At 33.9% G+C, this 72,089-nt stretch overlaps 1 protein-coding gene across 1 annotated transcript; it reads right to left on the bottom strand.

Annotated features, from left to right (window-relative positions):
* Nucleotides 1-15,889: 15,889 nt before the first annotated feature.
* On the bottom strand, nt 15,890-70,823 carry CCDC172 (coiled-coil domain containing 172). Its single transcript, XM_010987214.3, has 8 exons — nt 70,745-70,823; nt 70,472-70,557; nt 46,992-47,108; nt 45,559-45,724; nt 36,670-36,771; nt 36,215-36,317; nt 16,947-17,034; nt 15,890-16,123 (listed from the first exon to the last, which is right to left on the bottom strand). The coding sequence occupies exons 1-8, from the start codon at nt 70,821-70,823 to the stop codon at nt 16,082-16,084; spliced, it is 783 nt and encodes a 260-aa protein (XP_010985516.1). The 3' UTR covers nt 15,890-16,081.
* Nucleotides 70,824-72,089: the final 1,266 nt, after the last annotated feature.

The following is a 72,089-nucleotide window of genomic DNA, read 5'->3' as shown; positions in this document are numbered from 1 at the left end:
AAAGGTCATGCATTTTGTTCATGTTTGAACAAAAAGACTCAAGGTAACATTGCATAACTCATTTACTGTATCTATATTGAGCTTTTAGAATGAAACCTTACACCAATCATTATGATGTCATTCTTCTTGACAAGCATTAGGAAACAATTCCTATTCTTAATTTACAACCAAAAGATTTGCATAACCTGGGTTCTATTCAAACAACATGCGTTTTGACTAGAGCACTGCCAATTCATGATGACATGACTTCACTACCTCTTCTGCATTATCAAATTACACATCTAATAAATTAGATCTTCTCAACTTGTCTTCTGTAATTTCGATGTTGGCGAATTTTGTGTTGCACACAAAACCTCATTTGTTTCTTAATATAATTCAAACAAAGTCTGTCTCAGACAATCTTGTTTCCAGTATACCTATCTTTTTTTTCAAAATTGGAAATCCAAAATTAATACTAAAGAATTCCTATAACAAAAATATACAAAGGGTCACCAATTAGCTTTTGTAGCCTAACGTTTTACTAGGTTCTAAGTTAACTTCAACAGTTGCCAAAACGCACTCATTGACAGAGGTTCATCACAGACTTAATCAATACTGGTGCTCAAATTTTAGTTATACCTGGGGAATCCCACTAAATTTAAGCAACATTTCTGCTATAATCTAAACAGTTGACTAAACATAAAATTTGAAAAATAGATATGCCTCACTTTAAATGTAGCCTTGCCTAAATTTCCCAGTCATAGTCCCCAGTACCCTAAAATATCCCATATTGGGTATAAATGCTCTAATGTAGTGAATAATAAGTGAAAATTGAAGTAAGTTTTCAAAACTTATAAACTAGCTTGATAAATGAGACCTCATGGACTCCCAGTTAAAATAGTTAATGTGGCCCAATGCAAATTAAAACAGAGCCTTCAAGGATAAAAACTTACAAAACCTTATTAACGCAGGGGTGATCATTCCCACTGCTTCTCCATTTAACAGCCCAATTTCCCCTGTTCTTAAACCTGGAAAAAAATAAAAGACATCCCAAGGCGGATTATTACTTACTGCTGTAGCCCCATCCATTAAGGCCCCATACTCAATATTCAGTATTATTCAACTTCTGACTTAATCAGTCAACAACTATAAATAGATTTGGCTATAACATGTTCTGCTTAGTGCGTACTTTAGCAGACTCTTGTCTTTACCTCCAAAGGGACAGCATGCCTTTTCCAGGCTCCCCATGAGGTACCTCAACAGCTTTGCCATAGCACACAGTCTTTGCAGAAAAGGTCTTAACTACATCCACCTTCCTCCAGGAGCACAGGTATGAGATTACATTGATGACATCCTCCTCTAAGGAGATTCATTTGACACACTCACCTTTCTTTAATAAGAGATAAATTTGGGAGGGGTTACTGCAGAGGCCAAATGCAGGTCAGGATTCCAGGGCCACAGCTGCTACTGCTATACTAGTACAGTTTTTTTTTTCAATCCTTCCATACTATGAGGAACAAAAAACTTCATTCCTTGTTGTAATAGGTAAATGACCCTGACTAACCCTTTATTACCTATCACTAGTTACACCTAGCCTCCAGCTAAACTAACTAATCCCTTATCTTCATTTATCCCATGAAGCTGGGCAGAAAAGATCAAAGGACAAATATATCATGCTTTAATATTTTTCCAAGTTTTTAGTATGGCTGCATATTTAGTCATCCAGTCATTTTTTCATTCATTCACTTACATAATCACTCACTGATGCTGACAGTGCCAGGTCCAGTGCTAGGCCCTGGATTATGAACCTGGATGAGGCATCATCGATCTCTCTAGGAACTCAGCTTCCATTTGAAGGCTCTTCTCAAAAGACGCAATGAAAAGCAGACACGCTGGTTGTTTTTCCCTCAGTTTTTAGTTTTATCCAAATGAGAACTTAAAAAGTGAAATTCTTCTACACACTTCTGCTTCTAGTCATGAGAGAGTAGTGGGCACTGAGCTTGCTTTCCCACTGAAAACAAGGAGAAAATGGGACAAAATATATGAGACAGCTTTTCAGGCACTGAGGACAGGCAGGCAGGATCACCGCCTCTGAGACAGGAACCACAGGAGGGTTAGTCCAGGAAGGTCTTGCTTCTGTTGCACAGAGAGGTAAGCCTGAAGTGGAGGCAGGTGAGATGGGTGGTCTTCCTGAGCTGAGAAGGCATGGAACCAAGTTCCAGGAAGCTGAAGCAGCCGGAATTTGTGGGGCAGCTACCAAAGAAAAGGCTGCTACCCAACAGGGTGGGAGTAGAGAGGCCTGAGTGGGGGGTGCAGGGTGAGGAGTGGGGGTGGAGTTAAGATCCTCAGAAAGGCCATTCCTCAGTATAGGAACTACGCCCTAGAGTAAGAGGTCTGCCTTAAAACCAAGTTCAGAATGAAAACAGAACCACCCAACCAAAAAATACAACCAAGACTAACAGGATCAAAAGAATACTCCAGTAATCTAAAGGACCGTCAGGATAAAATGAAACACTCTTCAAAGGAAGATGTCAGTTCAAGTTCGTTGAACACGGCATCATCCACAATATCCAGCATAAAATCATTAATACCAAGGAGTATATACATCAGTGAAAATACTTGGGACACTGAATGACTGAACCACTGTGAAATACAACACAGGTGAGATCACAGATGTTGTGTGAAGCCAGATTCAAATGTGTATATATTATATATAAAGTTTAAGTACAGGCAAAACTACTCTACAGTAAAAAAATGATCAGAACATTGGTTACCTGAGGCAGAGGCAGGGGTAGGGGTACGACTTGACTGCAAGGAGACAAGGGGAACTTTCTGGAGTGATGAAGTTGTTCTATCCCTTGGTTGGGGTGGTGGTCACATGAGTGTTTACCTTTGTCAAAACAAAAATTAAACTGTCCACTTAAAATCAGTGCATTTTGTTGTATATGAATTATATCTCAAAAATTGATTTAAATTTAAAGGAAAAACAATAAAGAAAATATAGAACCATATTTTACATGGCAACACTGAGCTTTTCATGCAAGTCAGAGAATTTTTTTTCACTTAGGAAAAACACGGATATTTACTGAGGTCTTTATAAGCTGATTTACACTTCCTTGAATCACTTGAAGAGCTGATTGTTAAATTTTAGGAACTTTGCAAGCCTGCTGTTTAACTATTGTTAGCTCGAAACTGGCCGTGGAGGAAGTCTTTACAACACATTACAAATCAGGCCTCTTCAACCCACTTCCAGCCCAAGAGCTGGTTTATTAGCTCACCACTGGATTTACGATTTATATTAAAATAAACATCTGCTTTGCATGTCATGTTTAGAGTTATGGTCAATAAACAGAGCAAACTTTCCAAAACATAGTTTCACAAAGATTACTTGTATTAACAGAGACTACCAACACCTCTGTCCCTGCTCCCCTGTTGTTCCCATCACTACTTCCAGGCAATAATTTCATCAACTCTTTTGGCTGTTTATATTTGGATTTGCTTTCATGTCACTAAATAACATGTTCATGCTGCTACTTATTTTTTTCTGTTTGGCATTATCTACTGATTTCCCACTATGGATAATGTAAATTTAGTCTTCTTTCCCACAAAACATCAGCCACCATCACAAACACATTTCACATCACTCCAATCCTTCCAGCATTGTGTTATACTTTGTTAGACTAATATTCAGTGTTTGCACTAATGGTTATGAAAATATCCACAACTGAGTTGTCTAGTATTATGATTAATGTTACTTTTCCTTCCTTGCCCAACTTTTTTTTTTCCTTTGGAGTTAGTGATACTCTTTCAGTTTGTTTCTTTCTTTTGCAGTTTTCATAGTTTATCACTGATTTATACCAAAAATTCTATCTCAGTTGTTTAAAATTCATCTCAATAGTTCCAACATGCCAGGTATTCACGCAATTCCATCTTCTAGGGAACATGTCTCAGAAGCTGCTCTCCTTTAGAATGGCTGCTCTCTAGGCTGGTACACAGTTACAATTCTGGAATTCATCTTACTTACATCTGTGCAATTCTCATCACTTCTCTCATGAATTGTTAAACCAATTGTTGGATTTGTTCATCCAAGTATTGTTGTTTAGAAGTCCAAAGCATTCTGTCTCCTGATCTCCGAAAGGTGACCTGTTTCCACCTTGGAATTTTGTAGGATTTTACCTTTGTCGACTGAAATAAATGCGCAGCCTAAAAGTTGAGAGTTATGTTTTATTTGGCTGGAGGACTGGAGCTGGATGACAGCCTCTTAGATCGCTCTGAGAGACTGCTTCGAGGAGGTAGGGGAGGAGCTAGGATATAGAGGAGCTTTACAACAAAGACCAGGTAGTTGGAACAACAAAAGATTACTTATTTTCTAAAGAAAACCAGGCATCTCAAGTTGCGAATTTAGTGCTTTTCTATGTATGAGAGGAAGCAAACATGTGGGCTCATTGAATTCATTCCTTTGACATGCATCTAGCTATCTAGGGCCAGTATCCTGTCCTTTATTATTCTGAGTCCCCTCAGGGTGCATTATTGTGAGCGGCTGCAGAGTCTGGGCTGCAGGCTTGTCTTCACTGGAGGGTGGCAGCAGCTGCTGATGACTTGATGGTTTCAGCATTCATTTACTGATATGGTTTGCAGTATTTTTCGTTCACATCTTCATCCTCCATACTCTGAAATTTTGTAATGATATCACTTGGACAGGTCTTTCGCAATCATTCAGCTGGGTCCTTAACTGACTCTTTTTGATCTAGAATTTAGTTCTTGAAACTTTTCTAAACTCTTATTTAGATGTTGAACAAAATGAACTGATTCTCTAATATTTCCCATTTTTCTTCTGTCTTTTTGTTCTACTTTCTGGGAGATTTCCTCAATTTTATCTTTTAATTTTTTAATTTTTCTTAAAAAAAAACCTGCTAACACATTTTAATTTAATTTATTTGCATCCTATTATGGCATCTCATAAATACCTTCTTATCTTTCTGAGGATATAAGTGATTTTTTTAAAAGTTTTCATCTCCCTTCCTTAAAAAACTAAAAACAGAGCTACCATATGTTCCAACAATCCCACTCCTGGGCATATATCCAGAGAAAACTCTAATTTGAAAAGATAACGTGCATCCCAATGTTCATAGCAGCACTATTTACGATAGCCGAGATATGGAAGCAACCTAAATAAATGTCCACTGACAGATGAATGGATAAAGATACGGGGTGTGTGTGTGTGTGTGTGTGTATATATATAGGATATAGGATACACATACACACACAATGAAATACTACTTACCCATAAAAAAGAATGAAAAATGTCATTTGCCGCAACATGGATGGACTTAGAGATTACCAAACTAAGTGAAGTAACTCAGAAAGAGAAAGACAAATGTCATATATCACTTATATGTGGAATCTTAAAAAAAAAGATACAAATGAACTCATTTACAAAACAGAAACAGACTCACAGACACAGAAAACAAACTTTTGGCTACCAAAGGGGAAAGGGAAGGATGGGATAAATTAGGAGTTTGGGATACAAACTACTATATATATATAAAATACATAAAATGAAAACAAAAATGTGTATATCTATCTATCTATATATAATTGAATCACTATGCTGTTCACCAGAAACTACCATAACACTGTAAATCAACTAAACTTCAATTAAAAAAAAAAAGTTCTCATCTCCTTGCACAATCTCTTTCTTCCAAGTTCCTCTTTCCCTTATTTGTTTGGATAGGTCCTCCTCATGTGAAAGGCATGTCTTGTGAATATGGACTGTGTCTATTTAAGAGTGAGGATATAAAAGGTTAATTGAAGCCCTGGATGCTTGGGTGATGCTTGTCAACTGTGGGCTTCACTCTGGGCTCATCTGGCACTGTTTGATTAAAAATGTTCTTCCTTTAAGACTTTTCTTTTGAGCTGGTGAAATGCCTCAGAGAAGGATATTTTAATCTTTTGCTCAGAGAAGTGTGGTTCTCAAACTTGAATGTGTATCAAAATCACCTACAGGGCTTACTAAAACATTGGCCTCTGGGCCCCACTTGTAGATTTTCTGATTCAATAGGTCTGGTTACAGGGCCGTAAAATTTGCATTTCTAACAAGTTCCTAGATAACACTAATGCTGCTGGTACTTCGAGAACACTAGCTAGTCTGGAGGATATAAATTTGACTGCCCAAAACAAGAACTGAGTTGAGTAAAGGGTTGGGATTACAACCTTCAGAATGTAAGCTTTTCTTAATCCCTCCATTTCCAGTAATTATACTCTGTCCTCAACACTGTCTACTTCCCTCTGTCCAGAGAGCCTTTGTTTTATAGTCTCCAGAAAATAAGCCTTAAGTATTTTGTCAGAGTTTGGGAGGGGATGTTCCCTAGCTTGAATGGGGAATAGGACCCGAGGATCTGTTTCTTAAACATTCATTCAGTCAATCCCTTTGTTTTCAGTCCCACCTTCACCTTCACTTCCAGAGGTCTGCAGCATTGCCAATTTCCAAGTGTTTTTACAATTCTTCAGGAGTAAATCAAGGTGCTTTTCATCTTTCTCCCATGAAATATCTTTGTTATAGGAATATAGGATCCTGTTTCCTGGGAAAGAAAAATATATAACTCAACTACATTATGTTTTTACTTTATTGCAGGCCAGGAGATGGGTCTGAGAATCATAAAAAATAAAATATCATTAAGTGCTACTGAATTGTTCACTCAGTTTAAAAGGGACTTGTTAAGAAAACTAATACAAAATGTGCTGCACAATTTACAAGACAGCTTAATCTGCTTGAAGATGACAAATATTTCAACTACATGGTTGACAAAGATGTCCATGCCCTAATCTCCAAAGCCTATGAATACATCCAGTTATGTGGCAAAGAGGAATTCAGGGTGCAGATGAACTAAGTCTGTTAATCAGCTGAGCCTCCAGAATTGCAGCCCTGACAACACCTTGCATTTAGTCCAGTGACTCGCATCAGGCTTCTGATCTGCAGAACTGGTAAGATAACAACTTTGTGCTGTTTTAAGCCACTCACTGAATTTGTGGCAATTTGTCACAGCAACAGCAGGAAACTAATACAACTGACTAGCCAATGTATGTAAACTCACTGTTAATCTTATATTACTCTCTAAAGCAAGCCAGCAGACCCTCATTTAACTTAGTGTGCAAAGTGAAACTAAAATCATCACATTTTTGTTAGAGCAAAAACTGACTCCATTTCTCATTATTTCAAATAAGTATATTCCCAGTTAAACCTAATTAATGAATCTTCACAAAAACAGAAATTAGAACTGAATTAAACAAGTATATTTATCCCGTTTAGCACAACACCATACCTGCAGAAAGAACACTGTTTCGGTTTGGCCAAGTCTACTTTCTATACTCGCAGAATGAAGTTAACCAAAACTTCCTTTCCCAAAAAGAACTTCTTCCACTGGTCCGTATGTACTCATTAATTCTTTAAGTCTGGCAATCTGCAATCAGCTATTCTTTCAAGATGCTTCCTCCAATTTCCCTTTTAACACTATCAACATGCTACCGTGAATAACAAACAGCAACTGGTTGTACTGAGTACAAATTTGAGTTTGGGGGTAAGATCACCAGAAGGTGAACTTGAGAAAGAAATAAAGGTGGGCTCCTAGCATTCAAAAGTTAATGTTAATTAGGTTATTTAAATCTTAGCAAACAACTTTTCTCACATGGAGTATTGAAAAGACTAGGCTTTAGGCCAGTCTGTAAATTCTAATAAAGCCATTAAATATGTGAAGTAGAATTAGTCATACGCATGAAGCCTTCCACATTTACTGGGTATCTGCTTTGTGCAAGGCACTTTGGTATGGATTCAATATGCAAAGGCAAATGAATGAAAATTCCTGCCCTCATACAGTTCACAATCCAGAAGTGACTAGTAACTATACCACTGCTGGATAATGCTATAATGCACCTTCGGAAAAAGTTCTATGGTGCACAGAGGGCATACTCAGTTTGCCTGGTGGTACCAGGAGACACTTGGCAGGAGCAGGAACACTTGCGCAGTATCTGAAAGGAAAAAATATTCCTATTCCAATTATCTCCACACTCAGTGGGAAGGAGGAAGCAGTGGCTTCCATTGGGGAAAAGGCAGTTTAAACATCCTTGGTACCCAGCTAACTGCTTTCTGAATCTATGAAAGAAATGGCTCTTTGCCGCCTTTCTAAACCCAGGCAAATCAGTCCGAAGGTATTCTGTACTGGGAAATATAGCATTTATTAGAAAGCAATGAATTTGGGTAGTCCTGGGTTTAAATCTGCTTTGAAACTGGCACTGTATTATCCTGGTAATTTGCTTAGCCTTGCAGCCTCTGTTTTCTTGGCTGTAGAACACTGATCAACATTCACATCTTTTAGGACAACGGTAAAAATTAGAGATGATTTATACAAAGGACCTAGCATGAGAGATCAAGGATGGAATTCTAAATTCAGACTCTTTAACATTAATATACATACAAGTCAAGTGTTCACACATCAGGAAATACACAGAACTCACGAATCATTACCAGGTTTAATGCCCTTCAGAAAAATAAAGCAAAATACAATAAAAAAATAAACCAACTCCTAGTTCACTGAAGAATAAATCTAGCAGCTCTGAGGATGAATTATTTTGTTATTTCACAATAACCCCTTAACAATCCTCAGGAAGAAGTGGTATAACTTCCATAAGCACAAGGACCACATCTTAGTCACCTTTGGTCCTAGGCCACAACTATCATGATATCCTGGTTTAGAAGGTGCTAATTTTTCACCGTAAACTACAGTGAGAGATAGTCAACCTGAGTGTATGTAAATTATAAGAAGGTTATACTTATTTGGACATTTTAATTTAGAGTTGATAAAATCTTCAAGAGTATGTCCTTACTAATGTAACAAAATATTTTCAGGAAGAGGAAAATAACTCAAAGCAAATCTATTTGTATAAAAATTAAGCTACATGGGTATATACTATGTGTCATGCACTGTTCTAGGCACTGGGGAGACAGCAATGAACAAGAGACAAAAATCCTCTACATTCTAGTCTGAAAGATAGAGAGTGAATATGACAGAATTCATAAATAAATAAAATACATAGGGTAAATGCTAAGAGACAAATAGAGCAGAAAAGAAAGACAGGAAGTATCATGGCAGTAGCAATGGTGTGATAAGAGGTTCCAGATTCTGTCATATTTTGAAAGTACAAACAACAGGATTTGCTGATGGTGGACACACGAAGTACTGTCAAATATTCAACTGTTAAGATATTCTTGGAGTCAACAGACATTCATCTCAAATTTTCCTTCATCAATAGCACTGTACTAGGAAACACCTCAAATCACTTAACTCATGAAACAGTATGAATTCTGACATCACGAATTCATGTTGTTTCATGTTAAATGATAAGGAGATATGAATTTTTAAGAAAAGCTTTAAAGAAAACTCAGACCTGGTGATAAAGCTGATTGGCAGGTCAATTACCAAAGATCCTAGGTAGAATGACTTTACTGTATTTGATGGATCAACATTCATGAATGAATCTTTGAAGACTAAAGATAAACACTAAATGATCAAGGTTAATACACTCAGAAGTTATATAAATAATCAACAACTTAAATTAACACCAACTTTTCATGTAGTCTCAGGGTGAAAGTCTGTTACTTATATTTTTCAATTTAAAAATAAAGAATATGTATTGATTAAACCAATAAGGTTTTTTAAGTTTAGCAAAAGTGAAAACAGTACTATAATACTACTAAAATTTCACTTTTACGTCCCTTCAACTTTGTATTTTCTCTAAGGGTACATGTAATACTAATTTGAAAATAAGTATCAAATACATAGTATTTGAGAATTATATATGAAATAACTAGAAATTATATAGAGAGAAATTTTAACTTTATACCTACCTAAATGGGGAAGGAAGGAGGGAAGAAGAGAGGGAAGGAGGAAATGTCACTCTTGTACAAGGATTTCTTATTCCCAAACTTCCTTGAATTTTGTTGTATCATCTTGTTCCAGGTGGTACCAGAGAAATCCAGCAGATGGCACTCATACATTTTTCTAAATATGATGCTGACTAAAACCAGAATTGCTTAAACTTTGTATTTCAGACCAGAAAGATTGAATAAATCATAGTCGGAAGCAAACACATTTCAAAATTTTCTATTACCATGGAGAAATAATGCTTATAAGCTGCTCTAATGTACATTCATAGCTTGCAAGCAACTTACAATTTTCACTTCTTCTTCTAGCAGCTGGTGGAAAGTAAGCATTCATAATCATTACCTGCCAATCAGCAGCCTGATAACAGAAAGCTGTAAGTTACCACTGAGAGACTCACAAACTTTTTCCATGATGGGATGTGGGATCATTACTTTCTTCTAGTTTCCTTTCAATGCTTTTATTGGTTGTCTATACAGATGGGTTCTGAAATTAGCAAACATTATTACTACCATTTTCAACTAAATGAACAGAGGCTCAGAGTAAGAAAATTAGGGAACAGGGTAACTCAGCCAAGAAAGAGGATCAACGATAAATGAATACAGTTTCTTTAACTGGAGAATCAAGAATTTATACTTAATCCTCAGTTAAAAAATCTGGGTTAAATGAACAAGTTAATTCAAACCATACTTCAACACACAGTTTTGGAACACGTTCTACATGCTGAGGCTGTTCCAGGCTCTGAGAAAAAAAGTGGCACACAAGACAAATAATAACCCTGCTCTCATGGAACTCATGGTTTAGTAGTGATAAACAGAAGCAAACAAGTAAGAAAGATATCCGAAATCACACACAGTACGAAGAGAATTAAACTAGAGTGTGTGATCATGTGACCATGTGACTTTCTTAGACTGACTGTTTAAAGGAAGGCTTCTCCCAGGAGGTGACATTTCAATGGACACCTGGGTGACAGCTCAGACAGCCAAATGGAGACCAGGAGGAGGAGCATCCCAGGCAGAAGGAAGACAGCTTCTGAGACGATCTCAAGGCCAGAGTGAGCTGGGCCTGTTTGGGGAGCAGAAAGAAGGCAAGGTGGCTGGAGAGTAATGTCCAAGGATGACAGTGTACAACATGAGTCCCAAGAGGTAGCCTGGATGGATAGACGGATGGAGGGAACAACAGAAGGGGAAAAGAAATAAAGGGTAAGAGTGCTAATTTTAGGTTAAGGAAAGATTCTTTTTACACATTGATCTTTCTGGAAGTTCTCCATTAGTCCATATTCCTGCCTTAGCAAGTACTGAAGAATGAATATAACCCTTATTATTTGATGTTTTAAGAAGATGCCATCCCTCAGGTTATCACCTTAAATTATCAATGACCACAGGGTAGCACTGAAAAAAAAAATCTGCAGAAAGTGTAACAAAGTGGGATGATTAGGTATTAATTTCAAGAGATACCCAGAAGGTGGATTTTCAGTAATACTTGATTTGAGTCTGCTTTGTGCTGATTTGCCCCTTTCTTCTCATAGAATATAAAGGATATTCTGAGTTAATTAAAGATTCACAGTCACTGATTCTGATTAATCAATGTTTTCTGGTACCAAAAGAGTGATTTAAATGATTCTCAAATTTCTCTTATCTTCTAATATTTATCTGTTATGTAATATTTTATTATACTCATATTTTCAAAAGCAATGTATTTTTATGGTTGTTGGAACTGAAAACTAAGCAATTAAATAGTAAATAATGAGGTCCACTGCCCTCTGTGACCTCACGGAAATCAGACCATCAATCAAAATTTCAGTTCCTCCTGCAAAAACTGGGATACATCCTTGGTCTCCACTAGAATCTCAATAAAGAGCTTTGATTTTATTGGACAAAGATATTTTTATAATTATAACCTTTATTTTAAAAATTTAAATTGGAGCCAGATTTTAAAGCTTACATTACACTGACTCTATGATTACTCTCATGTCACCCGTTCCCAACCAGCAGCTTCTTTGTCTAAAGTCCGCAAAACTGTCAACAACCACATCATGTAGCGGTAGTTTGAATTCACACACACTTTCTCTCAACAGTCACAATGCCCTGTCCAGAAATATTCATTAGTAATTGTCTTTGCATCTATCAAATGTAGATTAAGAGGATTTGATTTTAACAAGATTTTATTTACCAACTAATTAGAGTGACAATTTATTACAAGTATGACAATAATTAACTTAGAATTCATAGATCAGTATAGCTCTTCTGGTTATAAGAAAAAATCATTTTTCTCCCTTTCTATGGGCCTTGTTTTTGCACAGCTACTTATTATCAGTCATTGCTATTAATTTCACATTTTTACTTATTCTTTTTTTCCCCAGACATTTGAATTCTGCTGTTGTCAATTTCACAAAGGTCTTTTAAAGATAATTTCACTATGGACCAAAAGCAGTCGTTTAAATAAGCATTTGGTTCTGACAGCTTTGCTCTTGATACTTTTCACATCAGCAGCTAGGAGAGCATTTCACCATCAGTCTTTCTTTGTTATGCTTTCTTTTTTTCCTCCAATCAAAGTAAATATGTTCTTACAACAATTACCCTGCAAAATTTTCCTCATGCTTAATGAATGTGACCCTCAGTAAAATGAACGACAACAAACCAATGAAATCCTGATTCTCCCTTAAAGAACAGAAAGTTATTACACTATTTCGTTCATATATTAGTCAATGCTGTCTCAGTATTATTCTTCTGTCAAGAAACTAAAGCTTCTTCACTGACATGATGATTTGATCATTAGCAGGCCAAGGAGAAACTTACACTTGAAAATGCAATGTTTAGAAAGCACAAATGCAACTAACTATACATTTCTACCTCCAACATTTTCAAAGATAACTTCACTCTTCTTATTCTTCCATTAAAAACAAAAAAATCTGTTGTCTTAAGATAAAAGGGCCACAAAACTCCAAGACTTAATCCTTGCTTCAGGCTAATGACAAAAAATATTTTTCATTTTTAGTTCATATCTTGAAAAAAATTCCCTTGACAGAAAATGTTCTGAACTAGACTCTGAAAGGCAAATGTATTTGCTTCATTTATGTTTTTCAGGATGACAAAGGAGAGAAGAGAAGTCAAGAAGAAACATAAAAAATTGAACTAAAATGTATCTGCCTCAAATATTAAAATTTTTTTTAGCATACTGAACAACTTCAAATTTCAAATTTTAGTAAATATTTGAATGACAGAACACCTTGCTGTTTTACACCCAGGGTTAAAAACCGTATCATATTTATTTCCAATCATGTCACTGAACTGCTACTGTTTTCTGGACTGCAAATAAACGACCTATTCATAATAATGTGACATAGTTATGTATGATTGATTGGTATGAAGTAGAAAGGGACTTTGTCCTCGGCATGGATTAGAACAGGGCCTGTCCAGTGCATGCTGTCTGTCCATCTGCAGCTAGCCAGCTAAATTACTGATTGCCCTTCTGGTAAAAGACCCAACAGATTTTTCTCAGCATAATTTCCACTCTTCAATAAATTACCAATCTCAATTGACTCTGTTTTACGACATTTCTAGATTCCAATTCATTATAATACAATGACTTCAACCTTATCTTGAACTTTAATCTCATCATGGTTTTTCAAGTTTCAGGGAATAAAAGATAGGCAGACAAAGTGCTCCTCAATTTCTGCTTCTTTTACAGAAGAAAACACTACTATTGACAAACCAACGAGTAGTTTAGAAATCTTCCTGACTGCACAAACCTTAAAGCTTTTCCTTTCCTTTGCTTTTTCCTCCCATTTCAATAATTAGGCCAGGGAATAAAGAAAAGAATTTCTAGTCCAGTAATCATGCTCCACATCCTATAATTTTGTTGCTGTTTCTCCCCTAGCCAAATAGCTCCATTAATCAGCAGGAAAAACATGCAGCAAACTATCTATACATCCTAGTATTATCCCCAGTGGAGGGCTGAGAATTAGAAAGTTGCTTCTAAAAAAACTCCCATTACAGTAAAGAACTATGGTAGCATGCCAGGGACTTCAGAGCTGTATCAGTGTTACTTTAGGTTAGTTGGGCTTTGGTTATAACTAAGCCTAGGGAAAATTTAGTGAATTTACCTAATGAATGAGCTTTCATTTAAAAATTGCCTTTCTGTTCAGCCAAAGTCTTGCTTCCAGAGTAGTTAAGGTCAGTCTGAGACACATTTTTACCTAGATAATTTCAGTTATTTACCCTACTTTTTTATAAATTACTAATTCTTAAAAAAAATTAAAAACAGATCTAATTCACTAATATATTGACAATGCACTTTATTTTGCACACTGCAATTTCTATTGATAGTTCTATTTCCTTTGTTTCATGAACTCGTCCTTTTGATCACATTGATTCTAACAGTCCCATTTTTTTTTTTGATTAAGGCAGTGCTTTGTATTACTCTATACGAAGTGCTAAAATAATCATTCAGTTGTTTGAAAATTAGTTTAAATCTTAATATATGCATTTTAAGCATTTTGAAATAATGAAAATACATTCTGAACCTTCCATTTTTTCTCAAATTCAATTCACAGGAATTCTGATTTCATTACTGAATAATCTAGATATTCTATATGACAAACACATGAAAAGACTATTGTATCATTAAGAGTTTGTTCTGCATGTATACCATTATGTGTTAGTTATGCAAATAACTGGTAGCTCTCTAATTCACATTAATATTTTAGCTACAAAACCAATAATGAACAAAAATTACTAGTAAGTGAAAAAAGCTTTACTTGTAAACTTAGCCTGCATATTAATTGATATGATACACATTTAATAATAAATATTCACAAGACTTAGAACTTAGAATGTGGGTAAATAAATGGACTAAAATAAGGCAGAACTGAAGTGATGACTAATCCCAATAAAAATTTCCCACTCTATATCTGCATATAAAATAGATTGTAATTCCCTGGTGTCATTAGTTATTTTCTTCTTAAGCAAAAGTAATTTACTATTAAATATTTAAAGAATCAAAATAAAAATCAATTCTGAAAATGCAAATTATTTAAACAGATGGCAATTGCTACACATCTCAAAGGAGTTTTAACTTTGCTACTTTTTAAAAAATAAAGCTGTAAAGCAACTTATACAAATCTATGCCCAAATAAGACTTGATTTGAACCTAGGCTACCTTAACATCAGTAGATCTAAGACATTTGTATACATTTCATATTTGATTTTAAACTAATTTAACTACAACACAGAAGAAAACATTTGCACTCAGTACTTTGAGATATATCCTTCAACAGGTTTTGTTCCTCTCCCCTACCTACCACAATTTAGGGCCTTATTGAACAGTTTCAACACACTTTTCTTAGAAACTGATGAAAATATACCTTTCTTCCTAGTTAAGACTGCTAACAGCAGGAAGATACGTGATGTTGGAAATTTGGTGACAATACCAAGCTTGATCTAAACATGAGTACACTGTTTTCAACCGCAATATTTGAGGCCACCAGCAAATATAAATCCTGATGGTCATAAGGAGACTGCGTACCTCCCCATGTAGAGGACTTTCTTCATTCTAACCAACACTGGCAGTAGGAAGAAAACTAGCAGGCACAAACTACTGGAATGCGCTGCAGGTGCCCCAGACTTAACTCTATAGATACATTTAGAGAAAAGTGGAGAAAACTGGCTTTTGCAGATGAAAGGCCTCAGAAGGCCTCTGTCAAAAGACATCTTATGATTAGAGAAGGATTAAAATGAAAGTAAGCATCTTTGTTGGTGGAAATGGGCACCGACAAAATTGGGTCAATATTCTGAGCTTTCCTCCCTACACATGTCTCATTGGATCCAAGGTAAGCTGCAGCAAAGAATGAACAACATCAGAAAGTACAGGTCAGCTTATGGGTCAGGGGGACATAAGAAGCCCAAGAAAACAGTATCTATTTCTCTTTTTTTCTTCTTTTAGAAACACAATCAAACCACATAAGAACCCTCAAATTTCAGCAGGTAACAAGACCAAAAAAATTATTTTTTAATGCTAATATACCAATTCTAGATATCAACAACTTTGAACATTTTGGACCTCAAATTTTCCACAAGAATCTGTTGTAACGGGTATCATTCACGTATCTATCACAAAGACTTGATACTAAGATGCTCTGATCAAATCCTGGATAGATGATCAATTCTCTACAAGTCATTTGTTTCCTGAAGATCTTTCTGTGCCAATGTCTGAAATGAAAACATATATTAGTCATGAGAAAAATAAGATTCTTAATAAAGGGGTTATATAAAATTCATGTAAATTTAGTACAACAATAACTGGGCATTTCAAAATTTTATTTTTGAAAGTTTTTATAAATATATAAATCTTATAAAATACAAATCCTAACAATCTATTGGGAAATTTTAAACAAGAAAATGTTTACAGGAAATAAACATGGAACTATATCTTAATACACTTTAAAGCTAGCTATTTATGTCTTCTATTAAAACAGAGCATGACAAATACTGTGTTCATTTTATGAACAACCAAAGTAAGAGGTTAAAAGCAATTTAAAGTGCTCCCACACAATCTGAAGATAAGTTTCCAATAATTGAATCCAAAGTTCCTTAGATCATAAAAATCAGTAATAAGAAAGTTGTAGGATCAAATATAATAAAAATATAATTTATACTTACCAAAAACAAAAAGCTTTTAAGCACTATGATAGTTAAACTGTTTCAGTGCATTAATCCTCTAGTAACAGTTTTAGTCAAGGGGATGTTGTGAGGTCAGGTTTGAATTTTTTTTTAACTTAGTTTGAAATTGCACGTATTTTCTTTAAGTACAATTTGCTTTATGTAGCATCTAACTCTCCAGGACTCAAAACATTCCACAGATTTATATCCTGACCTTAGCTTTGTTTGTTGCCACTGTTTTGTGTTTTGTATCTAGTGCAAATCCATGTGAAAGGCAGAACACTAGTTCAAAGAGACGTATACCAGTAAAACCATTCCTACCGGTAGGTAAAAAAAATGCTGAACCAATGTTAAACAATCAATGATGGCTTACCAACTCCAAAAATTCTATTTCTGTTTGGAGAGCATCATAAACACTTCGCATGTCATCTTCCTTATGAAGTTCTAATTCTTTTTTAAGTCTGTTTTAAAGGAAAAATTCACACTATTAATTAGCTCAGCAATAAATGTTTATAATAAATTCTTTATTACATGAATAGTGGCAGACTTAGAGTTTCTATTACCAGAATTTCAAGTGAACATTTAAGAATTTGGAAAGAAATGTTAATTGTCTATAATTCTGTAAGGTCTATATAAAATTCTGAAAAAAAAAACCCTCTCATAAAGAAAATAAGGTAGACTCAATAAATAATAGACACAACAATTTTAGTTAATTAAAAGAGCAATATAATTTAGTGGGAAAAATACAGTATTATCTAAAAACTTCTGCTTCAGTCCTGGCCACTGACAAACAAATAACCTTGGCTGAAGTATCTAGTGTCTCTGAAGCTCACTTGAAAAATTTTAAGTATAGAAATAAGTGACTTCTTGAGATTTCCTCTTGCTCTAAAATTAAACATTAACTTTATGATACACATATATAATTAAAATATATTTTAATTTGAGAGTGAGAAAGTAATATCAATGCTTCTTTCCCCCAATTGTCTTTAACTCTTTGAATATTCTGAAATTTTTTTTCAACAATTATCTCATGCCTAAATTTAATGTAAAAAATAATGAGTAAATAGTCTTCCATTTTTAGCATTTTGACTAATATCCTTCTAAGAAGAAAAACATAAGCAAAAGCCATGAGCTGTGGCTGGAGAGGTAGAGAGCTAGGGCCTGAGATGGGCAGCTAGGAAGGTGAGGCTTCCCTGAGGGTAGATACTAAGAGCAGTATTACTCCACAAACCTAAGCAAGTTGACCCAGCCACCAGGTGAAAGTATGAATAAACTTGAACCTCAGCTACGCCCTGACCCTTAAGGAGTGGGTGAAGGGGTCCTAGGCCAGTGGCATTCTCCAAATGCTAGCAGAAGCAAAAGGAAATCCCCTCTGAAAGAAAGTTTAACATATTTAGGCCCATAGGCTTCCCACAGATTAAGAACAATGAGCTCACAATCAAAGATCACCAAGCACCCAATAATGCAAGCCACTGTAAGTAAAAATCAGCAGAGACAATAAACAATGGATTATATCCATAATATGAAGAACTACAAGTCAGTAAGAAAAAGACAACACAAAGGAAAATGGGAACATACACACACAAACACATTCACAAACTTTTATTAGATTATTCACAAAAGAAGATATCCAATGGCTAGTAAAAATATGAAAAGGTGCTCAACTTCATTAGTTATCAAGGAAACACAAAGGAAAAACACAATGAAGTGCTACTACATACCCACCAGAATAGCGAAAATGAAAAACAGGCAACTCCCAGTATAAACAAGGATATGAATAAACTAGAACTCTCAGACACTGCTGGCACAGGACATCGTTTTCCATTCTTTTACTTTTAACATATGTCTTTATGTTTAAAGTGCTATTTTTTGTAGAAACCATATATTTGTGTTTTACTCTTATTTAATATGATAATCTCTGTCTTTAAGTTGGTGTGTTTAGACTATTTACATTTAGTATAATTACTTATATGGCTGGATTAAAAACATAGCATTTTGCTAGTTGTTTTATATATGTTTAATCTGTTCTTTGTTCCTTTTTCCCTCTCTTTATGCCTGTTTTGGATTAAATTTTTTAATGATCGTATTTTATCTCCTCTGTTGACTTAATTTTTATACGTATTTTAAAAATTGTGTAATGTGTGCACTGGTTTTACTACTATGCACTCTCAAATAATATACTACTGCTGAGTTTACATATGAGAACTTTATAAATGTATATTTCCAATTTCTCCCTCTTGTTATTTGTTTCATTGGCATCACAAAATTTTCTTTTACATATACTGTAAACATAAAATACAATGTTACAATTTTTGCTTTAGTCATTTATCTTTTAGAGCAATTAAAAATGGAAAAAATAAGGCTTTTATATTCTCCTTTATTTTAACCACACTGGAGCTTTTATTTCCTTGTGTAGCTCCAAGTTTCTATCTGGTATTATATTCCTTCTTCCTGAAAAACTTACTATAGCCTCTTTTTTTTTGTTATGTAGTCTATCATCAGGAAGAAAGTCTATAAACTCATATTTGTCCAAAAATATGGTCCTTTAAAATTTTTATAATAATCTTTATTTTGTATTTTATACAATTTTTAAAGGTTAAACTCTATTTATAGTTATTACAAAATATTGGCTATATTCTCCATGTTGTACAATACATCCTTGTAACTTATCTTACACCCAACAGTTTGTCCCTCCTAATCTCTTACCTCTATATTGTCCCTCCTCTCTTCACCAGTGACCTCTAGTTTGTTCTCTATATTTTTGAGTCTGCTTCTTTTTTGTTATATTCACCAGTTTGTTGTATTTTTTAGATTTCACATATAAATATCATACAGTATTTGTCTTTGCCTGTCTGACTTATTTCACTTAGCATAATGTCCTCCAAGTCATTTTTATGGCTGAGTAGTATTCCATTGTGTGTGTGTGTGTGTATATATATACATATAACACCACATCTTCTTTATCTATTCATTTGTCAATGGACATTTAAGTTGATTCTCTGTCTTGGCTACTGTAAGTAGTGCTGCTATGAAAACTGGGGTGCATGTATCTTTTCAAATGATAGTTTTATCTGGATATATGCCCAGGAGTGGGATTGCTGGATCATATGGCAACTCTGTTTTTAGTTTTTTAAGGAAACTCCATACTGTTTTCCATAGTGGCTGCATGAATTTACATTCCCACCAATAGTGTAGGAGGGTTCCCTTTCCTCTGTATACTCTCTAGTGTTTGTTATTTGTATTGTCTAAAAATATCTTAATTTGCTTTCCTTTGTGAAAGATTCCTTCACTGAGAACTAAGTTGATAGCTCTCACTTTCTATCTCCAAAGATGTCATTCCCTTATATTCTGGCCTGTATAATTTCTGATGAGAACTCTATTGTAATTCTTATCTTCATTCCTTTGTATGTAGCATCTTTGCATCTTTTTTTCCTTCATGATTTTCTCTTTGTTTTACAGACGTTTGCATATGATGTATATAAATGTTTGCTTCTGTTTTTTAATGTTGACTGGAGTTTTCTGAGCTTCTTGTATCTATGCTTTAAAGTATTTCATTATTTTTGTAAAATTCTCTGCCATTATCTCTAACATATGGAACAGTATAAATGAATCTCAAATGCATTATGCTAAATAAAAGAAGCCAGACATTAGAGACTACTTAAAGTTATAAGTGAACATTTAGTACATGTTAATTAAAGGTGGCACCTCAAATCACTGGGAAAAAGATGGACTTTTTAATAAGCTGTGTTAGAAAAACTGGGTAGCTATTTGTTACGTGGCTATAAATGGACAGTCAAAGCTAACATTGGATCTGTATTTCACAGCATGTACCAAAATACACTCTAATTGGATCAAATATTTAAATGTAAAAAAATGGAACTATGTAAGGACAAAGTGAAAGCACAGGTAAATACCTTTATAAGCTGGTTGTGATCAAAAACTTTTTCAAAATATAAATGATATAAAAGAATATTAGATTCAATTACATTGAAAAAATTGCATAGAAAACACATGAGTAAAGTCAAAAGATGAATACAAGGGAGAAAATATTTGCTACAGATATCACAGATAAAAGCCTAATCTTTCTAAAATATAAAGAAACTTTATAATCAAAGGGAAAAAAAGACCAAAATTCTTTTTTAAAAAAATGAGGAAAAGTCATAAATAGGGAGTTCACAGAAAAAAGTTTATCATCCCTATACATATGAAAATGCTAAATATTACTCATAATAAAATCATGTTCAATTTCACTCATAGTAAAAGCCTGAAAATTTACTATATAGGGATATCATTTCTCATCTATCAGATTGGTAAAACTCCAAAAACTGGATAACATAGCTTTTTGATAAGGTTGTGGGTAAACTGGTGTACTCAAACATTGATAGTGGGAATTTAAAATGGTTAAATCTCAATGAAGAATTGGCAACAGCTAATAAAACTACATTTATATTTTTCTTTTGACTCTACCTTTCCACATCAGTAATACACCCTATGAATACAAAAGAATACATGCACAAAGTTATTTATTGCATTATTATTTGTAATCACAAAATCCTGGAAACAATCTGTGTCCCTTCTTATGAGACTTGTTGAATAAACTATAGCTCACCAATATAATGGAGTATATAATGGATAGAAAAAGCATGAAGATGATCTCTTTTAACTAACATGGAGTGATTTCTAGGATACATTGTATATATTGCTAACTGAAAAACAAGATACAAAAGATTATATATAGTTAACACATGTGAAAGAGAAAGAGATACAAGAAAAAATATATATATATATTTTGTAAAAAGAAACACAGAAAGGATAAACCAGCAACTAGTGAAAATGGTCAGCTACAGCAGTGAGTGAAAATGAGGTGGAACAGATATGAAATGGAATGAAACTCCTCTGGATGTATCTTTTTATATACTTTTGACTTTTGAATCATGCTAATGATTTACATGTTCAACAAATAAAATTAAATAAAGTTGAAGAAAAGAACCATAGTTTGACACAAAATAACACTTGAGTTAAACACCAACAGAAACAAACAAACCTAACTGCATTTCAAATTTATAATCACAGAGAAAAATAAAAAAGAATAAATTCGAGTAATTTTCAAACACAGTAGTCTATGCACCCTCAGCAGGACATGTTGTAAGGCAATAAGAATTACAAAGGAGTCTTAAATTTTATTTACTACTTTTGTTGTTTAGTGTAGGTACACAGCTAATAATTCTAATGTTATTTTGCAATATTATACAAAATGGATAATTACACTGATGTTGTTAGGAACCAGAGTATTCACTAGAAGAAGGAAGATATGCATAGAAATGGAGGGAGGAAACAGAGAAGCCCTGACATTTTGGATTTGAATGGAAGGGATCAATATAAAAATCATAATTTTTAAAAAATGTTATTTTTATTTCTGTCTATTTAAAGTAATGGACATTCAGTAGCAATGAGCACATCTAGTATGCTAATCTTAGTTTCTAAAACCAGCACCAACTAAAAGATACCAGGACTCCTTGAAATAATTGGTCCCAAGGCTGAGGTAGGTAATATACAAGGTGAGCCTAGAATATTTTGCTGCACAAGAAGGAAGGAAAGTGACCAAAAACTGATGGAACATGTCAAAAGAAACAGAAATTGAGTTCAAAGGGCTGCCTCTAGTCAAATTTGGGAAAACGTGAGCATTAAAAATAATGCCAATAATAGATTATAACACATGAAATAAAACAGAAATCCATGAGTCCACAGGAAATCTTAAAAAGGAGAAATTAAAAGGGTGGGATGAGAGGAAGGGGAACTTTTGCCTTTTTCCCCCCAGAATTTTACCAACTAATAAATAAACAGGGAATTCCATTAGAGAAAGTTACTATTTTGCAACTACCGATGTAATAGTTGATTCAGGGAAAAATCATTACTGGATGCTAAAATGACTGCATGAAAATTTATTGGGGAAAAGGCTATACCCAAGGTCCCACAGTCACCCCTATATCTCTCAGTAAATATCCATGGAAAAGAATATCTTCTCACTGGAGAAATCTGGCAGACACCATCTTATCTAAGGGATCAAACCTAACATGACTGAAAATGAAACAAACCGACATTATATGCCTTCTGAATTAATGCTCTGAGAACAAAATATCACTTATGTATTATTCTTGCCCCAAAATATTTAACCTGAATCTAATCTCAAAGGAACAGATAAATCTAAATTGAGGGATATTCACAAAACAAATGGCCCAGACTCTTAAATTTAAAAAAAAAAAGGTAACTATAAAGAATATACAAAGAATTCATACAACTCAACATCAAAAAAAGAAACTCTATTAAAAAATGGGCAGAGGACTTGAATAGACACTTTTTTCCAAAGAAGACATACAAATGGCAAAGAGTAACATGAGAAGATGCTCAACATCACTAATCATTAGGGAAATGCAAATCAAAACCAGAGGGATGTATCACCTCACACCTGCCAGAATGGCTATTATCAAAAAGACAACAAACAGTAAGTGCTGGCTAGGATGTGGAGAGAAAGGAACCCTCACACACTGCTGACGGAAATGTAAATTTGTGCAGCCACTATGGAAAGCAGTATGGAATTCTTCAAAAAATCAAAAATAGAACTACAATATCATTCTGAATTTCCACTCCTGAGTATTTATCTGAAGAAAATGAAAACACTAATTAGAAAAGATTTATGCACCCTTATGTCCACTGTTGTATTATTTACAATAGCCAAGATATGGAAGCAAACTAAATGCCAATCAACAGATGAATGGATGAAGAAATTGTGCTAAATATATATGGTATATACACATATATGGTATGTATATATGTATACACCCTCAGCCATAAAAAAGAACGAAATCTTGCCATTTGCAACAATGTGGATGGACGTAGAGGGTATTATGCTAAGCGGAATAAGTCAGGCAGAGAAAGACAAATATTGCATGATTTCATTTATATGTGGACTCTAAGAAACAAAACAAATGAACAAACACAGCAAAATAGAAACAGAGTTATAGACACAGAGTAAACAGGTGCTTGCCAGAGAGGAGGAGGCAGTCCAAAAGCTCCTACAAAGAAAACACTAGGTCCAAGTAGGTTTAGAAATAAGTTCTAAAAAATGTAAAACTTTCAAGGAAAGTTCTAATCTTACACAAAATATTCCAGAGAATTGAAAAAGAAATAATATACCCATACTCATTTTATGAAGCTTGCATAGTCTTGATACTGAAACTATACAACAAGAGTACAAAAAAAAAATCATGTCAATCTCATTCATAAATATAAATGCAAAATCTTAAAATTCTAGCAAAACAAAAGAGCAGTACATTAAAAAAAAATACACCATCACCAAGTTGAGTTATCCCAGTAATGTGAGAGTAGTTTAATATTTATATATTTATAAATGTTATTCACCACATTAACAGATTAAAGAAAAAAATACGTACCATGTTCTCAATACATGCAGAATACATTTTTTGATAAAATTTAATACCCATTCATGATCTTGGCAAAAACAACTCTTAGCAAACTTGGAAAAGAAGATAATTGTTTTAATCACATGAAGTATATTTATATAAAATTCTCAACAAAACATTCATAATAGGGAAAAAACAAAAGCTTTCCCTTTAAAACCAGTTATAAGATAAGGATCCTTTCTATTACTGTTCTTTTTTTTTTTTTTTCCTGAATATCTAACTCATTGCTTTGGTGATCTCATGTACTCTTATGCTTGAAATACCATGTATGACTCCCAAATAGATATATCCTGGCCTGACTTTACCCCTGAACTTTGCACATCAGCCACCTGCCCACTCAATATCTTCATTTGATATTAAATAATTATCTCAAACTAAGATGTCTACAAAAATGAATTTCCCAACCTGCTTCTCTTTTAGCCTTCCCTCTTGGTAATTCAACATCGTTTTGAAGTTCCAATCCACCACATGAAGGCAAGGAAAGACGTTAAAGGTATAGTAACTATAGAGAACAAACCTGTTACTTACAGATATCACTGTAGTAGATGGTTTGCTGTTCAAGTATATTCAGTGTTCATCCCTATAGGATGTTACATTTCTGCCCTACTGAAGTCAGGTTTAGCTATGCGACTTGATTTCACCAATAAAATACGATCGTGCATAATTTATTTATCTTCTAATTCTAAGCAGAAGTTTAAGAGCAGATGTATGCTTCAATGTGATCTCTTTTATTTCTGCAGTGAAATAGCCTACACTCCAAATAGGGGCTGCTCCTTCACACTTAGTCACAGACTGAAGATAAGAAGGAAGAGCATGGCTAACTCTTAATGGACATGTAGTATGAGCAAGAAACAAATCTGTTGTAAACCACTGAGATCTGGGGGTTATCAGCATCGTAAGCATAATTTAGTCTAGGCCATACTAAAAAGCATTAAAAATAATTAGAAAGTCACTAGGAATTGAGCATGAATGGCCATTAACATTGAAAAAAAAAAAGAAAAAAGAGAGAGGGACTAAGCATTATAATCCTAATGAAAAAAGAGACCACTACCTTTGATAGTTTTGCCCAAAATTTTCAATCTGAATTTGATCAAGCCTCTAGATTTAACTACCAGTTTATAGAAAATACAAGTGGAACGAACATGTTTAACCATAAAATGGGAACATATAATCAACCACATCCAAACTGAAGAACTATACTATATAGGATAAAAAACCTAATTTTCTCAACAAATAAATTACAAGTTAAAAAAAGAAAAAAACAAAGGAGGAGGAGGAGTCATCTAGATTAAAAGAGATTTAAAATATCAGCTGATTGTCATGTGTGGACCTTACCTGGAACTTAATTCACAGAAACCAAAAAGATGACATTTATAAATGATTGGAAATTTGAACACTGATTGGACATTTGATGATATCAATTAATAGCTGTTAATTATTTTATATGTAATAATGAACTCTAGTTATGTTTTTCAAAATTTCTTTTTATAGAGATATAATAAGATAACAATATGATATGTATGATTTGTTTCAAGTACTACAGGAGAAAAACAGGTAGAGCCATAGATGAAATAAAACTGGCCATAAATTGGTAACTGTTAAAATTGAGTGACAACTACATAGGATTCATTATATTTTTCTCTTTTACTTTTGTATGTGCTTTTAATCGTCTATAATAATTTTTTAAGAAATAGAGTTTAACAAAGATAGTGGCCAAAAAAAATCAACATACAAAAATCTGTTTTATTTCCATGCACCAGCAGTAAATAGGACATTGATGTCATTTAAAAAAACCCCATTTACAGTAACATCTAAAACTAAAAGGTATCTAAAAATGAAACTCACAAAAGATGTGTTAAGACTAATAAACAGAAAATTATAAAGTTTTATTAAAAGATATTAAATAAGACAAATAAATCAACACAGCCAAAGTTCACAAAGGGAAGCATCAGTTTAATAAAGATACAAAATCTCTTAAAAGTGATTACAGGATGAGTAGAATCACAACAGATTTTCATGGATATGTAAGTTGATTCAGAAACATACATATAAAAGCAAAGGGCCAAGTATAGCCAAGACAATCTTGATGAAGACAAAGAAGGATAAAAGAAGGTGTTCTGCCTTACATCGATTCATTATAAAGTAACAGTAATTAAATAGTTAACATTGCATAGTATGCATTTAGTAGTAATTAAGACAGTTTTAAAAGAAATGAATGAACTGACCAATGAAACAGAATAGAAAACAGAATCCTGAAATAGATCCACAAATACATTACTTTTAAATAAAAGATGTGGTATTGTAGATCACTAGAGGAAGGAGAAACCATTCAATAAATGCTGCTGGACAACTACATATCACGTGGAAAAAATAAAAATGGATCTTACTGTGCATATAAGCAAAAATCAATTCTAAATAAACTAAAGACCTAAATATGAAAGGCAAACTTTAAAAATTATTAGAGAAAATATGGAGGAATACAACCTTCTGATCTTGAGTAGGGAAAGAGTTCTTAAACAAGACACAAAAATGATGACCATAAAAAGAAATGACTGATAATTTCAACCAGTAAAAGTAGGAACTCTATTCAATCATAACAGCATAAAAGAACACCAAACAAACAACAACAAAAATAAACAAATGAAAATAACCCAAACCTCATAAACTGGGTGAAGATATTTTCAATGCATAACAGAATCAAAGATCAAAAGCAAGAATTGTCAAAAGACTAAAAATAAAAAACTTCTAGAAATCAGTAAGAAAAAGAAAAATTACCCAAACAACCCAGTGGCAAAATAATTAATTTTACAGAAAAGGAAACACATGTTCCATAAACAGATGAGATGCCCAATCACATAGGCAGTTAGGGCAGTGCAGATTAAGATCACAAACACCATTTTATGTCCACCAGATTGGCAAAAATTAAGAAGTCTGAAAAGAAAGCATTGAAGAGGATGGAGATCAATAGGAATTTTTATAAGGTGCCAATGGAAGTATAAATTGGTTTAATCACTTTGGAAGATAGTCTGTTGCTATCTCGTAAAATTCAACATTTATATGCCTTATACCCAGCAATTCCGCCAGGCATATATCCTAGAGAAACTCTTGCACAGGTGCACCAGGATGATCATAACAGCACTGTTTGTGACAACAAAAACTGAAAACAACCCAAATGTGCATTAAAAAAACAAAAAATTGTGGCATCTTCACATATTTATACTGAACAACATGGATGAATTTTAGAAACAATGTTGAATAAAAAACAAGTCCCAGACAGTATGATTTATGATACCACTTTTACATAATTCAGAAACAAGGAAAAATAACCATTATTTTGGCATATGTATATATATGACAGGCATATCACATGTATAAATATGTGAGATAAATTTTAAAAATTCATAATGTAACAAAGAAAATTATATATAAGCCAGAAATGAATCACGTAAGTCATATCTCACACACACACACACACACACACACACACACACGAAAATGAAACACAATGTAGGACAGCACTTACATCTGAGGTAAAGAAGGGAGTGGAGGAATGCTCTAGTTTAGTTCACAGGTGCTCAATATATTGTAATACTTTAGAACTTACACATAGTTAGGGAAGAAACGCATAATAGTTTTCAGGATGGATAGGGTAACAATATCTTACATATGTGAAGTTCATTTTGTTCTGAACTTTTAGGAATTTAATAGTGAATGAAAATTCTGAAACAATGCTCAAGTTGGAAAGATAGAAACAAGTTATTAATTTGGAGCATTAGATGTTTACATAAGCATAAAATCCCTTACAATAAATATTTTAAAAAATAAGTGGAAAGTTAAACGGAGAGTTACAATATACTGTGGATGCTGGTGTACAATGTATGTAAGGCTTCATTTTAACGTATTTATCTTCTCAAATGCAACAGTAGGGATCTTTCTTCCCACCATGCCATCAATACTTGCCCTTCCCCCTTTTCAGTTCAAATAGACCACAGGTTCTCTAAAGCTTTCATGCCTATCAGCGTTGGGCAGTGACCACTTCCCCTTTTAGTTAGCAAACAATAAGAATGAGAGACTCCTGAAATTAAGGACAGCATTTAGAATGAATTATAGGAAGTATTTCACTATTCAGCATATAATCAAGCTGTAGAATTTAGAGCTGCACTTAAAGAAAAGATTACTGTTGCTAGCTTTAAGAGGCTAGATGCTAATGGTATGAATATTAATACATCTGCAGCTAGGCCAAAGCCATATAATTGTAAGCAGATCTCATGCTTCAATGCATAGACTGATTGCCTACAGGAGTCAAGAAGAATTCCTTCACCTACTGCACAATAACTAAAGGCAGTTTGCATTCGTTATTGTCACCTTTTTCTGAATCATCAGATAATGATGAGATGGGCCAACACTGCTAGTTGGTTTAGCAAAACTTATGTTCCATGTATTTTTATGATTTCCTGTACCATTCCATTTTTTACAGTTATCTCTTAAGTGTCATAGAAAAGCCTTAACAAAAAGAACACTCTTTTTAGCTATAGAACTGTAACCTAGTACTATTTAATTAGAAAGAAAGGTAATTTTCACCCAAAGTCCTAGTACACAGACTCAATGCTATTAAAATTTAGGTATACTTCCATCTAGATCTTTTGTTTCCATATAACAGTGACTATGTAATCTTGCCTCCTAGATTTTTCTTTTGCTTAATGCTCTCGTACACATTTCTCCCAGTTAACTACACATGCCAATTAACACCATTTAAGATAAATATATGGTAGTCCAAGTGGCTATACCACAGTTAACTTATTCATTTATGGTACAGCATTTCCGTTGTTCCTATTTTTTTCTACCACAAATAACACTTCTATGAACACTTTCGTGCATTAAGTTCCCTGTATACTCAGAATCATTTCCCTTGGGGTAGAGCTCATAAGCAGAATCATGGGGTTAAAAGGCATAAACATTTTAAAGATGCTTACAATAATGTATATGTACCAAACTGCATTCCAAACATATGCAACATTTACTGCCATAGCAATGTACGGATTATTTTTGTACCACACACTTGCCAATTTTGATTATGGCCATTTAAGAATGTCTTTCAAAATCTGATAGAAAATTGATAATCAGTAGTTTTTAATTTGCATTTAATTGATAGGCAGTATAACTAAATTACCTTGTCTTATTCATCTTGGTATCCCTCGTAACTTCCCAAGTGTATGGAACAAAGCAGGCATTTAATACATATTTGTTGGATGAATACATGAATGAAAAACTACTGATTTTTAGTGTTCTCTTATTGACTTTTAATCCATTAGTTGTTTGATAAACTATTATCCTTTGTTTGTCATAAGTACTATAAACCCAGATTATCATTCCAGGTTCATGACATTTTTGACACATGGAATTTTAAATCTTATGTGTTAAGTCTATTAATCTTACCCTTTTTTGTTTCCTTAATCACACCAGTGGTTTAATAAATAGTCCTTCCTACTTTTCACTAGTTTTTTCATGGCTTGACTTTATATTATTCTTCTATAGTAATTCATATGAAAATTATTTTAGTGCCATTTAAACACAAAATATGATTTTTTAAAGATACATCTGTCACTTTTTTCATACACAATTTATTTCTGAAAGTAGCTTTGACAGTTGATTTTGTGAAAGTAGAATTTCAATTTTCTAATGATGCCTTTCCTCAGTCCAGGCTACCAGCTGACAGGTAGGAACCCTCACAGGTATGTAAGGCTGAACTAGAGATCTGCTGAGAAGGAGGTAAACGAGAGAAGGCTCCTGCCAGAATCTCCATTGTTTCAAATCCTGGGTGACTGAATTAGGCATCAACTTTTACCACACATTTTCTATCATGTTCACCACCCCCACACCAAAAGGGGTTGTTTATAAAGGTAAAAATATGAAAATTAAAAAATCTGTATTATGATATCAAAGATACAAATGAATTTTGAAAATAATTAATATTATATGTGGCTTATATAATAAAATGATTTCAAAGTTTGGGAATTTACAAATAGGCATGTTTACATCAGAATATAACACTTAAAATAATCAACTGATTCTACCATAAAAAATTTCCTTTATATTTATTTAGAAGCTTTAATAACTACCGTGTGTGCCAAGAATTCACAAAACAGAGGATCTCTGTTAGCTTGAAGGCTACATAATCAATGCTGTAGAGGCACTTCTGTTAGTGAATAAATGATGAAGTTTTCCCAGAAAAGATGCAGAGTAAACAGAAATATTCAATGAAACACATAGCTAAGAACGATCCTAGAATTAAATGGGGATTTTCATATTTTATAAATGTTAAAAAAGAGAGGTGATATGGGTTGGCTACAGGTATATAATTTTTGACTAGTGTTTTCCTGAAACTTTAGAATGGAGATCTTGTTACATTTATCCACTTTGAGTTCACTCTTGTTGATAACACAGAGTACTACAAAGTAAATGTGCATTATTTTCTCAGTATAGCCTGGATAACAATTCCTATTACTTTGCTAAATGATGCTTACCTTAAATGACATTACAGAAACACTCCCACAAGTATTTAAAGACCCATTTATAAAAACATTTCTAATTATGAATACTTAGGAACTCTTAAACAGCCATCAGTGGGAGAAAGTTTACAAAATATGCCACCTCCATACACTGGCATTAAAAAGAATGAAGTCCATCAGTATAAACTAGTTTGACAATGTCTATAATGTTTTCTTAGCAATAAAGCAAACTTAGACCATGAAGTGGGATCCCATTTTTTTGCTAAACACACTCATGTGCACACGCATGCACATACACGAAGATACATAAACTCTGAAAGGATATATGCCAAACTTTTACCAATGGTTACATCCCAAGGGTTTCTGGAGCAAGACGATGAGGAGACTGATGTTTTACATTTCTGCAGTGTGTGAATTTCTTACTGAATCAACATAGCCTACTCTCATAATTTTAAAATATCTATACATATTTGGTAAAATAAAAAAAAGTGTAAATATACATATTTATCTGTATTTATTTAGAGAGGTTGGAAGAATTTTAATACTATCATGTGCTTATTTATACCTTCTTGTATATCTAAGGACCATCAATGTGACCTCTGTGACTACCTTAACTGGATGACTTTTTCACTGAAGAGGAAACAGCACTGATTTACTACTTCATATAAATGCATTTAGAGTCTCTCAGTAGCAGGTGTATATTAACTTTTGTGCAGTTTCCATTGCAAATATGCTCTTCACAAAAACCACACTATCTTCAAATGTTCAGAAAGAAAATCCCATGCTGTTGACTTTGCAGCTTCATTTCTGAAACAAACTTCCTGTTGTATTAAACAAGTACAAACACTGGTTATAAAAAATGTAAAACAATTCTAAGAAGGAGTATCATGGGTAAGGAAAATGCCTGAAATGTTCAAAGTTGTCTGGTATGTTGCTATTTGGAGTAAATAAAAAGTCATGATCAAGAACTGTATTTTGGTGACCCTGTTGTTGAGCAATGATAAAAAAATAGATGTTGGGAGTTCGAAAGGGTCCAATACACAACAGTATTCTTTCCTGACTGAATTCTGCCCAACTGAGAAATAAGAAAGGCAGAAGGAAGGCCCAGATGTCACATTTATTACTAACATAGCAGACACGAGAATGTGGCTTCTATCTGCACGCAAAGGATTTACTAATTGAACTCCAGAATTAGACTAATCTAGCTCACACCATTAAAGGCAGAACTGGATGCCACAAGCTTTCTCTCAATGAGTCCTATCACTGTAAAACTTAAGGGATAGAGGAACAGAGTAGAACATACACTCCCTGAGGCCAGCCCGCAAAGAGATAGGGAAAGGGAGGGGCTGCGCTCTAGTTATCCTTTCAAACTCATCAATAGGATTGAATCAATCCTCCTGCCCCTTAGAATAAGAAAGGAGGAGTTTTTGGGGGGGTCAGCTAGGAGGGTTAAACCAGTAAAGCTTTTTTCAGTGGATCCATCCCAGTGGTTAATATATACCAAGTCTTTGCAAATAACATCGAAAATATAGGAAGACATTTTATCTTTGTAATAAAAATAAAATTATATGTAGACTCAATCACTGGAACAAATATTTATTTAACACTATGTGTCCTTGACTATGTTAGATGCAGACACTGATAGAAATATGTAGTTCCCAGTTCAGTGGGATAGACTGATACACATAACTATCATAGAATATAATCAATGATGTAACAGAATTATAAGCATATTCTCTATGAACACAGAGAAAGAAACAGTAGAGGAAAGCTTTCCTAATTTATTATGCTCTTTTACTCCTTCATTTATTTATTCAGCACTTACTATATGCCACACTCTGTACCAAGATATTAGACCATTAAGTATAAAGTGGTAAACCAAGCAGACAAGATCCTTCCCCTTACTGAGCACATGGTGGAGACAGATGTTAATAAAATAAAGCACATAAATATGTAGTTACAAAGTGGAATCTGTGCTATAAAGGAAAAATACAATGTTTTATTGAGAAAAATAAGAGGTTACAAAATTCAGATCCCAGGGATCCTTCTCTGAGGAAACATTTCCAGTACGATCTAAAGGATCAGATATGTCCCACCAGGTAGGAGACAGGCAGGCAAGGAGCAAACACGTAACTTGAGGAGAAGAAAAGGCATAGATAAAAGTCTTAGGCAGAAGAAAGCTTGGAGTGCTTAAGGGAGCAGAGTAAGAAGGGGACCATGGTTGAAAATAACATCAGGGAGGTGACCATACACCTATTGTGACAAGTCATAGACTTTAGGTTTTATTACGTTCATTATGAAGCCACTGAATTTGATTTGAATAAGGGGGATGACACGATTCAATTTACAATGCAATGAAGGCTGCAAACGTGGGGAGGGGAGAGCAGAAGAGATGGTTACTGTAATCCAGGTGAGACAGCGTGGTGGCCAGAACTAGGATGTTAGCAATGGAAAGAGAAGTGGAAGGATTCAAGAAATATTCTGTAGGTAAAAGCAACAATGATGGATTGAGGTAGGGAGAGAAGGATGAGATTTGTGAACACATCAAATGTGCTTGCTACACTCTGGGTTTGAGCAATACCCAGAAAAAAATGACATGTGAGCTGGGCCTTGAGGACTGCATCAGATTTTAGCTAATGGAGAAGAAAGGGAAAGACACAGAGGTCTGAAGTCCTGTGGCATATTTGGAATTGCAAAATTGTATTCTGATGCACTAGCAATAGAGGGTATATGGCAGAAATGCAGGGAGATAGTGGATTATGCTTTTGTTTTTGTTTAATTGAGGTAGCATCACTTCAGATCTATTTCTATGTTTATATTAAATTGTTGGGAATTCAGGACTGGAATATAGGAAGGAGGTATTAGGGACAAAGATTTGGAAATTATCTATAGATGATAACTAAAACTTTAGATCAGATGAGATAGCCCATGGGGAGTACAAAGTAAGAATACAATCAATGAGTAACCTTTAGGAAGCCTCTGCATTTAAAGGACGGGTGGAAGGAAAAATGAGAAAGAAATTGAAAGGCATGAAATCCACATGGATAATATGAAATAAAAATGAAATCATAAGTAATTATACAATTATAATTATGTCTAATAATTAGAGCATTTACTGTGTACCAAGCACTGTTCTAGGGCTTCATATATATTAAGTCGTTTCATTTTTACTTTCATTGTGACATAGGTGCCATTATTAACTTCATTTTATAGATTTAGAGAACGAGGCATAGACAAGTTAAATTTCTTGTCCAAGGCCACTAACCTAGGAAACAGCAGAGTTGGAATTCAAAGGGGTTTGTCATCTTAACCTCTATGCTTACTGTCTCTTGAGGCCCTGAGGTTTATCATTTCTGTCCTCCCTGGACTATGAGAAAAAACTAGCTTGGTCAGTTCTACAACCCACAGGGAGGCTTCTTAGAAATTAACTCAACCTGCAGCTTAGGTGTTAATCATAGCTTAGGTGTTAATCATGTTAATCATATAAGTTAGTTGCTTTAACATGTGTTAATTAATGACCTCATAATCTTCACAACAGAATCTTTTAAATAAACAAACATCTTATAATTTATAAACAGGGAAAGAGCACCTAAAGCTGAGACCATTAAGCCACCATAAATATAAAGTACTGGTTCTCTACAATGACGGAAGGCATCAAGATAGAGTCCAACAGGTAACCTGGACTTGGCAGAAGCAGATTAACTTAAAAAATCATTATTATAAAAGAATTTCAATAATACAGACAGAATTAAATATGTATCAAAATTTTCTGATTACTAAAAGTAGAAACAAGAAGCTCACAGAGACGAAGTAATATTAATTCTTTTATAACTGCTTTCTTACTGGCTAAAGTTAATAAAAATAGAAGTACAATTACAATAACCTTAAAATAAAACTGGTTCTGAACTAGAGACATTTTGCCCACCTATCTCTGAGCAGGGGACATTCAGCAACATTTGGAGACACTTTTGGTTATTCACAGCTAGGGGTGGGTGGTGCTACTGGCATTTAGTGGGTAGAGGCCAGGAATGCTACTAAACGTCTTACACTGCATAGGACAGCCTCCCACAACAAAGAATAATCTGGCTCAAAATCTCAATAGGACCAAGTTTGAGAAATACTGCTATAAAAATAGCATCTAAAAATAGCATCAATAAAAATACCAATAGTAGTTAATTCTGAAAATTTAAGAAAAAGGCAATTATAGGACACAGTATACATTTGAACACACAAATGAAGAAGACTATTCGATGCCAAAATGTATGGTTAAAACCAACTTAATTTGCCCTTAATGATGCTGAATTAATGTCATATCATTTCTCATCATCACCAGCTCCTTGTTATTGTGCTAATTATAACACTGATGGCCATCTTTTCTAAAATCTTTATACTCAGTACTTTGACACTGATCTTCACACTTGAAATAATTTTTATGGAACATACCAGAAGGGAAACTAAGCTACACATATTAAAGAATTTAAAGTGGCAACTGATAAATATTGGCATTCTGTTTAATAACTGCTAAAATACAAAGAATGGCCTAGGTAGAGAGATTGATGTTCCTTTCTATCCAAATTTCCTCTGTCACCATCTGTGAAGAAAAAAGCTCTAACAGACTTTGTGTGTTTAATTTTAACCCAGGGCAAATTTTTATGACTAAGTGATAAACCCACCAAACTGGAGTTCATACTGGAGGCCCTTATACTACTAACCATAATGATACCAGCGGGCATTACCATTTTTAAAAGTGTAAAAAAATCAATGAGCAGATTGTCATTACAGAAACTCATTCTGCATCAAACATATCACCCAAGAGATTGATATTTCATGCTTATAAAACTTAACATAAAATTAAATTGCAAATATTTTCTCACAATCTACTAAAATTATGGCCTAAGGCAATACACTGCTAATATGAAGCATTTGTTCAGCTCTAGTGGACATATTTCCTATATGATTTATGTGAAAGAAGGCTTCATTTGCCTCTTCATAGATTCAGTAATGAGGTTTCTGTTTCTTACATTAAGCCTACGAAATATATGAACTTCTCAAAATTAAGCCAGCAAATATAACAGTGAATTATTAATAAATAGTGAAATTAATAAACTAGGGGGGGTTCTCCTTCTGTATCTGCCTATGTCATTTCAAACATCAGCCATTCTTTCATTATCCAAATACAGGAAAGCACCTAAATATACCACACAGAAAATACATTTTCATTCTTTAGACACAAAACCAGAGTGACAGATTTCAAGTAAAATAGTAGATTTTGATTTTTTCCCTGAAATCTATAAAGATAAAAAATAAATTCAATCATTCCCGCCCCAAAAGTTAGGAATAACAGAAAGGAGAGTTGTGGAAACAATACTTTGCCTTAATCCATTAGGATGTGAATAATATGGAGTCCATGAGGTATAGAAAAAGATAAAATTGATTTCAGTGTTATCGACTTGATGCATCGTGAAACTTATGTGTAGCACTTTCTAGCCAGTAAAGTGTTTGCTTATTAGCATGTTTCAGAATGCACATAAAAGGAAATAACTTCTTCACGTGGAACTTAAAAAACTATGCGTTTAGCTTTATGCCAAAATCTACTTGATAACTTGAAAAACTACCATAATTTATTTCAAAGTATAATAGGCAATTCTTACCTTAAGCATTCAGCATCATTTTGAGGCTTTTCATTGATTTTTATTTTTTCTGCCTCTAGGTGTTTGGTAGTACAAATGGCTTCATTTTTTTTATCTTCAAATCCTAAACAATTAAGAAAATTCTTACAATCTTTAAAAAATTAAACATAAAAGTTATCTTCATTCGTAAGAACAGTATTTTGGTTTCTGGTGCTTCATATAAAATATGTGTAGTAATGATTTTTATTTTTTTTTACTTTAATATAGCAATTAAAGGCATAAAAAGAATCTTAACAAAATTTGTGACATTAAAAATACCAGATTTAACACTCATCAATTTGGGGTTGCACTTATTCCTTTTTACACCAAAAATTGCACTATATCCCAATAGGTTAACACATTTTTAAAGAATATGACCCTATAATGTGTGTACAACTATACTTATCAGCAAATAAACTAACTCATAAAGATAATACCTTTAAGCTTTCTCTGCAAAGTACATAATTCCTGTATTAATTCACTCTTCTGTTTTTGAAGTTCATTTAACTGGCCACTATCATGTTCCATTGACTTCATTTCTAGAAACAAATAGACAAAAACACATTTTAACTATTTTAGGCTTCGCCTTATATGTGTCAGCAAACTTAACCTTTCCTGTGTAGTGAAAATTTAAGCAGCATATGGCCAATTTTAAGCCCCAAAGGCTTCCCTTGGCCAATTAGAAACTGTTCCTAATAAACTGACCAGGATTAGGTAAGCAACAACTGGATACGAAAGCAAGAGTTAGCTGATAGTTAGAGAATTCAAAACTGTGTAATGCCACTAAGTAAAACAAGCTTCTCAAAGAAATAAGAAAACTATTCTTCATAACTAAAGCATATTTAAAATGACATTGCATAGTACTCACTATATGGCTATAAGATTTCAAAATATTGCTAACATTATTTCTTCTACCTAAATGCCTTTCCACCCTTTATTCCCACAACTAACTCCCATTCACCCTTTAAGATTCATCTTCTAATTTTTCAAACGTTTTTTCTCTTCCAGCATACCTTCTGGGACTTCAATTACACATTTATATGGACTAATGTTTATGCCCTCTTCCTGCCCCCAATCATATATGGAAGCCTAATCTCATGTGATAGTATTTGGAGGTAAGGCATGTATCAGTACTTCATCCATTTTCATGTCTGAATAAATGTCTATTGTACAGATATGCCATATTTTACTTTTTGCATTCTTCAGCTGATAGATATTTAGGTTATTTCTACTTTTTGGTCACCATGAACAATGCTGCTATGAACTTTCATGTAAAAGTTCTTATGTAGATGTATATTTTCAATTATCTTGAAATACTTAGGAGTAGAACTGCGGGTAATACAGTAACTTTAGCTTTAATATTTTGAGAAACTGCCAAACTGTTTTCCAAAATAGTTGTATAATTTTACAATCCTACCAGCAATGTATAAGATTTCCAATTTTCATCACCTCTGTTAACATTCTTATCGTCTAATTCTTTTATTACAGCCACACTAGTGGCATCTCATTATGGTTTTGATTTGCATTTCCCTAATTATTTTGAGCATCTTTCATTTGGCTATTTGTATGCCTTTTTTGGATAAATGCCTACTTACATTCTTTGTCTATTAAAAAATAATGTTTTTTTTTTATTGTTGTGTTGTAAGAGTTCTTTATATATTCTGGATGCTAGTCCCTTACCAGATATATGATTTGCAAATATTTTCTGTAATTCTGTGAGTGGTCTTTTCACCTTTTTGATAGTGTTCTTTGAAACACAAGAGTTTTAATTTTGATGAAGTCCAATTTATCTATTCTTTATTGCTTGTGAATACCTAGAAAACGATTTCCTAATCTTAGATCATTAAGGTTTGCAACTGTTTATTCTAAAAGTGTTATGTTTTTAGCTCTTACATCTAGGTCTTAGATCCATTTTGATTTTGTTTTTGTGTACAGTATGAGGTAGATGTCCAAATTCATCTGCTTGAAGATATCCAGTTATCCTAACACCATTATTTAAAAAGACTATTCTTTTCCAAATGAACTGTCTAGGCATCCTTGTATAAATAAACTGACGATACACATATGAATTTATTTCTGAATTCTCAATTATATTCCCTTGATCTATATGCCCAAACTCAAACCAGCACCACAATGTCTTGATTAGCGTAGCTTTGTAGTTAAGTTTGAAATCAGGAAGTGTGAATATTTCAACTCTGTTCTTTTTCAAGTGATTTTGGCTATTATTGATCCTTTGCATTTCCATGAATTTTAGGGTCAGATTGTAAATTTCTGCAAAAAGCTAGCTAGAATTTTTGATAAGGGTTGTATTGAATCTGTAGATCACTTTTTGGAGTATTAACAATATTAGATCTCCCAGTCCATCAACTCAGGATGACTTTCCATTTACTTAAGTCTTCATTAATTTCCTTCAACGGTGTTTTTTGTAGTTTTGGTGTATAGGCTTTGCAATTTTGTTATATGTATTCCTAAGTATTTTATTCCTTTTGATTGTAAATTAAATGTTTTAAATTTAATTTGCAAATTGTTCATTGCTAGTATATAGAAATATCATTGATTTTTGTATATTGATCTAATAATCTGCAACCTTGCTGAACTTGTTTATTAGCTCAGTTTTAGGATTTCTATACACAAGATCATGTTATCTTCAAATAGAGATAGTTTTACTTTTTCCTTTCCAATTTATATGTCTTTCTTTTTCTTGCCTGATTTCCCAGACTAAAATCTCTAGTAAAATGTTGAATAGAAGTATTAGGAGTGGATATTTTTGTCTTTTCCTGATCTTAGGTCAGAAATTTTCACTCTTTCATCATTAATAGCATTCATTACGGGTTTTTCATAGATACTCTTTATCAGGTTGAGGATGGTCCCTTCTATACCTAGTTCATTGAATTTTTTATCATGACAGGGTGTGGGATATTGTTAAACGCTTTTTCTCAATCTTTGATTATATTAATATTTTTTATTTATCTCATTATATTCATGGTCTTGAATATATTTACAGTATTAAATGAGTAATTTAAAAAGCCTTTTTCTGTGAATTGCATTATCTCTATGATTTCTGAAAATGTTTCTATTGACCTAATTTCCTTCTTGCTATGAATTACAATTTGCTTTTTCATGTGTAAAGTGACTTTTGATTGGATACTAGACATTGTGTTTACTATTTTGTTAAATAGTTTGAATTTTGCTATCTTCCTTTAGGCATGTTGATTTTTGTTGTTTAGCAGGCAGTTAGGTAATTTATGATTAAGTTCAAATCTTATTTTTAAGAATTTTTTTCAAGAGCGTGTCCAGAATAGCCTGAAGTCGAGGCTAATTGAATCCTACTACTAAGGCAGGACTCTTCTGTTTAATGAGAGCTTTCTATTCTGATAGAATGGAACATGAATGTCTCCCAGTCCTGTGTGAGCTCTTAGAATTAACTGCTGACCTTATGATTCCTCAGCAGTTTTTCTTTACTCAGCCTAGTGGACTTAAAAACATTCCTGAGGTAGAAGATATACTATCTTCCTTAGTCCTGACTTTTTGGTCTAAGTGGAAAAGGCATAGTTTCAAGACTAATTCTCCCAAGAAAAAATAAGACAAGCATTATCAAGTCCTTATGAAGCTTACAGAATAGAAAGAATAAATACTATGTTTGTAGTAATAACTTTTTTCCCACTTTTCTACTGCCTCATCTTAATTTTGTTTTTTTTTTTATTTTATAGCATTATTGAAGTATAACTGATGTGGTGATAACTTTTTACTTCCTCCCACTGCTTAAAACCCACAAAGTTCTAATCAATAGCTAGGTTTTATGGCTATGAATAGTAAACCAAATTCAAACAATGAAAACTCATTCCCATCTTTTGACATGTGAGTTGTCTTTCTCATATGATTGTATAGACATTGCCTATCTTTAAAGGATGCTAGCAAGCAAAGAGTGTAATATGCTTCCTCTTATCTAACAGCCAAAAAAATGAATTCAATAACTGGAAGAAATGAGTAAGTGGGACATCTGGAGAAAAATGTTATGACAATCATTATAGTCATTATTCTGAAGCCAAAAGTGATGGACCCTTTTCAATTACTTGATGTTCAAAGCAAATAATTACTAATTTTGCAAATACACATTGAATACCAACTACTAATACTTCTAGCTGCTCAGGCCAAAAAACCTGGAGTCAACTGTTAACACCTCTCTTTCTCTCACACTCTACATCTAACTCATCATGAAATCCTGCTTACCCATCTTCAAAATGTACCCAGAATCCAAACACTTCTCACCATTTCAATTCCTTACAGTCCTGAACTAAGGCAACGTTCTCTCTGTTCTAAATAACTGTCACTGTCCCTTAGGCTTCTGTTGCTGCCTTTACCTCCATTAAGTGTGTTTTCAATAGTGACCAGAGAAATCCTGTTAACGTATGTTAGACCTTTCACTCCTTTGCTCAAAATTCTCTAGTGGCTTCTGATCTCACTCGAGTAAAGGCCAAAGTTCTTAGAATGGCCAACAGGGTTTTAAATGATCTGGATTCTTGTCACTTCTCTGACCTCCCGACCTCTCCTACTCTAAAGACTCTTTGCTTTTCCTCAAAATCAGAGTAGGCACAATTTCCCTTTGTGGCTTTTGTATAAGCATCCATTCTGTCTGAAATGCTATTTCCCTAGAAATTCATGTGGCTCATTCTCTTACTTCATTCAGGTCTCTATTCAAAACTCATCTTATCAATGAGGCCTTACCAGGACATATACATAAAATTTTAATATATACACACGCATGCTCACAAGCGCATGCGCGCACACACACACACATATGCACGCACACACGCACGCACAAGCACAGCATACCTGTAAGATGGAGAAACACCAGGTTGTGTAGGGATGGCAAAACAAGTTGAGGAACTTGGTTTGCTATGTTTATCATGGTATTTTTAAACATAATGTAACTAAATTAAGAGGTTCATTGTAATAGTCCAGTACTAATAATTCCTTCTAAAAATATATGGGTGTTAATATTTTGGCAACTTTAAGGGGTGAAAACAGACCCCCAATTCTGAGGTTTAAAACTAACAAATCAAAGAGGATGTTGGGCAGTGGAAAAAACACTGAGTAGCAGAAAATAATAAAATAGCTACGGAGAGCTGAAGATGAAGATTATTCAAAACTCAATCTAACTGGCTGACTAACCATAGTTACGGGCAAAAAGTTCAATGGGAAAGGCCAGAAAGAAGAGCCAATGGAAGAAGAAAGAAAGAAGAGAAAAATCAAGTGTCAGGAAGTAACAGATGAGGTGGTACAAATTAGAAGAGGGAATGGAAGAGCAACCACTGATGGGACAGAAGACGAATGGAGACTAAAACTGCTCTGGGAAGAAAATGGCTCTGTTACCTGTTTAAAATTTGAGTAACTCCTTTCTCCACCACTGCCACCAGCAGGGAGAAAAAGTCACCATAAACACTTTCACAGGTGAATACTTTTGAACCTTGAAGGGATAGATAATTCCAGCATTTACATTTTTTTCCAGCTATAGAAAGAAGAAAGCTTTTACATTCTTTCTGTTAAGCCAATAGAACACACACAAAAAAGATTAATCTCACTTGTAAATATTGATGCAAAAATCTTAAAGAAAAAATGATCAAACAGTATTCAGTAAAAGATCAGAAGACTACAAAACCACAGCTAAGTAAGGTTAATGACAGGATATTTATTAATAATGTTCACTATGTTAATAGATTAAAGTGGGAAAAGCATATATGATCATCTCAAAAGCAGGAGGGTGGAAAGGAAGGAGAGAGGGGAAAAAAAAGGGCAGAGAGGGAGAAGGAGAAGAAAGAGAAAGCTTCAATCTGGAATCATGATTAATAGTAAAACTCAAGAAGTATTCACATGAAAATTAGTAATATCCAGTATTATCACTGCTTTAGACTGAATATATGTGTCCTCCCAAAATTCACTTGTCAAAATCCTAACCCCCAATGTGATGGTATTAGGAAGTAGGACCTTTGGTAGGTGATTAGGTGCTCTTATAAAAAAGACCCTGAGGAGCTACCTCTCCATCCCTTCCAACTATGTGAGAAAGAACACAGTCTATGAAACAGGAAACAGGTCCTCAACAAACACTGAATCTGCTAGAACCTTGATCTTGGACTTCCCAGCCTCCAGAACTGAGTTAATATATTTCTGTTGTTGATAAGCATCCAGTCTGTGGTATTCTGTTATAGCAGCCTGGACAGACCAACACGATCACTATTATCTTACAATATATCAGCCAACGATATTAGGTTTTAAAATGTAGTAAGTATTGGAAAACAAAGACAAAACTACCATTAGTTGAATATGACACAATTACATATAGAAAAACCAGTGAACTATAAAAAATTCAGTCTGGTACCATACTAGAAAATCAGAATATGAAAAAAAGAATTTTATCTGTAAATAACCAGCACACAGTAAGAAAAACTAAAAGGAAAATATCCCATTCACAATACTTAAGAGTAATATTAACAAGAGAAAGACAAAGACTTAATTGAAATACATATTTGTTTTTGGACAAGAAGACTCAAGATTGTGTTATCAATTCTCACTAAATTCATCAATAAAATTAATGCAATTCTAATTAAAATGCAAGATTTTTTTAAACTTGGTAAGACAATTTTATCTAGGAAAATAAACACAGTAGAATCAATAATGAAGATTAAAAAGAGAGGATTGCCCTGCTAGATATCAAATCATACTATGAAACTAGAATAATTAAAAAACAAAGTAAACAGAGAGGATAAGAGTACAGAAAAACACATAAACACACGAAAACAGAAAGTATGAATTTGTATATGAGAAATGTAGAATTTCAAATTGGTTGGAAAAAGATGAATTATGTAACAAATACTGTTAAATAACTGAACAGTCATTTCGAAAAAGGTAGAGTTGGATCCTTGACCTCTTACACCAAAATTAATTCTCAGGTGGATATAAATGGGAAAAATGAAACATAAAATTACCACAAGTAAACATGGGTGGATGTTTTCAAATTAATGTTATACAGAGAAAAACTTTCTAAGCTAGAGACAAAATCCAGATGCCATAAAGGAAAAGACTTTCTTTGAATTTATCTTGTTTGGATTTGCTGAGCTTCTTAAATCTGTAAATTAATGTTTTTCAGCAAATTTAAGACATTTTCTGCATGATTTCTTCAAATACATTTTCTGCCCCATTCTCTCTCCTCTCTCCTTCAGAAACTCTAATTACTCGCATGTTAGACCCTTTGGAATTGTCCCACAGGTCCCTGAATTTCTATTTTTGGTTTCATTTTGTTTGGTTTCAATTTTCCCTCTCTTCTTAAGATTGATCTAGCTATCCTATTGACCTGGCTTCTTGCTCTTTGGCTTCTCTGTCAGTTCCATTCAGCTACTGAGTTTCAGTGACAATTTTATTTCAGAGATTATATTTTTCAGTTCTAAAATGTTCATTTGTTTCTTTTTTACATTTTCTATTTCTCTGCTGAGATTACCTATCTTTTTACCTTTTCAAACAAGCACATTTTCCTTAACTCATTGAGCATAGTTAATAAAGGTGCTATAAAGTCTTTAATAACTCCAATAATTAGATCGCTGTGGGTTTGATATCTCATGATTTTCTTTTGACACTAGGTCAGATTTCACTGATTCTTCACAGGTTAAGAATTCTGGATTGCATCCTGGACATTGTGAATATCATGTTGCAAAAATTTTAAATTTTTAGAACAACAGTCATCCTAAATGGGTGTTAAGTGGTATCTCATTGTGGTTTGGATTTCCATTTCCCTTATGACTATTTAGGTTGAACATCTTTTCATGTGTTTACTGGCCATTTCTTTAGGGAAATGGTCAATTCAAATTCTTTGCCCATTTTTAAATTTTTTGTTGTTGTTGTTGAGTTATAGTCTTTTTATATTCTGGATATTAATCCCTTATCAAAGATATGATTTGAAAATATTGTCTCCCATTCTGTGGGTTGTGTTTTTACTTTCTTGATAGTTCCTCTAACGTACAAAGGATTTTAATTTTGACCAAGTACAATTTACCTATTTTTCTTTTGTTGCCTGTATTTTCAGGATTCAAGAAATCATTGCCAAATCCAATGTCATGCGGTATTTCCCATGTTTTCTTCTAAGAGCTTCATCATTTTAGTTCTTAAGTTTAAGGCTCTGCTCCATTTTTCATTAGTTTTTGTATATAGTGTAAGGTAAGGGCCCAACTTCATTCTTTTGCATGTGGTATCCAGCACCATTTGTTGAAAAGACTGTCCTTTCCCACTGAATGGTCTTGGCACCCTTCTCAAAAATCATTTGATCACATACACAAGGCTTTATATTTGAGCCCTCTATTCTACTGCAGTATTCTATACGTCTGTCTTTTTCCAATATCACACTGTTATGATTACTGTAGCATTTTACCAAGTTTTGAAATCAAAGTGTGAGTCCTCCAACTTTGTTCTTTTTTTCAAGACTGTTTTGGCTATTTGGAATCCTTTGGGATTCCATATGAATTTTAGCACGGGTTTTTCTACACATGAAAAAAAAAAGCTGTTGGGATTTTAACAGAGACTGCATTGAATCTATGGATTATTTGGATAATAATATCATCTTAACAATACTAAGTTTTCCAACCCATAAACATGGGATGTCTTTCCATCTATTTAGGTCTTCTCTAACTTCTTTGAGTAATGTTTTATAGTTCTCAGTGTACAAGTCTTTTACCTCCTTGGTTATTTTTTTTCCTAAGTACTTTCTATATAGCTGTTTATATTAATGAGTGATAGAGCCCTGTCATTCCTCCTAAATATCTTTTTAATTCATCTTCTCCTCTCTTTGGTAACTTCTTTAGTTCAGAATCTTATCACAGATTTGCAATAACCTACATACTAGAGTTCCTGAAAAGAAATTCTCCCCACCCCACTGTATAACTGTGTTTCCTAGTTTAAATCAAATTGATGGTAAAATGAGGATCATAGCAACAGTATTACCCCAATATATCATCTATCACATTGTACTATAAATACCTGCTAATGTATTTGATCCCTCCATCTTTTAGTTTTGTATCTCTGGGACCTTGAACAATGCCTAATACATAACAGATAGTAAACAGAGTCTGATTTTTAAATAAATAATGACCAATGCTTATGTCACATCTACTTCTAATTTGAGACTGCTCATGATAAAAGATACATATAAATAAAATAAATGTAAAAGAACAGCAGTGCAATAATCCAATTTACTTGTAAATAAATTAAATTTCTGGAAAACCCTTAATTCAAAGTAAGTTATTATCATTAATGCCAGAAAAAAAAAATGAGGGAATTCATACCCCTTTTCAGAATATTTGCCTGGTTTTCTAAGTCAGATATTTCAATCTTGACATTTTCTTTCATCAAATGCTCTCGTTTCTTTGTTATTTCATACTCATTATTGAAGTCTGTAATTTCCTTAATAAATTTTTCCTCCTCCTCCGTCACTTTTCTCTTTGTAGCCTCCTGAAAAACAGAAACAAATGATCAAATATAGCTGCTAATTGCAGCAATATTTTTCTTTAGTGATTTAAAATGCAATGATTTGGAAATGTTAACAACAAAATATAAAATTACACTTCCTGCTATTAGCACAAAAATGTTATACTCCTCCAGCAATATTAATTAAAAAACTGAAGTTATTAGATAATAACAACCAACTATTTTCACATGAAAGATTTATCCTTAATGTTTCAGGAAAATCACTGATGTAGAAATTCAACCAATCATCATTAAATATGTGTTTGCTTGTGTATTAAACTTATAGGTATATGCTGTTTTCTCATTGCAAATGGGTGGCAAAATAATTAAATGACCAAAGTTGAAAATGAAAATTTATACTCAAAGGAATTACATTGCAACTGGGTGATAAAATTATTAAATGACCAAAGTTGAAAATGAAAATCTACACTCAAAGGAATTAATGTCTTACAGAATAAAAAAGAAAAATGAACAAGAAAATTCAAGAAAATCTTTTAAAATGTAGACAATAAAGGTAAAATTACATATTCATTTCAAAATCACTTCTAAATAACAGTTTACATTTCATGAAATATCAATACGATGTAGAAATAAGAATTTCAAAAAACTTTAAACAATGCTAGAACCTAAACTTTTTGACAATGGTAGAACCTAAACATGCTGGTTTCTATTTCTTCAAAGAAATGTAACTAATTATCAGCTGGAAACCAGCCATGCCATTCGTAACCATCTGGTGGTTAATTTTGTTGATTTAATTTTTAGTATTTTTAAAAATGTATTTTTTTCAAAATGTCAATTAATACAAGTCATATTTCTAAACTGGCCCCGTCATTTAAAGCTATTGAGTCTGCTGGCTCTGACTTATGATAAAAAGGTAAACAAAATCTATCTCTTCACCCACATCCATAAGTATGTCTAAAGTGTGAACGTCTCTGCCTTTCAAAAGCACTGAAACCAAGGTCTTGAAGCCTGAGCAATTCCAATCAGTTTCATTGTTTCTTTTATGCTTATTACAGTTGCAAATAATTTCTATATTGCATCCTGCCAATAAAATTCTTTCAAACTATATCACTTTACCAACTGGTTTAAAATAGCACTTAATAATTTTCCGTATCTGAACAGGACTATCTGCCAATATGCATACGAATAATTTTCTAAAAGTACACCTAAGTATATTTAAATACTTTCTGACACTTAAATACTTTTTGACACAGTTAGTGAAGTAGAGTTTTCTAAGTAGCTGGAGACTTACAAAGGTTTGGAGAAGCATATTCCTTTGGTTTGTAATTTCACTGCACTGTCTTTCTAAGGCACTTTCATGAGTTTTCAAAAGCTGTAAGAGGAAGGCTTTTTCAGAAAACTGCTGAACCTTTAAAGTAAAAAAAAAAAAAAAAAAAGAAATCAGAATGAAACAATTAGACATTTTAGGGTACCTTAGTTAACAGAACAGATCTGTGTAGTATAAACATTTTCTATATTAATCTTTAAAATGCAAAATAAAATTCACATTAAACATCTTACTTTATATACTCTATATTATACTATTTTATAAATGCTTTATAAGTACAATTTTTATAATCTTTTCCCCCAATAAGACTATAGGCATCTCAAGAACAAAGAACATGTTAGCTTCTTCCTTTCTAATACCTAGCACATTTTGTAGCTTAGGTACTGAAGCTTTTTGACAACACACTGAAATCTGCTTCTAGTTAGAAATCAAGCTGTCCAGCTTGTTTTAAAGAACAAGTTCTTATTCTCATCATTTACAAGGAAGATATGGATGAATAAATCATGTATACAATATGACTAATAAAATAATGACATAAAATCCACAAATCACAGACAAAAATTCAGTCCCGTGACTATAGTTAAAACAAATAAAACACAAACCTGCTAAAGTCCTCAAATGGGTTTTGAGAACTCATTTTTTATTTTAGTACCTCATTTGGTTCTAACTAGCAGAAGATATAATAAACATTACTATTAGATATGTAACTGTTATTTCATTTGGGCTGTAAAGAATAGCATCTCCTGAGACCATAAATACTGAAATGAAAATCAGGAAGCTTTAATATATAAAAGCTAAAAATGAAGCCAGACTGGAAATAATCTTTCCACCATTGGCCCTCATAAGAAAGCATCACTTCAAGTTTGGGGCTGTTCCTATCTCCACAGAGAAAAGAAAAAGGAAATAAATTCAACTTAAATTGCAGAAAGCAAGATTTATGTTAGCTATAAGAACCTCCTCAAGGTGAGAGACAGGTTGTGAAATCTCTGTCCCAGAAGATATTGAATAGTAAAGAGCTTGAGAATAGTCTCATCCAGAGGCAAAGGGTTGGCCTAAAAGACATTTTGAAATGATATGGCTAAAAATCCCTAGAAATATTGGCATTAAAAAAAGCAGCTGAAATAAAACAGGAAATATGATCTTAAATTTATAAAATATCATAGCACATCTGCCCACACCTTCAGCACTTGGTGATGATTTCATCAACTCTATCTTAAGAAAGACATCAACAGAGAAAGTTAGAGAGGTGCAATCTACATGATCAAAGGAATTCAGAAAATACTTTCAAAATTGGGGGAAGGGAGAATAGGGCAGTTAGTATTTTACTGTCTGAGAAGACAAAAATTAGAAAACATATGGCCTGATCTATAAAATCACATAGAAATTGGTAACAATGGTGAACAAGAGGATGATCATGAATTTTATCACATTTATTTTAAGTAAGAAAATACTTCTGAGCCATTTAGTGTTTATTATATAAATGAGAAGAAAACGAATTATATAATCCTAAGGTTATATAATTAATTAGGTGCAAATTCAGGACTAAAATTCAGGTCGTTTGACTTTCTTGCTTCTAAATCATGATGTTAACATGGAAATATCAGAACTATTTCAAAGTAACAAGAAGATATGTTTGGAACTAAAAAGGGACTTTGGTTTCTGACAATAGTATAAATTAAAAGGATATCAGTTTAAGAGAAAGAAAAACTACCAAATACTAGGTCCATCAGAACTTACTGAGAGAAGGTTGCCTGCAGTATATACCTAACTCTCAGAGTTGCTATTATGGACAATAACCATGAATGTCTACAAAAATGCTTTCAGACCAAATAGTAACGAAATAAATTTTGGTTTAATTCAATTAGGTATTTTGGTAATATGTCTTTCAAAATCAAAATTTCTGAATTCTGATTCTGCTTCTACCACTGATCTAGAGTCAAAACTGTGTTGAAAATCAAAAATGGAGAAAACATTATCAACTAAGGAATTTTATAAGAAGACTTAAGCAAATTTATTACTCAAATTCAGAAAAGTCTTATGTTAAGGACTTAGAAATTAAGGTGTTCTGTTCTGGCTGTCACTAAGGCCTAAAATTATCACTGAGTTCATGTTTTCTTTCTTAAAATAACAATTATTAAAGAGCTATTAGACATCTTGGCATTTAATTGGAATATTTTACCATAACCTGAAAAAATGAAATCTATATACCCCAAATGAAAATTAGACAACTTTTCAAAAGATTTATAAGAAGGGTAGAGCTATAACTTTCCTCTTCCCAAAATTCTACGTAAGTTATCCATTTTGAGGTCTTTTCTACTTCTTTGCTTTAATTCTTATTATTTCTGTAACTTCATTCTCACTTTCTTTTTTACACTCTATCTTTATCTTTTACTTACACAGTTTCCTCTTTTAATCAAGATCTAAAAAGTCCCAGAGCATCAATAACTACAGAAGGATTATAGTAACATTAATTTTTAAATTTACTTAGGATGTGTGGTGAAAACATTTAATACATAAAGGAATTGACAAGTAGGGGAAAGAGAGTAATAGAGAAAGAAGCAGGACTTTGGAAAAGCTCAATAGGAAGGTCAACAAAGAATAATGTCTCCAATACACTGACTCACAAATTGAGGACAGCAGTAAGTTTGGGTTGCAGAAGCTACATAAGGTCAAACAGTGTTAGACCGCCATATTTTTATGGAACTAACAGGACAAATGCCTTAAAATCCATCCAGCTTCTCTGTACCAAGGATAAGTCTTTCTTTTTTTTCATTTTTTTTTTCAATTGAAGTATAGTCAGTTTACAATGTTGTGTCAACTTCTGGTGTACAGCATAATAGTTCGCTCATGTATATACATACATATATTTGTTTTCATATTTTTTTCATTATAGGTTACTAAAGTGTAAGTCATTAACTCTTTACTATTAAATAGCTTTTCAGGGCCACCTATTTGCAGACTGTGTTTCTCATTGTTCCTTTTGTTCTTTCTATCATCACAACTTATCTCTTAAATTACTTTTCACATTCTTGCATTTGAAAAGCAGACCTACTGATATGTAAACATTCCAAATACAACCCTGAAGATACTGATAGGATTACAAGATGAGGTCATTTCATGGAATAAATTATTACTGTTACTCATTAGAAATCTCTCTCACCTTCCCTTTGTTGCAGAAGTGATGGGTAGGAATCAGAATTAGAAAGATACTAGAAGAGATGTAAAAGTGGGATTTAAAAATATATTTTTGAACTTCTCTCTGTGAGTCAGGTTTGAATTGAGGCACTATCTTATATCCATGGTAACTTGGGCATCCATGATAAATAAAAACTTAAGAAACTACTGGCTATATCTGCTAAATTACCCAGGGATCCCAAAGGGCTACAAACAATAAGAAGAAAAGGGTGGAAAGTTCCCAGGAGCAGTAATACGAATTTCTCTTTCTCGTTTCCTTCCTCTGACTACACACGAAATGAAAATATTAGCGTACAGCCTTAAAGTTATATTCTAGAATCAAATAGCCAAGCTTTGCCAGAAAATATTTCTATTTTAGAAAATTTTAACTTACAACAGTGCCAACACTCTGGTTAATTTTACTCCTCTCAGCAATAAAGATTTTTTTCCTTTCCCTGTTTTATTCCTCCTAGGATATTAGATTTTTCAACAGAGATTATAGTTTTCCCAGTGAGCTAACTTATCTGGTCAACTAGGTCAGTTTTCAGTATAGTCATGATTAGCGACTCTTCACTACTCTTGCTGCTTGGGCGCCTTTAAGTATTTTTCTATCAGAAGAACTTGAAAACTGAAAATGACTGAGGATTTTAAATTAATGTTTGGGTCCAAGTAAGCATAGTACAAAGTATAAGCTACTCTTCATTGTGGGTGCTGTTGTTTAAAGAAATTTCAGCCTTTAGGAACTGACATTTTGCTGATTAAGTGCTCGGCCCAACAGTAAAATAGGCAACATTACATAAGAAAGCACAATGAAAGAAGATTTCACATTCATTAAGGTCATAGCGAACAAACTGATCACTAGAAATGAAGTTGAATTAGCAATAAAAAACCTCCCTACAAATAAAAGTCCAAGACCAAACGGCTTCACTGGGGAATAAAAGTCCAAGACCAAACGGCTTCACTGGGGAATTCTACCAAACATACAAAGAAGAACTCATATCAGTCCTTCTCAAACTCTTTCAGAAGACTGAAAAGGAGGGAATACTCCCAAACTCATTCTATGAAGCCACCATCACCCTGATACCAAAACCAGGCAAAGACACTACCAAAAAAGAGAATTATAGGCCAATATCACTGATGAACATAGATGCAAAAATCCTCACCAAAATATTAGCAAATAGAATCCAACAACACATAAAAAAGATTATATATCATGACCAAGTGGGGTTCATCCCAGGGACACAAGAGTGGTTCAACATACGCAAATCAATCAATGTAATACATCACATCAACAACAGAAAGGACAAAAACCACATGATCATCTCAATAGATGCAGAAAAAGCATTTGATAAAATTCAACACCCATTTATGATAAAAACTCTCACCAAAGCAGGAACAGAGGGAACACATCTCAACATAATAAAAGCTATATATGACAAACCTACAGCCAGCATAGTACTCAACAGTGAAAAATTCAAAGGCTTCACACTAAAATCTGGGACAAGACAAGGCTCCCTACTATTACCACTCCTATTCAACATAGTCTTGGAAGTCCTAGCCACAGCAATCAGGCAAGAGAGAGAAATAAAAGGGATCCAAATTGGAAAAGAAGAGGTAAAAGTGTCACTATATGCCGATGACATGTTACTATATACAGAAAACCCTAAAAGGTTCACACAAAAACTACTAGAGCTGATTGAAGAATTCAGCAGGGTAGCAGGTTACAAGATTAATGTTCAAAAGTCAGTTGCATTTCTTTATACTAACGATGAATCAACAGAAAAAGAAAGTAAAGAAACAATCCCTTTTAAAATACCATCCAAAATAATAAAATACCTAGGAATAAATCTAACCAAGGAAGTGAAAGAATTATACACAGAAAACTATAAACCACTGATGAAGGAAATTAAAGAAGACTTTAAAAAATGGAAAGATATCCCGTACTCCTGGATTGGAAGAATCAATATTGTTAAAATGGTCACAATGCCCAAGGCAATCTACAGATTTAATGCAGTCCCTATTAAATTACCCAGGACATATTCCACAGAACTAGAACAAATCATAATAAAATTTATATGGAACCACAAAAGACCCAGAATTGCCAAAGCATTACTGAAGAAAAAGAAAGAGGCTGGTGGAATAACTCTTCCAGACTTCAGACAATACTACAGAGCTACAGTCATCAAGACAGCATGGTATTGGTACAAAAACAGACATATAGACCAAAAGAACAGAATAGAGAGCCCAGAAATGAACCCACAAACTTCTGGTCAACTAATCTTTGATAAAGAGGCAAGAATATACAGTGGAATAAAGACAGTCTCTTCAGCAAATGGTGTTGGGAAAACTGGACAGCAGCATGTATACCAATAACACTAGAACACTCCCTTATCATATGCAAAAATAAACTCAAAAATGGATCAAAGACTTAAACATAAGACAAGATACAATAAACCTCCTAGAAGAAAATATAGGCAAAACATTATCTGATGTATATCTCAAAAATGTTCTCCTAGGGCAGTCTACCCAAGCAATAGAAATAAAAGCAAGAATAAACAAATGGGATCTAGTTAAACTTACAAGCTTCTGCACAGCAAAGGAAACCATAAGTAAAATGAAAAGACAACCTACGGTATGGGAGAAAATTTTTGCAAATGAAACCAATAAAGGGTTGACCTCCAGAATATACAACTTGCGCATACAACTTAATAAGGAAAAAACAAACAACCCAATCCAAAAATGGGCAAAAGACCTAAACAAGCAATTCTCCAAGGAAGACATACAAATGATCAATAGGCACATGAAAAAATGTTCAATATCACTGATTATCAGAGAAATGCAAATCAAAACTACAATGAGGTATCACCTCACACCAGTCAGAATGGCCATCATTCAAAAGTCCACAAATGACAAATGCTGGAGAGGCTGTGGAGAAAAGGGAACCCTCCTACACTGCTGGTTGGAATGCAGTTTGGTGCAGCCACTATGGAAAACAGTATGGAGATTCCTCAAAAGACTAGGAATAGACTTACCAAATGACCCAGGAATCCCACTCCTGGGCATATATCCAGAAGGAACCCTACTTCAAAATGACACCTGAACCCCAGTGTTCATAGCAGCACTATTTACAATAACCAAGACATGGAAACAGCCTAAATGTCCATCGACAGATGACTGGATAAAGAAGATGTGGTATATTTACACAATGGAATACTACTCAGCCATAAAAACCGACAACGTAACGCCATTTTCAGCAACATGGATGTTCCTGGAGAATGTCATTCTAAGCAAAGCCAGCCAGAAAGAGAAAGGGAAATACCATATGAGATCGCTCATATGTAGAATCTAAAAAAAAAAAAAACAAAACATAAAAACAAACAGACACAGACTCATAGACATAGAATACAAACTTGTGGTTGCCAAGGGGGCGGGGGTTGGGAAGGGACAGACTGGTATTTCAAAATGTAGAATAGATAAACAAGATTATGCTGTATAGCACAAGGAAATATATACAAGATCTTATGGTAGCTCACAGAGAAAAAATGTGACAATAAATATATATATGTTCATGTATAACTGAAAGATTGTGCTCTACACTGGAATTTGACACAACATTGTAAAATGATTATAACTCAATAAAAAATGTTTAAAAAAAAAGATCATAGCAATTGGGGAAAGAATGTGTTTGTTATGACTATGATAAAATTTAAACACTAGAGTACATTAGTGAATATTGTATCAATCGTAGATATTAACTTTTAAAAAATCTATTTTTTATAAATACATTTCTTTTCTTGTTGTTATAAATACATCTCTTAACCACAGATGCAATGCTTAAAGAGTAACTCACTATGACACAGTAATCCTAATATAGTAAGCAAGGAAGGCTCAATACTAGTAATCCTTACCACGGCTTACAAGACTTTACATGATTGTACTCCCTTATTCTCTTTCTGATCATATCTTCTATCAGTCTCCTCCTCATACACTCCTCTCCAGCCACACTGGCCTGCTTGTTATTCCTCAAACATACCAGGCACACTATCTCCTCAAGGCCAGTGCATGGGCTGTTCTCTGCCTGGAAATCTCTTTCCCCAGATTCCTCATGGTTTGTCCCTTCACCTCAGTCATGTCTTGGTTGATCTTGCATCTTTTCCCTTTAAGGATTATCAGGATGCCTGATAAGACCACTGCTATTTAGTTTTGTTCTAGTTCTTATTAATGCAGTATGTCAAGAAAAGTAATGAGAGATAATTATTTTAAAAGCTGGCATACAATTCTCTCTCTCCTGTTTGGTTGGGCAAGTGCGATTATTATATATCTAATAAATCCAAGAAAATCTACCAAGAAACTGTTAGAAATAAAGAAGAGTTCAGTAAAAAGACTAGTAACAAAATATATGCCAAAAACTAGTATCTTTTCTAGTTACCAAACATAAGTAGGAAACAGCATGGAAAAGGTCCCATTTACAACAGCAAAAACAAAATAAACAAAACACAATTAAACTTAACATGAACTATCTCAGACCTATATGAAAAAGCCTCTACTGAGGAACACAAAAGAAGATATAAATAAATAGAAAGATATGCTGTATACCTGAATGTGAAGATTCAGAGTTGTAAATATATTAATTCTTCCCCAATTACCACATGAAATTAGTATAATCTTAATTAAAACCCCAACACTTTTGCCTTGTTGGAATTTGACAAAATGATCTCAAATTTATCTAGGAAAACAAACAAACAAAAAAAGAAATATGAAAAGAATCAGGAAAACTCTGAAAAAAGAAACTGTCCTTCTAGAAGGTCAAAGATATTTTAAAGCTAATGTAATTAAGTGAACACTGGTGCCAAAACAAATAGATTAATAGATTAATATAAAAATATCTAGAAACAGACACAAATACACAGATATATATAAAGCTATATCATAAAAATGGAGCTTCCAATCAATGTGTGACATTTGCCCAGGTGAAAATGGCGAATCATTTTTATTTAAAATGTTAAAGAAAAAAACCTATAGAAGTACTGGAAAAAGATATTGTTTAAACAATTAATTTCAGAAGCAAACAAACAAGAGGATTAAAAATTCTAGTAACATAAACATTCTAAATTTTGACTAAAAAAATTATACAATAGCAAACTACAAATAATAAAATTAGCAACAAATGACAAAGAAAGGATATTACCTGTAACACATAAAAAGCTAGAAATCAATGAGAAAAAGAGGAAAAAGGGTATGATTAGGCAAATCATAAAGTAAATATGAACAATTTGAACAAATGAAAAATGTAAGTAAACAAAAAAGCTCAAATTAAAACCATAAAAGATACCCTTTTTCTTATATTTGAAAAAAATCACTAATTTCTATTGTACAAGTTGTGAAATTGTGGGAATATAAACTGGAACTTTTCTGTAGGATAATTTAGAAATTATCAAAAGCTTTAAAAGTACAGTTGATCTTTGAACAATGCTGGGGTTAGGGGCACCGATCCTCCTCCATGCAGTCAAAAATCTGCATACAACACTATACAGTTGAGGGGGGAGGGTATAGCTCAAGTGGTAGAGAACATGCTTAGCATGCATTAGGTCCTGGGTTCAATCCCCAGTACCTCTTCTAAAACAAATAAATAAATAAACCTAATTACCTCCCTCCCCCACCAAAAAAAAAAAATTAAATAAATTAAAAAAAAAACTAATGTTAAAAAAAAAAAAAGTTGGCTCTCCATATCCACAGTTCCAATCTGGGCATTCAGTCAACCGGATCATGCAGTATTGTAGTACTTAGTGAAAAAAATCTGCACATAAGTGGACCCATGCAGTTGTTGTTCAAAGGTCAACTATATCTACTTGACATAGCAACTTAATTTCTAGAACTTTATCCTAAAAAAATAAGTCCACAAAAATGTATGAACTAAACTATCATCACAGTGATATTAATAATAGTAACTACTAATAGTAATAGTAAATATTATCGATAGAAAATCAGCTAACTAAAATAGGGTATAGTCAGTTAATAGAACACTACGCTACCATTAAATATTGCTTATTTAGATATGTATTTACTGATATATCCAGGATATAGTACATGGAAACAAGCAAATCATTTAAGAAAAATATACATGAACTTAATTCTGAAAGAAAATCTATAAAAATATTAACTATATGCCATAACTATCAGTGGTTTTCACTCTGCTTTTTGCCTTTCTCTATTCTTGGAATATTGCAATAAGCATGCATCACTTTTATGAAGAGTTAAAACAACAAAGCTAGTTCAATTCTGCAAAAAAATAAAAACAAACAAACAAAAACTGCATGTTTACCAAATATAATGGTAGAAGGTCCTCAAAATTTCCCAGGAATATAATCCACTCTTTCAGTAGGGACATGAACAAGCACTCTTAATAAAGGCTGAGAGGAGCAGGAGCTCATAACGAAGAGGAAAAGAGTAATTTATAGGAACAATCTGATCTATTTTCCCACTGTGGTGGTCACAGATCTCCCATTCCTTCCTCTTTTCCACCTTCTCTTGGGAGGAATTAATTGGAATTTTAACCAAGAGAAACTAGACTATATCTAAAGCTATGAAACTAGTTTGAATCAAAGAAGCTGAGGTAAGCAGCCTTTCAACTTACCTTGGCTTATCCTGAAATATTAGTTCAGGCAGTAACAATTCCTAAGGCCACACAAGCACCAAGGCTAGGTGAGAAATCCCTCCCAGCAGCTCCGAGACCACAGGCACAGCTGTAAGTAGCCAATTTGCCTTTGGCAGGATTCCATTTAACCTTTTCTCAGTCTACCTGGTGTTCCTAACTCCACAGACGATCTAAATCTACTCTTTTCCAAAAAACCCCCATTCTCCAAAATTTTTTTCTTCCCTTTTTCCTCAAATAAAACTCCCATTCCTAGAGAACTGCTGATTCAGCTAGCTATTAATCCGATTAGGGAAAAAGCAGCAAAGCACAAGTACTGCCAGGCCAAGAGCATTTTGTAATGATGCTTCTCAATCTGAAAGACTCTTGCTGGGGAGCTACTATGAAATAAGGTGACTTCTGTGCAAGCTGACCTCTTAGGAAGCAGACCTGACCTTACCTATCACTACATCTTCCTATTTCATCAGGATGCAAAACAATGGAATGCTGAGGGTAGTGATTTTTCATGTACTGCTTTTAATGGAAGAACTATAAAATGTCACAGATTCTTTAAAACATACATTTTCCTCCTCATAAGAAAACCTGGCACGTAAGCAAGAAAAAAAAAATCACACCTCAGTCAAGAAAACCACAATAGCACTAGAAACTGGGTTGGGAATATTCACATCAACTTGTCAAACAGCAGCTTTAGTTTCAAGAAGACAGTTCATTCTTCAAGAACTCGAGAAAGCAAAAATGGGACAAAGAACAATTTATATATTATTACTGTTGGCAAACTGTAAGTCTGAACAGTTTTCACAGAATAACAACATAAACTCTAAAAAAATGATGTAACAGAAAAGAAAAAGAATTACCTAAAAGAATTCAGTGAAAGAGTACTGTATATCTCTATAACAATTTTACTACAGAGAACAAAAAAGTCTTTTTTGTTAATTAAACTACTTGACGTCCTCAAGAGGATCCACTAAAAAACAAGATCAAGTAAGGACATAAGAGAATAAGGTAAAAATACAAGATGATATAAAGACAGAAAATTAAAGGAATGTAAAAAAGATGGCAACACAGAATTTAAATTTGCAGAGTACTAAATAACAGACTAAGTACAAAAGATGGAATAAGTCATGTGAAGTATTAAAGAATTGTCCAAGACTGCCGAAAACTAGCAAATATCAGGAGACCACAGAATCAGAGAACAGAGAACATAAGTCCAAGCTATAAGAAACAAGGGTACTTGAAAAACTAACCAGAATATAAAGGTTAAGGTTAAAATGGAAGGCTCACCCTTGTTTCAGACAAAATCGATAGATACATCTGTACATAAATTTGGAATTATGAGGATAAATTTCTATAGCAAATACGGAAGAAAAAAGAAACAAAACAGGTTACCTAAAAAGGATTTTAAAAAATCAGGCTTACTTTTAATACCTTTCTTCTTCATAAATAAATTCTAGAAGATAATAGTGCTATATCTATAAAATTTTCTAAAAACAGGGTTGAGTCAAGAATTCAGCATACAGACAAGTTTTCATTCAAGTGTGAAAACAGAAAGAAATTTCAGATATTAATGACTTAAAAAATCCATCATGCACATATTCTTCCTGAAAAATTACTTGAACAATTATACAGATTGACCAAAAGATAAATAAAAAATAGGAATTCAAGAATGACGAAGTTAAGGCATTAAGGAATTTTATAGTGAAGAATTCTGGTTAATGACAATCTAAGCAAATATGGGAAGACCCACTTTCTACTTAATGATAGAGAAATGCTGGATAAAATGTAACTAATTTAAAATATATATCATTTACATACTTAAGCCAAAAGCAAGAGAGAGAGCTCATCATGCCAGAAATCATTCTGCTAGAATTCAAGGCCAAGGGATATCTTTGAGATTGGATATAGGCAACAGGGACTAGGGCTTTAAATATCCACATAAGACCCAAAGTCAAGGCCAAAGAGAGGTGAAACTGAGCTCACTGGATACAGTTAGGAATAAAGAAGTGTCTATGCCAGCTAAGCAAGTGGAGTAACAAAACTCCATCTACTGGCTTAGGGATGCAGCATGTAAGTGAGCTGCCTCCATGGAGCCATCAGTGGAAGAGGAGTCATACCCGAGAGACTCCAAACCGAAGCTTGAATTGTTCATGAATATGACATTCAAATGTTTCTCAGCCATGCAGTGCAGAAATCCTGAACTCAAAATTTAAAATGAAAACTGGCCCTGAACAAGTGACATTTGCAAGGTCCTGGCAGCAGGGGTAAAACTGCTCCTTAGGGACATCTTTTTTATCAAGAGAGTATGTAGGACTCTCAAGAAAGAAAAGTCCTGCTAAAGATACATTCACAATAAAAAATTTTAAAGCTTATAAGAAAATGCACCATCATGTAACAAAGTCAACAGATGAGAAAAACAGAAAAAAAGAGAATTCTAAGAGAAAAAAAGTATATTAATTTACTCATCCAATAATATTTATTGAACACACACTGTGATTCAGGCACTGTTCAAGATACTGGGAATAACAGTAGTGAACAAAATAGATGAATATATATTCCTTGTAAAGCTTACATTCCACTCGGGAGAGACAAATAATAAACAGATCAATATAAAATACAGCAAGAGAAATTAAGAGCCACAAAGAAGGGGAGTGGGTACAGCTCAGTGGTAGAGTACATACTTAGCATGCACAAGGTCCTAGGTTCAATCCCCAGTACCTCCTCTAAAAATAAACAAACCTGATCACCTCCCTTTCTGCCAAACTAAAAATAATTAAGTAATACAATAATAAACAAATAAAATATTTTTTAAACTTTTAAAAAAAGGTTTTTTTTTTTTTAAAAAGAGCTACAAAGAAAAATAATGCAAAGTTAAAGGACAGAGATGAGATGGGGCTGATATTATTTTATAGAGAGCGCTAAGGGAGGGTACTCTACAGCAGCCATTCCCAAACTTTTTGGTCTTACACCTTTCGATCTTTAAGACTTCATAATCTTAAAAACTTATTGAGGACTTTTGTTTAATTATTTTTGTAAGTCATATCTATAAATATTTTCAGCATCAAAGATTAAAGCTGAAAAACTCTGAAAACATGTAATTCATTTAGGAATAACAATAATAAACTCACTGTATGTTAAACATATTTTTATAAAAAATAATATTAAAAATAAACAGTAAGAACAGTTGCATTTATTTTTTTTGCACATCTGGCCTCATACAGATGTACAGTTGGAAATGAATAGTTGGAAATGAGAGGGGTATTTTAATATCCTTTCTGAATAATTATGCATATTATTTGATATTACACTCAAACTTAGCAAGTGGTAGTTCTTTAAAGGTTACTTGTGATGTGGAATCTGAAACCACTTCAATAAACTTTCATCCTCTGTTACAATAAAAACCATTGGTCTATCTTGTGCTTTGAGTGAAACTTTTGTATATGCACAATTTTGTAACATTATGCCCTGGTCATTTGGAAAATATTCACTGAATTATTCAGATTCTCCAAATGTTGATGCATTTCATAATACGATATTAAAAAGTAATACTTATTAATATCACCAACAAACTCATCAGAAAAGTCTTTAAGTACTGTGAAACTGTTAAGCTTACGATGACAAATTCAAGTCATCCAAAATTCTAATGTTTGAAAGGTTGAATATTATCATTGACAAAACAAAAATAATAATAATAATAATAATAGTAATAATAATAATAATAATAATAATATCAGTTATTTGCCTTGAAATGTCAGGGTTATTGCCTTTATTTTTGAGAAAATTTTGCCAAATGCTCAAGTTTAAATAACTACACTTGTCAATGATTCAAGTAAAAATGGTGTTCGAGAAAAAGAATAGGTAGTTCATACTGCAACTCAAATGACTGTACAAATACTCTCCCTTGAGACAATCACCACATTTTGGAATACAGAAGTACTTTATGTGAACTTCCCATTTCATCACACACAACATTAAAGATATACACAATGGACAAAGTAATATTTTTTATACTTTAATCAAGGACATACAGTAAAACTGGTGGGTTTTGTTTTTTACTGTGAGCGTGTGCCAATGGAGAATATAGTAACTGCTAGTAGTTTGTACCACTGCCTTGATTTGTACTAAGGTGTCAACAGTTTTACTCACCGTTGCCTTTGCACCACTGATGTACATATCAGTACAGTGAAAAATGGCAAATAATAGCTTTGCATTATTAAGAAAAGAGCTTGACCTCACAGAGCTCCTGTAAGAGTCTTGGGAACACCTATGGATCACAGATCCCACTTTGAGAACTAAAGCTCTAAAATTGCAATTGAGCAATGGTAACCAACTATTGAGATTTGCATGGGACTGTCCCAATGTTTGAACTGAAAGCCTCACATTTTAGCAGAATGCTTGGCCACCCTACTGGGAGAGAGCTAAAAGAAGGGAGCTATATGTATAAAACACTAACAGTGAGGAAGAAGCATTTCAGGCAACGGAGACAGCGAGCACAAAGGCCCTGAGGTCAAAAATGGTTGGTATATTAAAGAATGAAAAAATGATAATAATAAAGAATTGCAAAGATACATACCCTACCAAACAGATTATCTCAAGGCAGGTGGGCTACTACAAAGTGACCATTGCTACACTCAAAGGATATTTGGTGAATTCCTCTATTTGTCCACATTTTAGATAATTATTCATGACAAATGTGGTAACAGATTCTTTATAGAATTACATAAAGAAAATTAAAAGCAATTACACAATTTAAAAAATGAGAACATCAAGAGTTTTTAGTTTACAGTTAGGTTTATATAGTTGAAGTTGCTTGGTGTCAACCTTCTAATTAAGGCAGAAAGTTGTTATACAATTTATTTGCCAATTACTCTTGGTGTGATTTAGGAGTTGCTCAATGAATGTTGAGTGAATGAATAGAAGTGAAGAACATAGCTAACTGATTTTCCAAGAAATCACAAATCAAATGGTAAATTTTTTAAAAGGCATTCTTCTGTGCTGTATATTCTTACAAGGCTAGCAAACTAAACGTTCATGGCATGCTTTTTGCTTATGAGCCACAAACTTACTGTCTTTAATTAGAGAACCATTTTCTCAGTTCCTAGAAAGGAAGCATTTTTTCTGTTCAAAACATTTCTAACACTTCAGGATAAACAATTTATTTAGAGTAGCTCTTTGCAAAAAAGAAAAAAAAGGGAATAGAGGCATCCTGGTAGATTTTACCATTAGAAACAGTGCAGCAGATTTTCTATTTAGTGGACTCAAGCCAGGGAGTGTGCAACTTTTGTGATTTATAAGCACTTGCAAATAGAAAGGCTATCTGGCATACTGTTACACAGTTTGCTCTAAAGTGCTATTACCATGAAATATTCTTCAGATTTTCTTAAGATCATGAAAACAAAGTTTAGGAAAAGTTGTCCAATAAATGCTGTATGTAATATTTTTTACTTCATTTGGAAATATAATCATTTCAGTTTTATTTATATGAAGAGAGATCACTACTTCTCAGAGACAAAGCCCCTCCATAAAAGCATTGTAACCAATTACATGACCATTAATCAAGCAGCTCATGTTAAGAATAGATGTGCCAAAAGGCCAATAAGCACCTGAAAAGATGTTCAACATTCATTTCATAGGGAACTAGAAATATAAACCACAATGAAATATTACCTCACACCCGCTAAGATGGCTATAAAATAAACAAAACAACCAAAAACTCTCAGAAAATAACAAGCGAAGATATAGGGAAACTGGAACCCTCATATATTGCTGGTGAGAATGTAAATCACTGCTGTCACTATGGAAACAGTCTGACATCTCCTCAAAAAGTTAAACCTGGAATTATCATATGACCGAGAAATTCTACTCCTAGATGGAAGATCCAGGAGAACTGATACATATGCTCATTTGAAAACTTGTACACAAATCTTCACAGCACCATCATTCATAGTTGCTAAAAAGCAGAAACAACTCAACGCCCATCAACTGATGAATGGAGAAACAAAAGTGGTACATCCGTACAATGGAGTATTATTCAGCCATAAAACGTAATCAAGTACTGACACATGCCACAACATGGATGAACCTTGAAAACATGCTAAGTGAAAGGAGACAGTCATAAAAGGCCATTATTGTATAATTCCACTCACATGAAATGGCCAGAGGCAGAAAGCTGATTAGTGGTGACCCAGGGCTGGTGGGGCTTGAGGGGGAAGGAGGGGTAACTAATACAGGTACAGGGTTTCTTTTGGGGGTGATGAAAATGTTCTGGAATCAGACAGTTACAGTTGCACAACCTTTTGAATGAACTAAAAGCCATTGCTCTGTAACTTATAGAATGTATCTTTATTTTTTAAAATAACCTAACAGCTATGTCCCCCAGCTTAAGAAATAAAACATTACACAGCTGAAGTGCCCTGTATACCCTTCCCTGATTACATTTATCTTCCACTCCCATCAGAGATAATCACTAACTTGATGTGCTATTTATCATTCTTATGCACGTCATTATACTTCCACTATACATGGATAAATCCCTCACAAGATGTATTATTGTTCTGTGTGTTTTTAAATGGGATCATACTTATGTACCTTTCATAGGTTTTTTTTAATCACAATATTATGTTTCAGTTATTTATGAATTTTTTTACAACATCATTAAGTGGCTTTTTCACAATGACACCTAGCATTTAGAATTCTGAGGCCATATTCCCAGGAATAATAACTAAATTGGTTATATGGCTTTGTGTACTTTTTTTAATCAGTTTAACCAGGTGATTTCTCCAAGCATCCCCAACTACCATTAATTAAGTTCTTGTTCAAAATAAAGGAATTTAACATGCATTTCATAACATGAAAGGCTTTCCAAGGACTCTGACATAAAACAACTCCTTTTTGACTGAGGGATAACTTAGAGGGGAAAAACCTGCATTATGATCCATTATGTATTATAAATCATACTCAGATTAAACAATAATCAATAATTAACATGAAATATTACAGGAACTCTCCACACGGCCACTCTGGTTTAACCACTAAAACCTTTGTTGGAGATACTGTGGTTGTCTCCCTCGTGCACATTCCTCCTTTCCTTGGTAACAAGTTAATTATTTTTTTGGAAACCTGCACCATCCCTAGACAGCCCACTGAATGTGAAAGAAGTTACTACCCCTTGATCACAGTTATCGGTTCAGGGATAGTCAAATGTCACAATTTATGAAAATGACATGAAAGAAAGTATCTGACTAGAACAACACTTTTCAGAGAAAGCTTCTGGAAACTTCTTTCTCCCTCTCCCTGATTTTAAACAAGCAAGCATGTGACTGTAGGGATTGTTGATAACAATTTGGGGAACACAAAGACAACCAGCCATTCTACCAGTCTTCTTTACTAATAAAATTCCAATCTTGTTCACAGCAGTAATGTATCCAATTATAAATATTCACATTCCCAGATTCCATTTCTAGGGTTGACCATCTGACAAAATTGTAATCTTTGAGATGCAGGCCCAAGTCCTTGAAGAGGACGTCCCTCCCACAAAAACACTGATAAAACCGTATGAGAAGATGCCTTTTGATTTTCATCCTTTCCTCTTTTTCCAGCTAGAATTCAGATATCATGACCAGGGATGGGGCAGCACCTGTTACTACGAGGGTGAAAGCCACATGCTAAGGATGGTAGAATAGAAAGATAGAATGTGCTGGGGTCTTTTAGGATTTCTTTGAGCAGCTTTAATAAATGGCCTTGGATTGCCAACCTCCAGACCGCCCATTATATGAGGAAAAATAAATCTCTATATTTGGTAAAGCCACCATGGCTGGATTTTTGTTATAAGTAACCTGATGCAATTCCAACTGATGTCACTATTGAATCAAATGTTACGTTTTCAAGTATACGTCAACTGTTTCCCAATATCATTTAAGGCATTTTTGAACTGAATTTCTGTGACCTGCAATCAAGAGCACCTTACACTGACAGAGCCTCATCTCTAACAAGGGGTAATACCTCTGATTTGGCTCTAAGTCCCTCAAAGGCAAAGGCTATATATATTCTTCATCCTAAACTGCTGCCTGACTGATATGGATCTTTAGCAATGATTACAGGGAAACTTTTCCAAACTCAAGGCACTACCTTGCTTGCAAAGGTCATCCAACTCGTAAAGCAGAGGAACAACAAAATGAAACATTAATAACTTCATTAAACACATATAAAACATATTCATCAAATTTGTTGGAATAATAAAGCTAGGAGACTACGTGAATTATGCCTTCGGTTTCCTGTTACTAAGTCTTCAAACTTTTCTATACTCTCATTCTTTCCTTCTTCCTTCCTTTTATACTGTACTATAGTTGTTAAGAGCAAGGGCTCTCTAGTTAACCCAATACAGAGTCAAGCCTGAGATCTATCACTTACCACTGATGTGACTTAATGAAAGTTAAATTTCTGAGTCTTGATTTTTCTCAAATGAATGAGAATACTACTACCAATCTCATAGGGTTTTTGTTAGAATTAACTGAGATGTTTGTATAATCCTTAGCATAAGGACCAATACGTAATACTTACTAAATGGTACCTATTATGTTTAGTTTTCACAGCAGAATAGGTACCCCTCCTCTTGCCTAAGGCTAATTCTTACTTTATGCTCTGGATCCCATCCTCCTTCCACCTCCTATCCTCCTTCTCTAGTCTTTATCTTCAACCTCTCTCAACAGGTCCCTTCCCGCTAATACGAATAAAAACAATACTAGTTATTATGATGCTGATGATAATAATGGTGATACAGATGACAGACCTTGAAGCATAGGTGGAGAAATTGTCCACTGTCAGAAAAAACAGTACCTCCTCCATAACAGGAATAAAAGGGGAGAGGAAGAGTTTTCACTTAGGTAGATTTAGAGATCTATAGGTGGGAATATAAAAAATTTTCTTTTGAATGATTCCTATTTTCTATTTGAAATAAAAGGCAAAGTTATCACCTGAGAGTTAAGTAGTTCAGAAGAGAGGATAAAATATATGAGAAGAGTGAAGGTTTAAAATAGTCACTTCAGAGAGTGAGAAAGAGAAATGCAGCAGAATTCCAGGCAGAGTGGAGTTCTCGGTTGAGGCTGAGGCTAACATCCATATATGTGTATACTGAATCCAATCTCTCCCGCAACTGACTGAGTGCTGGCATTGTAACAAAAAATTGGTTCACCCAGAGTATGATTATGGAAATAGGTGGATGAAGCAGAATGAAGAAAAAGGTCATTGAAAATGTGGAGACCAAAAAACTAATATGCCAGAGTTGTAACTGAACATCACATACAGACAATGACATTACCCAAGATGATGGCAAGAGCTGAGACAGACTGGAAGCCTGGGAGCCAGATGCCAAATTCTAAAGAACAAGGGAGAGTATCCAGTGAGTTAGCAGGATGACAGAAGAGGAGGCGAAAAGTTGGTAGAGTCCACGATATAGCATTAACTATCACAAGCAAGTGGAGAAATAACGTCCTGGAAGCAGGACCGGGGAGCGAAGAGGACATCCACTGAACCCCCAGCTATGAGGTATCTTGGGTGTGAAAGAAAAATCTTCCAAAGGACAGACTCCAGATTCAGATATATATTGACTGGCTATGGAACTGTACATCTGACCAAGGTGAATGTAAAAGGGGCAATATACCTAAACTGCTGTATTACAACTTTAAAAAAATCAGCTGTACATATTCAAGATAGGAGTGATTTGGCTTAAAGAAATTTCACATGAAAAAAATTTCACATGAAAAAGTCACAGAAACTGCAAGCAATTAAGTGAAACTACCCTCAAAAGAGTCTTGTCATAATTAATAGAACCATAGGCATGTATTAAATTGGATAAAGTGAATTTCCACTTTATTTTCTAAAATTAAGACTAAATAATTCACATGTACTATTATTTAAATGAATGTTAGAAAGGAAAAATGCCTTTCTCTTATCTATGTTTTTAAGCAACTTTTAATCAACAACAGAATTCAAGTAGGATATACATTTTTCTTTGATTAAAGTTTTAAAAACAGGAAAAAAATCTCAATTACAAAACTCCATTATTATAAATTATAATAATTTATGATTTTTATTCGTCCCCAAATTAGGTAATAGAGCACTAACTATTGATAAAAGTTAGGAACCCTTCAGAACTGCTGGAGGGTTCCTAACTTTTATCAATTAAAAAAAAAAGGAATGTGTATATTTTGAAGTAAAGAAGTAAATAAAGCCACGTTAAGTTACTTGTTTATTTATTTTTCATACACATTAACTTTTTAAAAAAAATTTTTTAGGGGCAAGGTAATTAAGTTTACTTAGTTTTTTGTTGTTGCTGTTTTGTTTTGTTCTTTTAGAGGAGGTACTGGGGATTGAATCCAGAACCTTGTATATGCTAAGCATGCCCTCTACCACTTGAGCTATACCCTCCCCCCTTACTTGTTTATTTCATCACTTTCCTTTAAAAATTCATGGAATATTACTTCATTAGTATTATGTTTATGCAGTAAGTTAAAATTAGGAGAAGAGAAAAAGAAAACAGCCTAAGATTTTCCTCCATTTACTTCCTCTTGAGGGAGTATGGTTTTATGTAACATGTTTATAAAGATTAAGTGCCCCCATTTTAAATATATACTAGTTTTTGAAAGGAAAAAACTCTTTTAGATGCTTACAAGAAACAATAAATGTTCTGCGAGTCTTTAATTTTGATTTTTTCTGTCATTGATACTATAAAACCTTTCCTTGAGGATCAGAAGTTTAGGTATACTGGTAAGCATTAACGCAAATCCAGGGCATGTTCTTGTCTTTCTGTTTTCACATTACCAAACCTAACCAGGCATACTGTAGCTCTCCAATTCACAAAGTACTCACACTATATAATCTGAGACTTCAGCAATCATATATTTTAAAGGATTCATTGAGCTCTGAAAGGCAAATGCTATCATTCAAGTTCTAATTACATGCTACCTGGGCTTTACAGAACAGAAAAAAATGAATACTGTACTTCCTCAATACATTTTTTGACCACAAGCAATTTCCAAAATAAATGCCCAAAATATTTTCTGAATGTATTGCTGTGCAAATAGCTCAAGCACTAGCCTATTCAAATTATGTCCTAGTTTCTCTCATGCTGCTTCTACTTGATAAATTGGTCAATAAATACCAAGTCAAATCTTCAAGGAAATATATTTTCATTGTTATTGGCAGACATATAATTAACTCTGAGAATAAAAGAAACAAGAAATCAATTTATGATTACTTCTTCAGTTCTTCTCATTAGTCATTTACATTGTAATTGTGTCTCCACTTTTAAAATCTTTATACACATATACATACACCCCCCCATGCTGACTATATTATACATCAAATTATTTCAATTACAAATTAGTACTATATGAACTGTCAACCTCATGTTAGTTTTATTGGTAAAAAGACAGTTGTATAATTACCCACACATACGAGCTGATTAAAAAGCAATGTGTATTTATGAGCCCATATTAATTAGTAATTTTAGCAAATGTTTCTAAACAATGCTGGGGATTTGCTCTGTCTTCTCTCAAGTATAAATACATGAGTTAACTTTTTAATGTATTTATTTGTATATAACAACAAATTACGTTTCCATTTTCAGCAAAAAAATAGACTGCTAATCAAGAAAATATTACAAAGATTAAACGTATTTTTTCTTAAGAAGCTATTACAAGGGTTAACCTTTTTTTTTTTTTTAACATTTGTTATCTGTCAAGTCAATACCTTCACCAATCCAGGAAAAGTATATTTGTACAAAAACTTACATAAGTGACCTTTTAAAAATATTGCCCTTAAATTAGATGCAAAAACTTCAGATACACTATTACATGTGAATTTCATGAAGAAAACGTTTAAGATGAGTGCAAAAAAAACTGTTTTAATAAACTATGCTGTCATTACTAAACTGTTACCTTCATTATTGTAGTTTGTTTTTAAATTATTTACCATTTAACTTCTCATTTTCCTCCCCTAAAAAGATTCATGATGGTGTCTCATCACAGGATTCCTGGCAGGATTAACGGGGTTAATACAAGTGAAGCATTCGGAACCGTGCACAGCATACAATAAGTGCTCAAGAAGTGTTAGTTATGCATTACCTAATTGAATATGTTTTGCCTATTACTTCTATTAGCTTCTAGTTACCAATCCTCAAAATATCTTAATTCTTCTTTAAAAAAAAATGTAAGCTATATCATGACATTCTTAATACTTTGCCCCTGCCATCAGCTTCAGCACTGCTGCAAGTAGCTAGTTTATCTGCTACTTACAGATAAAAAAGGACCGAGGGTCTCACTGAGTAACATTTCCAAATTTTATTTAAAAGACAGCACTCTCCCTATTATCACACTATTAGTGCTCATTAACTCATTCAAAACACTAATGTATACTCTGTGCTGGGTACTGAATACAGACTGTGGGAATAAAAAATGGTTAAGAAAAAAATTCCAAATGCACTGCTCACAAAAGAGTAAAGGATACAAACACAAGTATACATTTCTGTTTAATTGTAAGATGGTACCCTGAAGGCTACGATAAAAAGTTTTTCAAGATGTACAAGGGAGGGCTCACAGGTGACCTCTGAACAAGACTTGGAAGGAAGAACACAAGAAGCCTGCCAGGTGGAGAAAGAATCTGTGATTATTCTATCCAAAAAGAGAACTAGAAATTTCTCACAGTGCTAACTCTAATTGACTTATTTTAGCAAACAGACTTCCTCAAACAGATTTCCCATTGCACACTGCTTACACAGTTTATCTTTAGAGCTGAATAAATATTTTTGTATAACTGTCCACTCCCCCACCCATAGAGAAGCCTTCACTGTGACATATTTGGATGATGTTCTTAGCTCCCATTCTCCCAGAGCTCAGAGAGATCTTTCTAAAACTGCTTTTACCACACCGTTCCCTGATCAAAAACCTGCAACAGTTTCCTCCTATTCCCGGATATCAGCCCTCTGCTTTGGGAGATTTCTCTCCCTACATTTCTTGGCCGTGTGTCCCTTTTGTTCACATTCTCCACCTGCCCCAAGTGCTTTTCCCCTACTACTTCTCTTTGCCTCTCCGAAATTCTACCCACAGTTCAAAATCCTCCTTCAAGGAGCCATTTAAAATAACAAAACTTTACAAGTGTTGCAGAAAAGAGTGAAATGCTAGTAGAAAAATTATCCTTTTGGATCAAAAACATGTCCAAAATGTGGCAGAGAACTGAAAAAGGCCGAGACTCATCTGAAAGTTACATTCAATTGTAACATCAACGTAGTACGCTTCTTAAATTATTTACTATTCAAAATTTATATCTGGCATCAACTACTTACTGAACAATTCTTTTTCCAATCACATTGTGCTCTTTTAAAACGGTAACCACCCCCACAACACGGACAAAGAATTCTTCATTATTCAAACTGGGTTCTTTAGGACAAATTCATGTTAGGATGGAAGATGTCACCGGATTCAGAACTTTAAATATTACCCGGCATCATGGAATTACGCAGAGTGCTTCATAATTGAAGGACATCTACTTAAACAGTAAAATATCCTCAAAAAGTCAACTGAAAACAGACTTGTTCGGGAGATAATGATCATGTTCAGTACGTCAATACCTTAGATTCCAATTTGATTTTCTCTTCATTCAGCTTCTCTGTTGCTTTCTTAATTTTTTCACGACATCCGTTTATTTCCGACCTTACTGTAATACAAATTAAATGCTTAAACACATGCGTCTTTTCAGTCCCGACTTCTGGGGCCTGTGGTAAGACATCTTTCAGCTGTCCTTCCCTCGACTCCCCTCACTGCTCTGCCCCCTGCCTCGGGCATTTGTTCCTGCTCCAAGCCCTCAACTCGAGAAGACAAGAGACCCCAAGCAAAAGCCCAACCTTCTCGCATCAGACGGCGACTCTCCTCTGCCCGGTGCTCCGAGAAGATGATGTGCTGAAACAAGGACTCCAGACTCATCTTTTTCGCCCTTAAATATTTTATCACCGAGTCTGAGGATCCTGGAAAATACAATGAAGAAGAAAGATTACTCCAGGACTATTCCCAGGTCGGCCCCAGCCCCCGGGCCCCTGCCCGGGCCCCACGCGGGAGGGGGAGGGCCCCGAGGCGCGGGCACCTGGGACCGCGCTGCTGGACTCTCGCCTCTATTATGACAGACAAACCCGCTTTTTCCCCTCCCCAGTGCCCACGTTCCTCCTGTGACCTGTCTCAAACTGCCTTTCCCCCCTGGCTGAAGGCAGCTCCCCTCAGCCGAGGCCGCGGCCCCCGTGCGGGTTTTCTTTCTCTTTCTGGCGGCAAATAAAAATGGAGGCCCTGAGGCCCCGGCTTCGGAGCGGTCTGGGCAGCAGCCCTTTCTGTGGTCGGCCTGTTCCTCTAAGACCGCTCTTTTTTAGGGAGAAGGTCCTCAAAGTGCTCTCTTTTAGCAAGAGCTGCACTCGTACCAATGCTGGAGACCTTCCGGAAGGCAGCGGCCCGCGCCTCGGGTCAGCCTGGCCCAATGGGAACTGAAACTACGGCGTCTCATTGGGTCCATTCTGCGTTCACGTGTCTTGCTTTGTTTCCGTAGTGTTTGCTCTGGCCACGTGGCCCCAAGGGTCTTAGGTCGTGCTTGGAATTGAGGTGATCTACCGCCAAGGCACAAACCCAGAATTATAAAGTACAAAGTGTCCGTGATTCTAAATATAAACTTTTGCAAAGTCTTATGCTTTGACTATGGGAAAGACTGCTATAAATGTGCAATGTCTGACATTCGCCTTAATCATTCCTTTGTAATCAGCGCATATCTTTTTTGTCTGCTTTAAAATTAATCATTGCCTTTTGTAATCAAGCTGCAGTAATATTAACACTTCAATATCTGCGTAATGTGTGTCAGAGACCAAAGTGGTTGCTAATTAAAGCTTAAACATGAAAGGCACCTTTGGGACTTTGGTATGGGATTTTTTTAATTAAAAAATAAAATATTTTTAGTTTTAGTCAGTCAAAATGTTAAGATTATAATAAACATTTGACTTTATATCTGAATGTTAAATTGACATTGGCTACACTTTAAAAATGTTTTTTAATATTAAGTAAAAAAGGTAAATGTATATTCTGTCACATCATCTGTATAATAAACTTAATATTTCATTAATGCTGTAGTATAATCGGTTATAAATGTTAACCTTTTCCAAATTTCCATCAAACCATGGGACTTAATTTTTAAACCTTGTTATAAAGGAATATATA

The sequence above is a fragment of the Camelus dromedarius genome, chromosome 8 (assembly GCF_036321535.1).
Source record: "Camelus dromedarius isolate mCamDro1 chromosome 8, mCamDro1.pat, whole genome shotgun sequence".
Lineage (NCBI taxonomy): Eukaryota > Metazoa > Chordata > Mammalia > Artiodactyla > Camelidae > Camelus > Camelus dromedarius.
The sequence above is the reverse complement of the archived record's forward strand: the minus strand, read 5'-3'. Positions and strand labels throughout refer to the sequence as shown.

Bases quoted from the DNA above. Each gene is read 5' to 3' on its own strand.
- CCDC172 (XM_010987214.3), bottom strand. From the start codon at position 70,823: ATGAGTCTGGAGTCCTTGTTTCAGCACATCATCTTCTCGGAGCACCGG. The intron at 47,109-70,471 runs GTATTGACGTAC...TTTACTTTAAAG, and splicing joins AAATCAAATTGGAATCTAAG to GTTCAGCAGTTTTCTGAAAA. The intron at 45,725-46,991 runs GTAAGTCTCCAG...TCTGTTTTTCAG, and splicing joins ATATGCTTCTCCAAACCTTT to GAGGCTACAAAGAGAAAAGT.